The sequence below is a fragment of the Triplophysa dalaica genome, chromosome 21, assembly GCF_015846415.1.
Source record: "Triplophysa dalaica isolate WHDGS20190420 chromosome 21, ASM1584641v1, whole genome shotgun sequence".
Taxonomy (NCBI): Eukaryota; Metazoa; Chordata; class Actinopteri; order Cypriniformes; family Nemacheilidae; genus Triplophysa; species Triplophysa dalaica.
In genome coordinates this window covers 1046458-1118546 of record NC_079562.1, presented here as the reverse complement: position 1 = coordinate 1118546, position 72089 = coordinate 1046458, and the positions used below count along the sequence as shown (strand labels likewise).

At 37.6% G+C, this 72089-nt stretch overlaps 3 protein-coding genes, 1 non-coding gene and 1 pseudogene across 4 annotated transcripts; 1 reads left to right on the top strand and 4 right to left on the bottom strand.

Annotated features, from left to right (window-relative positions):
• Positions 1-475: 475 nt before the first annotated feature.
• Positions 476-548, bottom strand: trnat-ugu (transfer RNA threonine (anticodon UGU)). Its single transcript has one exon. It is a non-coding gene; the product is annotated as a tRNA-Thr (tRNA).
• A 2026-nt stretch (positions 549-2574) lies between these two features.
• On the bottom strand, positions 2575-3241 carry LOC130410675 (nuclear factor 7, brain-like; annotated as a pseudogene).
• Positions 3242-33514: 30273 nt separating this feature from the next.
• zgc:194981 (uncharacterized protein LOC561073 homolog) lies at positions 33515-35730 on the bottom strand. Its single transcript, XM_056734804.1, has 4 exons — positions 35507-35730; positions 35235-35422; positions 35038-35151; positions 33515-33806 (listed from the first exon to the last, which is right to left on the bottom strand). The coding sequence occupies exons 1-4, from the start codon at positions 35526-35528 to the stop codon at positions 33702-33704; spliced, it is 429 nt and encodes a 142-aa protein (XP_056590782.1). The 5' UTR covers positions 35529-35730; the 3' UTR covers positions 33515-33701.
• Positions 35731-36127: 397 nt separating this feature from the next.
• On the top strand, positions 36128-38953 carry si:ch73-106k19.2 (glycine N-acyltransferase-like protein 3). The gene is made up of 5 exons (XM_056734803.1): positions 36128-36524; positions 36612-36719; positions 36825-36948; positions 37027-37153; positions 37777-38953. The coding sequence occupies exons 1-5, from the start codon at positions 36450-36452 to the stop codon at positions 38189-38191; spliced, it is 849 nt and encodes a 282-aa protein (XP_056590781.1). The 5' UTR covers positions 36128-36449; the 3' UTR covers positions 38192-38953.
• Positions 38832-67410, bottom strand: il17rd (interleukin 17 receptor D). The gene is given in 14 exon segments (XM_056734801.1): positions 38832-39578; positions 39686-40186; positions 40189-40648; positions 41635-41819; positions 42620-42730; positions 43162-43216; positions 43327-43392; positions 44732-44883; positions 45004-45048; positions 45832-45952; positions 46059-46177; positions 48610-48735; positions 49401-49464; positions 67256-67410. Coding segments are annotated over 14 exon segments (2220 nt in total). The 5' UTR covers positions 67370-67410; the 3' UTR covers positions 38832-39477.
• Positions 67411-72089: the final 4679 nt, after the last annotated feature.

Here is a 72089-nt window from a genome sequence, read left to right as displayed (position 1 = left end):
AAAAACACAGAACACAGAAAAATTTTAACAGAAAAAAAAGGTAAAAACTAAATAAATTATGTGAACCTAATTTACCAGACTGTAAAATTATTGTCTTTAGTTACCTCCTATTTATCTGATAAACCACCCATAAATATTTGTATGTGTTCTGACGTGTAGTGTCTCACGACGTTTGCTATACTACTGTAAAGGTACTCAAGATTAACATGAGATTGGCAGAAACTTCATATGTTACCTCATTTTAAAGTGTCTAAATGACTTTATAATTATTACCTTAAGCAAAACTCAGATAACCCATATGTCTACATTGACAGCTTTTTTGTTGTTAACAATCTTAATTGTTTTTTACTTATAAAAACTGGCTGTTTTCTTGATCTGACCCAATTCTATTGCAACTCATGTAACATAAGTGACTAAATAGAATTCTTTGGACAAAATGTATTATGCTTTCTAAAAGAAGACTTAATTGTCTTATAGGCCCCAGCGAGAATTGAACTCGCGACCCCTGGTTTACAAGACCAGTGCTCTAACCACTGAGCTATGGAGCCTGACATGTCAAACATATGAAATGTAAGATACATAAAGGATTATGAGCACAACAAAAAGTCACACCTACATGATTGACAGATGGTGTCATAGCTGGTTCAGGGGTGTGACACATTGAGGAAAAATGTCCCGGCTTTACAAACTACAAAGCTTTACATTCATATTTAAGCAACCTAATGAGAAAGTTGCTTCATTATGAGCTTTAATAATAATAATTATAGGAATACTTTACGCAAAATGTGTAGCTTTCGAAAAACTTGAGGTTGAGTTTATATGATGACATAATTGTAATATTTGGATGAACTATTCCTTTAATTTCCATTCAACACACTTTTTATTACCTGTATGCAATTCAGCCCCTTGCAGTGTTGGGGTTCAGAATCACGGGGGCTGATCAAGAATAACAGCAAGTTTAATTTACGTAATTTAACTATCAAACCTACATAACTTATATGTGACCCTACCGTGAAGGGCCAGCTAAAGATTTGCTGTTTTCTACGTTAAATCATCCTAAACAGAGTAAAGAATGTTTTGTGAAAATAACATTTTGATATCTTTAATATTGACTGAGTATAGCCATGTAAAAGATTTGTTAAATGTTGGTTTCGAAAAATCATGTTTTTGAGAAATTTCAATGTGAAATTACAAGCTTATGTTTAAAGCTGAAATACACTTGAACCATACTTTTTCTGTCTTTATGTCACACTTATATATATATATATATATATATATATACATTAAAGCTGAGAGTCTAGTTTTCAGTGATATGACAAATTTGTAAAGGATTTTAAAACAGGTATATTCATTGTTGTGAGCATTTAAAAAAAATCTTAAAACATGAAACAAATGAGGTACCAAATGAGCTTGATTTTAGCAACAATAACCAGTTCAATTCACTAGAATTATTTGTATAATTCTATTAGCAATAAAAAAATATCAGTAATCATAAACATGTATATAAAAATAAGTAAATACATATCTTCATATCATGCAACGTCAAAGTATGTTCATGGAAGTCGTACTAATCGGCGGCTATAATGGGATGCTGCCATACATCTTATTGACCCTTTGCAAACAATTTGATTGACAGGCGATCTGACCAATCATAATGCCGATTTAACATGTGTGCCCCCGTGACTAGGCGCCAATTTTCCGACAAACAAACCAGCCGGCGTAGTACTGATTAATATAAAAAAATAGATTATTATTGATTGTGATATTAAACAGAGAAATATACTGTATACCCAGCTTTAATGGACATTCACACTGTAACGATTAACGATAACTAAGTTGTAACTTCTAAATTAAGGAGAATAGCGGTTCACATCTATACCAATACAGATACTAGACACGATATTGTTGAAATCAATAATGTAGCCTACGAATTACAGACTGGGGTGTTCGGGAAGTGATGTTTTAAAGGCACCGTGAAATCAAACAGGATAATTCGAAGTGTTTTACGCAGTGTTGAAACATTAATTATAAATAACTATCCGTGCACACAATTATTTTTTCAAAATTAATTTGCACTTGTATTCTTTATTCAAAACATGAAGCTCCTCTCGCCCCCTCAACAAGAACTCTTCACCACATGACGTCAGCAACAAAAAAGAGGACTACTGTCAACTGACTGTCTAATGGCCAGTCATTTTTAGCCCTCCCTTCCAGACCCAACTTACAACAAACCAATCACAATAGAAAGGTCAAAATAAAACCATGCCCCACATTTATTTCTGCTGTATATAATGACAGTGTTCCTCTCCATCAGTTGGTTGTTGTGATAGAAGCATAAAAACACAAACCTTTGGATAAAAGAGTGCCAAATGCACAAAGATGTAAATTTATTTCAGGGGTCTGAAATGATTTCACAATCAATGTGTCATTGGGATTGAGAGGTGAGAGACAATTTACCTTTCCATTACGGCCTTTCAATTCTGGAAAAAATATAAATCAGAAAACAGCCGTTAATAAAAACACTTCTTAAACGATGAAGGTTTGGCTGGGTATGCACAAATTAACATTCAGTTCTCACTTGTAGAAGCGATATATATTGTTGGCTTTCCTCTTTTCCTCTGTGTATTTTATTGTGTCTGATAGAGCTGAGATCTCTCCGTTTGTCTTCTCAAGCGTTTCTATCATCATCTGACTCTTCTTATCTTCCTCTTGCCTCAGTTTGGAAAGTGCAGCTTCTCCCTCATCTCCGAGAAACTGGTGAAGCTTTGTAAACTCTCCTTAATGTTTCTCGGTTCTTTGATACTGTTTCTGATGAAAAACCAGATGTAGTTTAGTTTAATAACTGAATGACAGTATTAAAATGAAAAAAAATAAAAAGCAGTTTGGATATTCATATAAATAAAACATTGATGTTTGAGAGTAACTTGTCTTACCTTGTATGATGAAACAATTTCTTTCATGGGGTGAAATGTGTGATTGACATGTTTCAGTGAATCTCTACAAACTAAACAAACATGCTCTTTATCTTCCAGGCAGTTTCTCATCGTGTAAACTGCAGGACTCCTCAGACACAGAGGTCATTTGAATTCTCTGTAAAAATGCCTCACACAAGTTTTATTAATGCAGGATTACAAGGAGGGATATCTCTTTAGGACTTTCTCCTGCAGACTGGACAATCTTGAGTATTCATCCCTCTCCAGAATTGTTGAAGACATCCTTTACACAAATTATGACTAAACATGACGAAAAAGTTGAGATAAAAAGAAATTGTGTGTGACAAGTGAGACCTTCTGACTTTTTAGAGATTTAGAGAATCATATTATCTGAATCATGAAATCTTGACAGGGTTCTTCATGGGTCCCTTCCTGTTAGGTTTCTAGGGAAGCTAGGATTCTGCCATATTTTATCAAATGTTTTAATAATATCGTCATGCTATTACTGTAAGTATAGATAATTATAGAGAAAATCTCTTAAGAACAATATCTTAATATAATGATTTCTTATCCGGTTGTTAAACCTGAATGGAAGGTCATACATTTATAGGCTACTAGTTCCTGGTCCAGAGGCACCAACAAAAAATGTTAATATACTTTCATGTCAAGCTTTAAAACTATAATCTGGTCATGTTAAGACCAGCACAAACCAGCATCACAGCACACCAAACCAGCATATGGTGTTTTTCATCACGGAGTGTCACTCTGAAAGCTCTGTAGACAGAGATGAGCCTCAGATCCTGAGGTTAAACCCTAATGGATGAAACTAATAACAAGATGATGTGTAAAATGAAGCAACACAAAAAACACAAACCATAGTTTTCACAATACTAACAGAGGAGATGTTTATAGTTCCAGTATCTGCTTTATGGTTCTTCACGTTCACTTCATTGTTATGTTTTTCAAACATTTCATATGTTTTTAGGTCAGACACTTGAAAGTTCTGTGAGTTTAGACAGTAATTACTCATTTATCAGTGTTACGTTTGTTAAAATGACATTTGATAATCGTATTGAAACTGTATTTCTGTAGAATGTCTGTGACATGTAAAAGTGTCTCAGTCTTTATCAAAGTGCTCATGTGTTCATCATAAAATACGTCAAATTCTTTTCATTCTATTTCACACTTCATGGTGTATTTTTGAGATGAGCCGACAGTATCAGTATATGATATTATACAGTATATGATTCAACATCATTCTTTAAGATCAACCAAACAGAAATAAACGTCTAGAGATGAACTGCATCTCACATTCATCAAACATCTTTCTGAAATCTGTTGTTGATGTCTTGATGTGTTTTGTTTGATAATTGCTGTGTTACACGTGCGGTTTCATCTGCACTACACAGAGATGATGATGTTTAATGCAGTTTTGAGGTTTCCTGTCATTAGGAGACTCAATCGCTCTCCATCTGATATGACGTTTGAGTTTCTTCAGACTATAAAAGACGCACCAACAGCCCATAAACAACATCTGCTTCACAATCTGACTCCAGGTATCATCATCACATCTGTCTACTGATTTGTAGATTGGATATTCATTCATCTCTATTTCTATTGTGTTGATAAGATCATATATGAAATAAAGTCAAATGTAATTGTTTATTGTGTGTTTTATTTCAGCTCCTCATCTGACAGAACGACTCTTCATCTGAAGTCTTCATTCATTTATAAACATCATCATCATCTGAACAACATCTGAGCAACAATCTGACTCCAGGTAACATCATCATCATCTCATCTTTAAGGTCTCATCATCATCTTCATCACATCTATCAGGTCTCATCAACATCTTCATCACATCTATCAGGTCTCATCATCATCTTCATCACATCTATCAGGTCTCATCATCATCTTCATCACATCTATCAGGTCTCATCATCATCTTCATCACATCTATCAGGTCTCATCATCATCTTCATCACATCTATCAGGTCTCATCATCATCTTCATCACATCTATCAGGTAACATCTTCATCATCACATCTATCAGGACTCATCATCATCATCTATCAGGTAACATCTTCATCATCACATCTATCAGGACTCATCATCATCTTCATCACATCTATCAGGTCTCATCATCATCTTCATCACATATATCAGGTAACATCATCATCTTCATCATCACATCTATCAGGACTCATCATCATCTTCTTCATCATCACATATATCAGGTCTCATCATCATAATCATCACATCTATCAGTTCTCATCATCATCAGCTTCATCACATCTCTCAGGTCTCATCATCATCATCTTCATTACATCTATCAGGTCTCATCATCATCTTCATCACATCTATCAGGTAACATCATCATCATCTTCACATCTATCAGGTCTCATCATCATCATCTTCACATCTATCAGGTCTCATCATCATCATCTTCACATCTGTCTGTCTGTGTTTTAATCTCTAGTGTGTCTCTGATAGTTTGTCAATGAAATGTGTGTGAAATATTTGATTAAATGTTGTTTTTACTGAATGAAAGTGTTTATAAATGAGATGACTGGTGATATTATTAATCTGATGAAATGTGCAGATATGCACAGAATGTTCATTTTAATTTTCTCTTTTTGTGTAGTTTGGTGAAAGGATAGCTCCCTGAAAACCTGAAACAAGAGCTTGAGCAGGTGAGATCTTCTCAATACTTTGACTTAGACCTTCATTCTCAATTCATCTTTGATAAATATTCAGACGGGACTCATCAACGCTTTCGTTTCGTTGCTGAAATTGAGGAGTTTTGATGTTTAAGCAAAGAAAGAAGCTTTGATGAAAAACACCAGATAGAAAAAGACTTTTATTCAAACTGCAGTTACTATCTTACACAGATTTTTATGAACAATCTTAAAGTTTGGATTTGTACAGTTTTTGTATATTATATTAAATTGTTGTCTTGTTGTTTGTTGATCCTGATCCCATATTTGTAATCAACTACATGATATTGTGTCACATCATCAGTCACACATGAATGTGTATTTGTGTTTGTTAACATGTTTCTTTACAGAGTCAAACTTACGAAAGGTTTGTTATTATTTCAGTGTCGACTCTCAACAGTTTCACATCATGACAGAACACAACATCACCAACAACCAATCAGATTACATCATGACCGAACACAACATCACCAAGAAGCAGTCAGATCGGTCCTATGGTTCAAATGTGGAAGCTGATTCATTTGGCTATGAGATACCTAAAGAGTGGGAATTATATAAGAGTTTTCGGGTCAAACAGTCATTTGCTCGTTCAGTGTTCAAATGGACGCTTTCATTTGTTGAGATTCCGATCATGCTCTTAACTCTGTATGCGTTGTGTTGTCTCCTCAAGTCTCATCGAACTGCTTCAGTTTTTGTGATTCATTTGATTCTTTCAGATCTCATACAGTTGATTTGTCTCATATTAAGGACATGGAAAGAGAAAGGGAGATTGTGGGGTGCACATGAATATTCTGTGATTGTAGGTGTGTATTTTATGGCATGTGTGGCGTTTGAAAGATATCTTTTGGTGTCTCATCCTATCTGGCACAAAACTCACCAGACACTGAAATCCTCCTGTTTGATTTCTCTCATCATCTGGTTTGTGCCTCTGATCTTTGCATCAATAGAACCAGATGATCTGTATTTTGAGAATCTCCAGAAGTCTGTAGCGTTGTTGATCCCCTATCCAGTGATCATTGTGTGTTTTGTTGGTACATGGAGGGGTCTTTCTCACTCAATATCACTGACGTCTCAGAAACGCAGAATGATTTTGGGCACTTTGTTCCTCGTGCTGCTGAGTTACACGTTTATCATCCTCCCGTTCTCAATTGTGTGTTTGTTTAATTATATCACTGTTGATAAGTTTTGGTGGACTTTGTCATTTCAAAAAGTCTTAGGATTTGTTCGCTGTCTGCTGTATCTGAATCCTCTCGCTGACTGTTTGTTGTATTTGTTCATGAGGACTGATGCTGCTGATTTATTGTCGTCTCTTCACTGCTGTCGTAGATCAGACACACATCAGATTTCTGTACGATACACAACCAGAACAACACAACCATCATCATAATGTACAGTAGACTCACAGCTGTGTCAAGTGTTTTCATGTGATTCCCACGTGTCTGTGTATCTTCATGTATATTTGACTGACTTTTGTGTATTTATCTGTAGTAGTAAGAGTTGTAGATGCATGATTAAAATACTGTATTAAACAACTCTATAACAACACAACATCAGAATAGTAGTTTGATAGGTTGAACTGTAGAAAAGAAAAAGAAACTGATTTTAGGAGTCTAGAATGAACACATAGTTTATATTCACATGTATGCATTTAGCAGACTTACATTACATTGTATTAGAAATTTGTTACTGAATATTTGCAATCCGCTGGGATTTAACACAGAGACACAGAAGTATTTCCATATGACTGTCTGTCATCTATACACATGTACAATAAAACACAATACTCTTCATTCACATAGTGTCTGTTTTGTTGTGACACTGTCAGGAGCTCCAGGACTTTGTCGGTGTTGGGAGTTTAAAAGCTTTGTGTTTCTGTTAAAAATGTGTTGATGTCATTGAATGTCTCATTTGAATGAATGAATGAATGAATGAATGACTGTCTGCTATCAGATGAGTTCTGATGTGTTGTGCCAGTGGATTGTGACGCTATAACTATCAGAGATCTTGATATATCAGAGAGTTCTGTATGGACACACAGTCTGAGGTCATTTGCAGAGGCTCTTTTCATTGGTTCTTTCTCTCAGAACCATTTAGAACTTTTTTAAGACATATATTCTCTAGCTCTGTCACAACAGTCCTTCATCCTCTAATGCAAATAAACATGGTTAGTGTGTATTGAAGTGTTAAACAATTGTTTTTTAAATAATATAAATGTATTTCAATTATATAACTGTGGCAGTATCTACAATGAAAATAATCTCCATTAATATCAGCAACTGTTCAAAATAAAGCTGATAGAATGCTAAGTCAGTTTTCACAAAACCAAATAAAAGTATTTTTTAAGGAACAAAGAAATATTGATCAAGAACAGTTTATTACAAAACAACTCGCGTTCCAAACCTTCTGAATTGAAGCCAGAAGATACGAAACTGAGATGCAGATGAGACTGGAGGAAAATTTTAATTTGTTTTTCTTTAATAAGTGAGATGTTTATGAGATCTCATCTAGTTTAAGGTGCATGATCAAAACAGAAGAGTTTGTTGTCTCAAAGTGCAACATGACATTTTTGTCATTATTTTATTAACGTGTGCTGTTAAAATTTTATAAAACTATATGTGATCAAGTGATTTACCTCATAGGGAATCACTAACTCAAAAAAACATGTTTTGCATTGTTTATGATAGTTTAAATGGATTAAACCATGAAACCACAAAGTGTTTATATTGTGTAGCAAAGATTGATGTTTATTAAGGAGGAAAAACGAGTATTGGGTGAGAAACTAAGGGAAATATGCCTTGTAAACATGAATCAGTGGTCATGAGGAGACGAGACAGATTTTTTCTTCAACACTCTACAAGGTTTAACGTATCTAAACAATGACCTCTGTCAAGCCTTGTCATAAACGAGTCTGATCGTCCATTATAAGAATACAGCTTAACATATTCTACTGAAACAACAACTGCGCAAAACCAAATTTCTATTCAACCTTAATTGTAATAAACAATAGCTACTGTCAAAAGAACAAGCACTTATTCAACGATATAACAATAGTCTCACATTCAGCTTGTTTATTTTAAAGAAACCACATAACGTGGCTGAAGGCAGCGATACTTCGATAACAAAACTTTCTGTTATCATGTTTATCTTTGTTATCAGTGATAAACAAAATGTATTTCATTTGGTCTGTGGTTGTTGTGTTGGTAAGTTAAGCTGTTTCCTTATAATGAATTTTGGGAAATAAACACTTAGCGTGAGATTTTTGGCTTTATCTGTTTAATAAGGGCTCCTTCTTTTAACAGACCCTAGTGTTTACTACAAGTGAGGTCTGGCAGAAATTTAGGCTCGCCTGGTCGTTGTTCAGGTCGTTAAACTTAAGTACTTTGAGTTTGTTGCAGTAAATTCCACAGAAAGGTTGTTTTTAGAGTGTGCACGTGACGCCCGCATCGACACAGCTGGACTGCTCGGTCCTACTTCTCAGTGGCATTGACAGCGTGTGGTTAAAAATCATAACAAACATATTTGAAAGTGGGGGGGACACTTGTCCTCTTGTCCCCAGTGGGAATTACGGCACGCACTGCATGACGCAGGGTCGGATTAAGAACACATTGGGCCCTGGGGCTATGGCAACCCAAAGGCCTCTTTCATTTTATTGCCAGGCCACAGTGTCTTCTAAAGTGTTCATCATGTTGTTTTATATTGTATCAAATTTTCTATAATTTAAATTGAATTTTACATTTATTTACTATATACAATTTTCTAATAATTGTAACTAATTCTCTACCATTTTAAATTCATTTTAAATTTAATACTGATTCATTTATATTTTATACAAGATCAAGTTTGCATTCTAAACTTTCCAGGTATCACGGTCCAATCTGTTTCTCACCCGGACTACATTTCCCATGCTCCTCCACGTCTAGCCAGTTATCCCGCACCTGCCAGCAATCCTCTCGTCACCCCGGACACTATTTAGACTCACTCCGTTCACCCCTTCATTGTCAGGTCCCGTCTGTGTATTGTCTAAATGTTCCTGAAGTTGATCTTGTTTTATAGTGTATTGTGTTCAATAAAATAAAATATAATAATAATAATAATACCTGTTCGTTGACTCTCTCCACGTCTCCGACCTGTGACTGACACCAGGGTTTTAAAAAAACATTAAGATAACATGTTTCCAAAATCAGCAAAAAAATTGCGCTCATACTTCCGAAACGAGTATTTTACATTGAATAATTCAAATTAGTGATGTGAAATGAAGCTATCTTTTCATTGAGACTCCCCTCAAGGGGAATCATATAATGGTTCGTTCCTCGAAGCTTTCCAACACTGTGCACATCACCGCCATCTTGCGGTCAAATGGTGGAACAGCAGTCTTTGTGTACAATGCAATACGTCACTTGACATGAATAAAAATAAACAAATATTTATGTGTTCGTGTTAACGTAGCTGTAATGTATGAATCACTGAGTATTTAGAAAACAAAACAATATTTATAAATGTGCTTCGATCAGCAAATGCAGTTGTTCACATAAACTTTTGTCTTAATCCTGTAAATTCATCAGCGAGGCTCATTCAGACATGACAAAATAAAATATTGTATAACTGTTACGTGAACTGGGGACTTGAAATTTTATTTTGTGGGTATTAGAAATATCTAAAGATTTCTATTAAGGAATCAACAGTGCGAAGTTATTTCTGAATTATTTCCTACTTTTGCTGACTTTGGGATATTCTTTCATACGTGACAATTGTAGTCCCGATGAACTACTGAAGCGAAAAAATAAAGACAATAGACACCTGCGCGCGCCAAGGATCCGTGATTTTTTAAAATCAGAATACAAAGCAGTCACGTGAGTTTGTATAAAAAGAAGCGTCGGACGTCACTGATCACGTGGTTACGGCAAAACGAATCAGGCTGCGGTACAAGGCTTCACTGTGAGATGCTTCGGTTTTTCACACAGCTGTTAAGGAGTAGATCACCTTCAAAAGAAAATTCTGTCATCATTTACTCGCCCTCTTGTCATTTCAAACCTGTGTGTCTATCTTTCTTCGGCAGAACACAAAAGAAGATATTTTGAAGAATGTCACTAACAGCCCCACATTTACGTGCATTTGTTACAATAGAATTGAATTGGGTTGTGCTGTTCTTTTACCATTTTTCAAAAGATCTTCTTTTGTGTTCTGACAGAATCTCCATTTGAGGCTGTAAAAGATCCACCAACAGCCCATAAACAACATGATCTACTGCTGAACAACATCTGAGCTGAACATGATTCTGTCTACATTATATTGTGCAAATTAAATAGAAACATTCCCTATTTATTCTAGATTATGATCCAGTGGGACAAAATACATCTAACATTGTTAAATTGAAATCAAGTCCAAATTTTGAAAGTCAGACCAAAACTCCTTGACAAGGAGACATTTGAAGAAAAACATGATAATCTTATGCATTTATTTACATGTCCTGTGTCGCTCAGTGACGTCACCGCCTGTGAATTCCTCCACAAAACGGCGTAAGGCGCACTTGAGTCTGCTTTGATTATCAGTTTTAAGACGAAAATCTATTCTTGGAAAATCTTCCAGTGGATTTGGAACGAATAACTATCGATGTCGCCTTGTGTCAGTGCGTGAAAATAGTGTGCTTTCAGAATTTTAGTTTGAAAGTAAATACATGGGAACATCAAGTTCATGTTTGGGCCTAATGAGGTCCCTTAAGGTCAAAGGGATGAAAAAACAGACAGACAGATAAGTAACCAGAGATAAACAAAATAGAGGAGAGGCAAACCAAAGGTCAGCGAGGTTAAGTTTGAATGTTATAAGCCTGTTTTCATAGACATGGGTTAATTTAAATCAAGACTATCCTCGTTAAATTAAGATATTAATATTATATGAGAATAACACTAATGAGGGATGATAATACAGGGAAGGTGACCGGCAGGTGATGGGAATCAAACACTAATGGAGAGAAATACAGGGAAACAAAAGAGCGAGGCAAGGAATGTCTTATCTTTGCGAACTTCTATAACCGCACATAACAAATGTGACTCGTCGAAGCCATGCCCTAATTGTACGGCAAATGGTATGTATTGCATTGCGTTTTTTTGCAAGTGGTACATACTTGTATGTGGTCGGTGATGCAGAGAATCTAGGGAAGAACACGGTCTGTCGAACCAATCGCAAGGTGGTCCTCGCTCTGTAGGGGTACATAAATAGCTTCATTGTGTTCCCTGGACATTTATCCACCATGTCCATAAAAGAGGGCTTTTATAAAAAAAATTTGAATGCTCATATTTCACACTCAGAAATCTATTATACAATAGTATGCGGTAGCTACCTGTTTGGAATGGTTTTAAATATATATTTTTCATTCCTATGATAGGATTCCCTAGAGTCATAGGAGCAATAGACTGCACACATGTTGCAGTAAAACCAGGGTCAAGATCGAGATGACCTTTGGCATCCTAAAGGCACGTTTCAACTGCCTTAGGCGTTTAAGAGTGTCACCAGAGCGGGCATCACAGATAGTGGCTGCATGTGCCATTCTGCACAATATAGCCACTATCAGAAAGGGGCGAAGCTGTCAGAGATGCAATCAAAACACAATATTTTACTTAATATAAGCACACTGACACAGCAGATAGGTCTCAAACTGTTTTATTGGTCATGTGGAGGAAGAAAGAGAGCAAGAGAAAATTACATTAATAAACAATCAAAGTGTTCATACTAAAGGGTTACTTGGTTAAAAAAAAGTTCACATACTGAGATCAGTTTTTTCCAGCAGTTTGATCTCCAATTTATTTTTTAATTTGGAGCCTCCTCAGCTCACAGTCCAGCTCCTTCAGTGAACAGTCTAGTTCCAGACTCCTTTTGTAAAGGGCCCTGACCGAATCTGTTATTTCCACCTGAAACAATTCACAAACAATCATTACATGTTTTCTGGAGGTTGATCAAATCACAAAAAGTGGCATGACTTTCTACAAACATAGGACTGACTGTAATTTATGTCAAAGGTTTAAAGCATTACCTTGTTCACATTCCTTCTGTAGCCCATTGAGGTAGAAGCTTCAGTTTCTGGGGCAGGTTGTGAAAAATCCTACAGTAAAAGAGATGTGTAAGGGCCAGTCACTTAATTATGACATTCAAATGTGTGCCATAATAAAAAGCCCAGTGCATTCACCTCAGCAACTGTCTCAGAACACACAGACAGAGTGTCTTCATCATTTGGTTCATCCTAATAAATAAAAGGCCAATGTACAGCATAACTGTTATAAAGCAGGTTATGTTCATTGTGTTCTGTCTTCTGCATACTGACCGTGTGCATGTGTGCTGGCTTCATCAGAGACACTGTATTTCCCTCTACTGCAGAACAGAGTCAGCCATATTTAACTCTTTTTAAAACATTAGTAATGCATTGCACACACATACCCAGTGTCACTTGCTTAGAGGAGCCAGCACCAGGGTCAGACTGTACAGCACTTGCAATCTTACCCATAATCGGCCGCCCCTTATTATTACTCAGCGCCAACTCCTCCGCCACAGTAATCTTGAGTTGGTTGCCCTCCCCCAGTTTTCCTCATTTCACACTTTTTTCTGTTTGCTGCAAACAAGCTTTTGTGACTAAATGTTCACAAAAATAATAAAAGGTTGTGGTAAATACTCACCACTTTGAATTATATTCTTATATTTTGTCTTGATCTGCTGCCAGGAACGTTTGGAGTTGGGTTGCATCTAAAAATCAATGAATATCAATTTTTCTTAGGATGTAATAGCTTAGCCTATACATTCACATTTTACATATATACGTATGTATGTATGTAGACTATGCATGTATGTATTCATGCATCGACACGAATAAACATATTTTCATTTTAGCATTTAATATATTTTTTATATAGCCTAATTAATTTTACATTAATTGTTTAACTTACGCATTAACGCAATCAGCAATCTTCCTCCAAGAATGTTCTCTTGCTTTGGCAGCAGATACAGTGTTACTGCGTGCTTGAAAAACACTTCTATATTCTTCATATTTCTGAAGAATAATCTCTTGCTCCTGCGCGGAAAAATATATCGCTCTCGCTCTATCCATATTGAACGCGATTGGTTGTTCAGTGCCGACGTCACTGTTTTATGTTTTAAATCACAGCTTAAGGATCAAAGCTTGAGTTGACAGAGAAAGTTCATGAGCTGCGTCATGGTACCAATAAAGCCTGATTGAATGGATTTGGTTTTGTCAACTCAAAACCAATCCTGTAACCCAGAGTTTGTTCAACTACCATCATGGTACAGACCCCAGTGTCTTCCACACATAACAAAACAAGCACAAAACACATTGTTCTGTCACAACTCTGTCCACAGAACTAGAAACTTTTATTTTCTGCTCCACAACAGGTGGATATTTATGTTGTATAATATATTGATTGCATTCAGCCTGTTTGGATAAGTGACTTTATAATGTGGTCAGTTTTACTGCTTTAAACACAGATCAGCGATGTCTTCACATGTCTGTTGTTTTTAATTGATGATGATTAATGCAATAAATACTAAAATCTATATGGAGAAAGTTAACAGAAGGAGTGAGATGCCCAAACATGTATTACAGTAAACACGTAAAATTGCTAAAATTAAAATGGCTTTGTATCACTGCTTAAATAAACCGGGTTTGGATCCTCACCTCTGAGTCTGTGCAATTCGTAACAACTACTTTAGTTGAACTCTTCACTTCAACAGCAACAAATGACAAAAGTTTTTCTCTGTGATCAGAATACAGAAGTGCTTGCACAAAATAACACTTGATTCAGTTATTCACTGTGTTTGTGTAGTCATGTGTGTTTATACAGTAGCTTTTTTTACTTTAAATGATTATAACAGTAAAAGTGTTTTAAAGATATCGGCAGACGCTACAGAAATTCATTTTGTGTTTTCTGAATCTGCTTTTTTGACTCTCAACATGACACTACACGTGCATTTGATCAGCAAACACCTTCAGCTAAAAATGTTCATCACTGTTCTACTTAAAAACAGCCCTGTTGAAAAAAAGCAGCATATACTGGGTTTGGTATTTTGTGAAGCTTGTGATGATGGTTTAATCTGGTCCTGAGCTGGTTTAATCTGGTGAGGTACCAGCACATGATGGTCTTAAACCAGAACAAACCAGCATATGGTGTTTTTCATCAGGGAGTGTCACTCTGTAAGCTCTGTAGACAGAGATGAGCCACAGATCCTGAGGTTAAACCCTAATGGATGAAACTAATAACAAGATGATGTGTAAAATGAAGCAACACAAAAAACACAAACCATAGTTTTCACAATACTTATAGAGGAGATGTTTATAGTTCCAGTATCTGCTTTATGGTTCTTCACGTTCACTTCATTGTTAAGTTTTTCAAACATTTGATATGGTGGTCTAGTGGGTTAAACCACTGAACTGGTAATCAAAAGGTTGCTGGTTCAATCCCAGCATCAACCACCAGTGTGTCCTTGAGCAAGACACTTTACTCCATGTTGCTCCAGGGGGATTGTCCCTGTAATAAGTGCACTGTAAGTCGCTTTGGATAAAAGCGTCAGCCAAATGACTAAATGTAAATATGTTTTTAGGTCAGACACTTGAAAGTTCTGTGAGTTTAGACAGTAATTATTAATTTATCAGTGTTACGTTTGTTAAAATGACATTTGATAATCGTATTGAAACTGTATTTCTGTAGAATGTCTGTGACATGTAAAAGTCTCTCAGTCTTTATCAAAGTGCTCATGTGTTCATCATAAAATACGTCAAATTCTTCTCATTCTATTTCACACTTCATGGTGTATTTTTGAGATGAGCCGACAGTATCAGTATATGATATTGTACAGTATATGATTCAACATCATTCTTTAAGATCAACCAAACAGAAATAAACGTCTAGAGATGAACTGCATCTCACATTCATCAAACATCTTTCTGAAATCTGCTTGTTGATGACTTGATGTGTTTTGTTTGATAATTGCTGTGTTACACGTGCGGTTTCATCTGCACTACACAGAGATGATGATGTTTAATGCAGTTTTGAGGTTTCCTGTCATTAAGAGACTCAATCGCTCTCCATCTGATGTGACGTTTGAGTTTCTTCAGACTATAAAAGACGCACCAACAGCCCATAAACAACATCTGCTTCACAATCTGACTCCAGGTATCATCATCATCATCACATCTATCAGATCTCATCATCTTCTTCATCATCACATCTATCAGATAACATCATCATCATCACATCTATCAGGTCTCATCGTCATCATCATCTTCATCACATCTATCAGGTCTCATCATCATCATCTTCACATCTGTCTGTCTGTGTTTTAAACTCTAGTGTGTCTCTGATAGTTTGTCAATGAAATGTGTGTGAAATATTTGATTAAATGTTGTTTTTACTGAATGAAAGTGTTTATAAATGAGATGACTGGTGATATTATTAATCTGATGAAATGTGCAGATAATATGACATTGGTGGGATGTGTGAAGAATGTTAATTTTAATTTTCTCTTTTTGTGTAGTTTGGACAAAGGATAGCTCCCTGAAAACCTGAAACAAGAGCTTGAGCAGGTGAGATCTTCTCAATACTTTGACTTAGACCTTCATTCTCAATTCATCTTTGATAAATATTCAGACGGGACTCATCAATGCTTTCGTTTCGTTGCTGAAATTGAGGAGTTTTGATGTTTAAGCAAAGAAAGAAGCTTTGATGAAAAACACCAGATAGAAAAAAACTTTTATTCAAACTGCAGTTACTATCTTACACAGATTTTTATGAACAATCTTAGAGTTTGGATTTGTACAGTTTTTGTATATTATATTATATTATATTGTTATTTATATTGTATTTGTGTTTATTAAACATGGTTCTTTACAGAGTCAAACTCACGACAAGTTTGTTATTATTTCAGTGTCGACTCTCAACAGTTTGCACATCATGACAGAACACAACATCACCAACAACCAATCAGATCTGTTCAAAAGTTTGAAGGTGTTAGTTCGTTTATTTAGCTTGATATCTGAGTTGGAATCAAATAAGAGTTTTCGGGACAAACAGTCATTTGCTCGTTCAGTGTTCATCTGGACTCTTTCAGTTGTTGAGATTCCGATCATGCTCTTAACTCTGTATGCGTTGTGTTTTCTCATCAAGTCTCATCGAACTGCTTCAGTTTTTGTGATTCATTTGATTCTTTCAGATCTCATACAGTTGATTTGTCTCATATTAATGACATGGGAACAGACAGATATGTTGTGGGCTGCACATTTTTATTCTCTGGTTGTAGGTGTGTATTTTATGGCATGTGTGGCGTTTGAAAGATATCTTTTGGTGTCTCATCCTATCTGGCACAAAACTCACCAGACACTGAAATCCTCCTGTTTGATTTCTCTCATCATCTGGTTTGTGCCTCTGATCTTTGGATTAATAAGACCACATTATCTGTATTTTGATCTTCTCTGGCGGTCTGTAGCGTTGTTGATCCCCTATCCAGTGATCATTGTGTGTTTTGTTGGTACATGGAGGGGTCTTTCTCACACAATATCACTGACTTCTCAGAAACGCAGAATGATTTTAGGAACTTTGTTCCTCGTGCTGCTGAGTTACACATTTATCATCCTCCCGTTCTCAATTGTGTGTTTGCTTAATTATATCACTAATCGGGAGTTTTGGTGGACTTTGTCATTTCATAAAGTCTATAGATTTGTTGAATGTCTGCTGTGTCTGAATCCTCTCACTGACTGTTTGTTGTATTTGTTCATGAGGACTGATGCTGCGGATTTATTGCCGTCTCTTCACTGCTGTCGTAGATCAGACACACATCAGATTTCTGTACGATACACAACCAGAACAACACAACCATCATCATAATGTACAGTAGATTACATTCTGTGTGTCTTCATGTCTATTTGTGTATATTTGTCTGACTTTTGTGTATTTATCTGCAGTACTGACAGTGTTTGAATAATCCTAAAGTGAAAATGACATTATTCTGATTGTAGACGCATGATTAAAATACTGCATGAAGTAAATCATCATAAGAGTTGTTTGATAGTTGTAGAACAGAAGAATAAAAAGAGACTGAAGGAGTCTAATGTACACACAGTTGTGTCATTTAACACAGAGACACAGAAGTATTTCTGTACGACTGTCTGGAATCTATACACATGTACAATAAAACACAATACTCTTCATTCATGTGTTTGTGTGTTGTGTTGTGTTTACTCGATAGGTCACAGATGTGACCCAGCTGGGATTCTGTCAGGAGTTTCAAAGCTTTATATTTTGGAAAAAGTTGATTGCCGTCACTGAATGACGGGCTGCTGTCAGATGAGTTCTGATGAGTGATGATGACTGTAAACTATCAGCGTGAAGTGATGAGAAAACACACTTACTTACATTAATACAACTTTACATTTGACAATCAAACTGAAACTGTGTTTGTTACCAGAGAAGAAGACAATAAAACAGAAATGTTCAAGCGACGATCTAGCGAAGTGGAAAAAACTCCAAAGAAAACATGAATATATCAAATCTCAGTCAGTTTAAACTTTGGTTTGGATGATGTCTCTCTCATTCAGAGAGTTTGAGCTTGTGTAGTGATACATAAACGTCATATAACTGCTGAAACAAAATGTTTTTATGATTGTTTGTATTAGTTTAATCATTATTTCCCTCTCTGAGAGAAAAAAACACTTCAGCTGTTTTTAACTGGATTTATTGTGTCATCACACCTGAAATCTATATTAAGTATGACCTTGTAATTTTATTTAGTGACATGGATAGGTTTATAGCCATTTTGTTTGTTTATTAATATAAATAATACAATGTAATAATATTCGCAGTAAATTAATAAACACACAGACTGTCAACATGAGTTTAGAGAGCACAATGCACACATGACATGAAGAGTAATGTGTTTTAATCTACGTGTGAATAGATTACAGACAAGATTTAGTCATACATGTCAATAAAAAAACGTGCACATTCTAGACTTTTGTCTTCAGTGTTTCTCTAGTGTTGTTGAGTGTTGATCCTCATCCCAAATCTGAAATCAACTACATGATATTGTAAACATCAGTCATACATGAATGTTTATTTGTGTTTGTTAACATGTTTCTTTACAGAGTCAAACTCATGACAGGTTTGTTATTATTTCAGTGTCGACTCTCAACAGTTTCACATCATGACAGAAGACAACAAAACCAGCAACCAATCAGATCGGTCCAATGAGTGGGAATCATATAAGAGATTTCTGGACAAACTGTCATTTGCTCGTTCAGTGTTTGTCTGGATTCTTTCAGTTGTTGAGATTCCGATCATGCTCTTAACTCTGTATGCGTTGTGTTGTCTCATCAAGTCTCATCGAACTGCTTCAGTTTTTGTGATTCATTTGATTCTTTCAGATCTCATACAGTTGATTTGTCTCATATTAATGACATGGGAACAGACAGATATGTTGTGGGCTGCACATTTTTATTCTGTGATTGTAGGTGTGTATTTTATGGCATGTGTGGCGTTTGAAAGATATCTTTTGGTGTCTCATCCTATCTGGCACAAAACTCACCAGACACTGAAATCCTCCTGTTTGATTTCTGTCATCATCTGGTTTGTGCCTCTGATCTTTGCAACAATAGAACCACCTTATGTGGATTTTGAGTTTCTCTGGCGGTCTGTAGCGTGTTTGATCCCCTATCCAGTGATCATTGTGTGTTTTGTTGGTACATGGAGGGGTCTTTCTCACTCAATATCACTGACGTCTCAGAAACGCAGAATGATTTTGGGCACTTTGTTCCTCGTGCTGCTGAGTTACACGTTTATCATCCTCCCGTTCTCAATTGTGTGTTTGTTTAATTATATCACTAATCTTGAGTTTTGGTGGACTTTGTCATTTCAAAAAGTCTTAGAATTTGTTCGCTGTCTGCTGTATCTGAATCCTCTCACTGACTGTTTGTTGTATTTGTTCATGAGGACTGATGCTGCTGATTTATTGTTGTCTCTTCACTGCTGTCGTTGATCAGACACACATCAGATTTCTGTACGATACACAACCAGAACAACACAACCGTCATCATAATGTACAGTAGACTCACAGCTGTCAAGTGTTTTCATGTGATTCCCACGTGTCTGTGTATCTTCATGTATATTTGACTGACTTTTGTGTATTTATCTGTAGTAGTTAGAGTTGTAGATGCATGATTAAAATACTGTATTAAACAACTCTATAACAACACAACATCAGAATAGTAGTTTGATTAGTTGAACTGTAGAAAAGACATTCATGTCGTGTGTGTGTGTGTTGTTGTGACACTGTCAGGAGCTCCAGGACTTTGTCGGCGTTGGGAGTTTAACAGCTTTGTGTTTCTTGTAAAAATGTGTTGATGTCATTGAATGTCTCATTTAAATGAATGAATGAATGAATGAATGAATGACTGTCTGCTATCAGATGAGTTCTGATGTGTTGTGCCAGTGGATTGTGACGCTATAACTATCAGAGATCTTGATATATCAGAGAGTTCTGTATGGACACACAGTCTGAGGTTATTTGCAGAGGCAAATGGGAATCGGAGCATCACAGGCTGATAATCTTTGCGAAACTCAAATGTTTTTTTTAATTAACTTCTCAATCCCCAGACTGTCGTCATAAACCACCATCAATTGACGAATGTTAGAATTCAAACCGTGACGATACGCTGTAATCAATGCTGTCTCATTCCATCCACTGGATGCCGCTCAGGTACGGAATTGTAAGGAGAATGTACTCACGGAAGATTTGCCTTGACGAAGATTGTAGAGTTGATCATGAACTGACAAATCGGCAGGAGCTTGACCAAAGACTTTTTTGAAATGTTGTATGAAGGTGGAAAGGGATTGAACGACTTCTGAATTTGAATTCCACAGCGACTGTGCCCACTGAAGTGCTTGCCCAGACAATAGTGAAATGATTAAAGCCACCCGAGCTGAATCGTTAGCGAATAGCTGTTCTTGCATGGAGAAATACAAAGATACCTGAAGAAGAAACCCACTGCAGTCCTCCGCCTCACCGGAGTATGTAGCTGGTCGGGCCATAGGACACGCTGAGGCAGTGAACGAAGCAGCAGGCGTTTGAGGACGTGAAACTGAAGAGGTTGGTTGATGAGAGGTGGTTGGGTTAACCGGTGAATTTGTCGCGGATTCCGAAGGATTCTGCATGGTGGTCTGATCTTCTGTCAGGTTTTGGCAGAGACGAAACAGACAGAATGGTAAGTTTATAAGTTTAATTTGCAGAATGGATCGGTACAACGAAATAGGTGAATATCCGGTAAGATGACAAAACAGATTGAAACTTATCCGTAGTGTAACCAAGTCTCTCTCTTTATCTTGCTGATAAAGCTGATGATGAATTCCTTTGCAGGCGGGAAGAAGATTCGCTGAGAAGATCGGGATAGTAGGTAGGAATACAGGTACGTATGGTATAGAGTCTGTGTCATGTGTAGACGAGATCAGACAATGAGTGAATGTTGGTCCGTGGTATGAATGGGTGCACTGCTGATGAGGTCCAGGTGATAGTGATTAGTAATCGGGTGACAATAAGCGTGTGAATGACTGAGTGGGCGGAGTGAGGGTATGAGTGGAGTGAGATGGTGATGGAATCCTGACAGGGACATTATTCCTCATTCAAAGCCACACATCAGAAACAAATGAAGGGCAACAAATAAAGTGCATAAACACTACAACTTTTCAAGCAGTACAACAGATGAATTTGATGGGTTTAATTACTTTACTTTTAGTTTTAAAAAACATGCCTACTTCTATTGAACAAATTTCTTGTATTTATGTATAATTTTTTTGGAATACATCTTACCTGTTGGTCATACAGATGAGAAAGAGGTTTTTAATGTACGGACAAAGAGGTTGCTGCGGATTACAAAAGCTGTGAAAGTGAAACTTAACTCGTGCTCCATTGCCAAACAATAACTGCCATTAATTCAATATTCTCCTAAAATGTAATGTAAAGTATGCACAAACTGCCATTAATGCTATCAAACTGGGAAGCAGAACAGCTCTATCTCTCTCCTCTCCGCCTACAGGTGGTGTGTGGTGAGGTCACTGGAGCCGTTGTATTGTGGCTGCCGTCGCATCATCAAGGATGGGAGAGACCCCCTCATATGATTGTAAAGCGCTTTGGGTGTACAGCTATACACAATAAAGCGCTATATAAATAGAGAGAAAAGTTATCAAGCAAAAACGTTGTAGTGTGGACATAGCCTATGTGTTTAAAGAAAGCAGGAAACAGCATTAAATCCCCCCTTAATGATCAATTAAAATTGAGAAGAAGAAATAGAACAATACTCACTAAATATAACATTCAGCCAAACTCATCTTGACAGGTAACTTTATTTACAAACGTTGTAATTGACATGTAAAGCTCAATGATTTCGTCTAAAATTGACACATTAGTGTGAATATAGAATGTAATACAATACAGTCTCAGCGGTCCAGGTTACAAACAATTAAAGGCCACAAACACATTTGTTCAGGATTTTTTTAACTTTTGACGGCAAAACTTGTGAACAGTCATGTTGCTCCATCAAATGTCTGAAGAACAAAATTCATTGTAATCCTGAACACAAGTGAGAATCACATGAAAACACTTGACACAACTGTGAGTCTAATGTACATTATGATGACGCTTGTGTTGTTCTGGTTGTGAATCGTACAGAAATCTGATGTGTGTCTGATCTACGACACCAGTGAAGAGACGGCAATAAATCAGCAGCATCAGTCCTCAACAAATACAACAAACAGTCAGTGAGAGGATTCAGATACAGCAGACATTGAACAAATCCTAAGACTTTTTGAAATGACACAGTCTCCCAAAACTCAAGATTAGTGATATAATTAAACAAACACACAATTGAGAACGGGAGGATGATAAATGTGTAACTCAGCAGCACAAGTGAAAAATTGGCAAAAATCATTCTGCGTTTCTGAGACGTCAGTGATATTGCGTGAGAAAGACCCCTCCATGTACCAACAAAACACACAATGATCACTGGATAGGGGATCAACAACCCTACAGACTGCCAGAGAAACTCAAAATACATAAAATCTGGTTCTATTGATGCAAAGATCAGAGGCACAAACCAGATGATGAGAGAAATCAAACAGGAGGATTTCAGTGTCTGGTGAGTTTTGTACCAGATAGGATGAGACACCAAAAGATATCTTTCAAACGCCACACATGCCATAAAATACACACCTACTATCAGAGAATATTCATGTGCAGACAACAATATCCCTGTCTGTTCCCATGTCATTAATATGAGACAAATCAACTGTATGAGATCTGAAAGAATCAAATGAATCACAAAAACTGAAGCAGTTCGAGACTTGATGAGAAAACACAACGCATACAGAGAAAAGAGCATGATCGGAATCTCAACAACTGAAAGAGTCCAGATGAACACTGAACGAGCAAATGACTGTTTGTCCAGAAAACTCTTATATGATTGCAACTCGTGATAGCTCTCATAGGACCGATCTGTTTGGTTGTTGGTGATGTTGTGTTTTGTCATGATGTGAAACTGTTGAGAGTCGACACTGAAATAATAACAAACCTGTCGTGAGTTTGACTCTGTAAAGAAACATGTTAACAAACACAAATACACATTCATGTGTGAAAGCTTGAAGATTTTCTTCATATGTTTCTCTTTATCTGTCTAAATGCTGCTGATCAAGTCTTCACTTTACATTTTCATTCAGTAAAAAAAAACATTTAATCACGTGTTTCACATGCATTTCATTGACAAACTATCAGAGACAAACACTAGAGTCTGAGACATGACAATATGAACACACAGAAGACATGATGATGATGATACCTGATAGATGAAGATGATGAGGATTTATGGACGTCACAACTTTAATGTTCTTAATGAACAAAGACTTCAGATGAAGATTTGTTCCGTCAGGTGAGGAACTGAAATAAAACACACAAGCACACAATAAATAAATAAGATAGAACGACAGGCAGATGTTGCCTGGAATTAAATTGTGATATGCAGATGTTGATGATGATGATGATACCTGAGAGATGTGATGATGATGAAGATGATGATGATGAGACCTGATAGATGTGATGATGATGATGATGATTAGATTAGATTCAACTTTATTGTCATTACACATATACAAGTACAGTGTAACGAAATGTAGTTTAGGTCTAACCAGAAGTGCAATTAGCAAGTGCAGGATATACAGTGTGAATAAATACAGAATACAATATTAGGAAAATACTATACAATGGGCATGTACTATGAAAATATGACAGTCGGTATGTACTATGACCAATATAAACAGAAGGATATATACTTTGAGCATTAATGTACAGGTGGTTATGAACAGATAACAATATAGACTATACAATATAGACCTGATAGATGTGATGATGATGAGACCTGATAGATGTGATGATGATGATGATGATGAGACCTGATAGATGTGATGATGATGATGATGAGACCTGATAGATGTGATGAGGATGATACCTGATAGATGTGATGATGATGGTGATGAGACCTGATAGATGTGATGATGATGCGACCTGATAGATGTGATGATGATGCGACCTGATAGATGTGATGATGATGGTGATGAGACCTGATAGATGTGATGATGATGCGACCTGATAGATGTGATGATGATGATGATGCGACCTGATAGATGTGATGATGATGGTGATGAGACCTGATAGATGTGATGATGATGAGACCTGATAGATGTGATGAGGATGATACCTGATAGATGTGATGATGATGATGATGATGATGAGACCTGATAGATGTGATGATGATGAGACCTGATAGATGTGATGATGATGATGAGACCTGATAGATGTGATGAGGATGATACCTGATAGATGTGATGATGATGGTGATGAGACCTGATAGATGTGATGATGATGCGACCTGATAGATGTGATGATGATGCGACCTGATAGATGTGATGATGATGATGATGCGCCCTGATAGATGTGATGAGGATGATACCTGATAGATGTGATGATGATGATGATGCGACCTGATAGATGTGATGATGATGGTGATGAGACCTGATAGATGTGATGATGATGAGACCTGATAGATGTGATGAGGATGATACCTGATAGATGTGATGATGATGATGATGATGATGAGACCTGATAGATGTGATGATGATGAGACCTGATAGATGTGATGATGATGATGATGATGATGAGACCTGATAGATGTGATGATGATGAGACCTGATAGATGTGATGATGATGATGATGATGAGACCTGATAGATGTGATGATGATGAGACCTGATAGATGTGATGATGATGATGATGAGACCTGATAGATGTGATGATGATGAGACCTGATAGATGTGATGATGATGATGATGAGACCTGATAGATGTGATGATGATGAGACCTGATAGATGTGATGATGATGATGATGATGAGACCTGATAGATGTGATGATGATGAGACCTGATAGATGTGATGATGATGATGATGAGACCTGATAGAACAGATGATGATGTGAGCTGCAGTCAGATTGTTGCTCAGATGTTGTTCATCAGATGATGATGATGTTCATGGGCTGTTGGATCTTTTATAGTCTGAGAGATTCTGTCACTTAATGATGTTAAACCTCAAAAGTGCATTAAACATCACACACACAGACACACACACACATACACACATCATCACTGAGTGCAATTACAAACCATCTCCTTAACATTGTGATAATGCTTTGTGCGCTTCTACATTTCCTTTCATTTATCATCAGTGTTTCTTTATTATGTACATCATCTTGTTATTATTTCATCTAATAGCTTTAACCAAATGATCTGTTTATCAAAGTATTTTCCGTCAGCTTGTCTGTTCCTAATTGGAAATAAAGCCACACATGATGAAGACCTCATGAAGATCATCATACAAAACTGTTTACATAGAAATAATTTATCTTTGCATTCTCATCATTTTAAAATGCATATTAATTTAGCTACCTGTAAACACTAGATCTGATTTCTATCCAAATAAATGTGAACTGAATTTAAATATGGGTTGTCTCTGTCTATAGAGCTTTCCGAATGCACTTTTGATATTTTGTGTAGGTCAGTAAGTCCCCACTTAGAACCATTTTCACACACAGTGTATATCATTATGTTAAAGATATCATCTCCGAAGAGAAACAGCTTATAAAAGGTCATTGATGCGTCAATGAGATGTGACACAAACACTTTCATTTCACAGAATCTCTTCTTGTCTGGGAACAAATGAAGACACATTGTGTAAGAATCTGCACACATGCAGAGTTTAAAGTGTAACCACCATTAAACTTCAACAAACTCATTTTTGTACAATTGGCCTTTTGTCCGAATGTGATGTGATTTAAATAAACATATTTGAAATATTGTAATGAACTAAACACTCAAACACAAAAACGCATCTGTGAAAAGGTGATGTGTTTGTGAATCTTTACAGAAATCTCTCTTTTCTACTTCTCTTTGTGGCTGTTTTATGTCGATTTCTTTATTCAAAGAAAAAACAGCAAATTGACAAAAACACTAAATGGAGGAAAAGTTGATTGTTTCCTTTGCCAGAAGGGTGGCGACCTCCCCCCAAAAAATGGGAGCTCCCCCTACCTCGCATGCTTGGGCAGGACGGACACCCTTCCTAGTCACTGTGACGGTCTGGGAAGCTCTAACCAGGCTTGGACAAATGGACAAACACTATACGAGCTTATGAAATAACCGATTCATCAACGAATGCCACGATCACTTTTATTTATATTATACAGACATGAACAAGGCCACCGGGATTCTTCCCATACATAATAGACTATGATGCAGTAATAGTATTTGGCACCTATAAGATGTGTAAGGAATTTAGCCTTTTAAAAGTTACTGCCTTCAGGCATTAATACACGTTGTGCATGTTTTACATCAAACGTTTTAAAATATCCCCTCCCAACCTATGGAAGCATATGTGGTGCAAAATTCAATTTGCAATGTAATATGCAAAATGGCAATGCAGTATGTAAATTGACAATGCAATTGTGTATCTAAATATACATTTCAAATAACCGTATGTGCAACATTAGGTGCAAAATTAAAATTCAATTATATAAATTACATTTGTCAGTTCCTACACTAGTTTTAATAAGTTATTTAAATGGATATTTTTAACGCTCTTTGAGTTGCAAAATTAAAATGAAAATGCATTCCCGGATTGATTATACATATTTAAGAAAGTCAAGCAAAACTGTAGCAAAAAGAAAATTCTAATGTCATTTTCCCTTAATGCATTAACATTAACAGGTTGAACATTTGGGATTGCATTTTCATTTACACACAGCGCGTTGAGTGGGGCAAAATTCAATGTGGACTTGAAAATACTTTCGAGCTGACCACGCCCCCTCCCCGGTACAGCGTCATTGCGTAAAGGCGGAGCCAGCATCGCTATTTGCTAGTTAGGTGTGTTGTTTTGAGGTGTTGAAAACACGTGCACTCTCAGCCGCGCATGCGCACTCGTCACATGCACGCTCTAACGTATTTCACAAGGTGAACTGTAAGATTCTATTAATAAAATGTGAAGGTTACTGCTTTTTAAGAGTACCGTGAATACTGATGGTTCGGTTCAAGGCCAGGTATTTATTATAATTATAGCTGAAATACATTAATGAGCATCTGCACTAATAATGAAAATACATAACTAAATAAAACCTTTTCTTGTACACGTATTCTTCCACCCTAAAAATATAAACAAACTCACATATAAACATAAATGTCTCATTCTACAATAAACAGGTGCTTGTTATATTTAGATACACAATTGCATTGTCACTTTACATTCTGCATTGCCATTTTGCATATTACATTGCAAATTGAATTTTGCACCACATATGCTTCCATACCACCCAACTGCATAGACGTACCCTTCATTTAAGGCCTTTTTATGCATAACAGACACACACTAACTCGTGCGCATGAGAAAGTCTTCTGTTTATTTTTATAATCTTTTCTGTTTTACTTTATAAGGTTCAGATGTTATTACCAATTTAGAGCAATATACTCACAGAAACTTGCCATTCTTAACTGCTTATCAGTTTATCTGACAAATCTGAAAATTAAGGACATTTCTGCACAAATATTATTGGTTTATAGATTTGTTATCACTTACATTCATTTCAGTGTTTTCTCTCAGTGGCTTTTCATAGTGGCACATACAAAGAAAGCCCAGTGTCATTCTAAATATCTATTTACACGGTGTTTATGTAACTACAAAATGTTTGCGTATGTGTGTTATTTAATAATGTTAATGTTAAAAACATTAGGCCTAAACATTTTGGTCCAAAACGTACGACGGATTCTCCTCAAATGTGTAGAAGAACCAGTTAGAAAACACTTTTGATGATGTTTGTGAAACATGAAAATGCGCAACTGCTAAATCAGGTTAACTTTTGTTAATATTTGTAAAAAAATCGGTCAGTTTAAAAACATTTGCTTCGTGAATACATCTTACAGTTTAAATATAAAAGTACTCAAATCATTTTAAAGTAAAAGAGAATTTAAAGGTTACGAATCTATAAATACCTGAGTAAAAAAAGTTTTAGACCAAAGAAACATATACAAAAGCGCTTACAATCATCTTGTTTTTTTTCCAGAAACTATAGAAATTGAACAATTTCTGGCAACTGGTAAAAAAATTTGAGCGCCAAAGTTTCACCAGAAAACAAAACTTCAGTGTAATGATATTGACACACAAAAAAGTGTAATGATATTGACATAAATAAACTTGAATTATCCACCTGAATATCTGTGTTTGTTTTTCATTTTTAAAGCAGAACTGGCCAATGATGTTGTAACTGAAAGATGTTGTTATTAAATAATTGTTAATTATTCATCAATATCTAGCTTCTTAAAAAATGAGTTGAAATTAACATTGAAAAAATGCAGCTAGCAGCATAAACTGGATTTGGGTGGTCTAACCAGCTACCATGTTCCAAAACACAGCTTGAGCTGGTCTAGCTGGTTTTTCTAGTAGGATATGAACTCTTTTAAAGTTATTCAGCAGTGTAATACTTGTGGAATATAGAAAGACAGATCGATAATCAATAAATTGTATTAAAAATAAGTAAGAATACTGTGCATATAAGTGTAAATGACAGACAGATCTCTAGAGATCAGGTATTAAGTTTATCTCTTTTTCTTTACTCACAATATTTAATAGACTCCCTAATGCTTTTTTTGCTATTGCTCTTTAATCTTCTTATCTAATGTTAAATACAAGTAGTGCAGACAGCTGTTGAAAAAGCTCTGTCCAGTTCTAACAGCTTTAAACAGACAGTAAATATGTTGTAAGAGTACTTCACATGCAACTCTCTACACGCACATACAGAGCTCATCGGTGGAGAGTAAGAGAAGACGGTCCATTTACAGTCCGTATGAAAAGACAAACGTACTTAAATATGTTTTTTAATGTGTGGATACATGTAATCTGTTAAAATATGTTCAATATGTCCTCAGTTGTATATTTATGTTATGCTGTACTGGTCTTTATTTTTGTATATGTGTATGCCACAAGGGGGCACTAAAGTCTGAACAAAGCTTTTGCGTTTAAGCATACAGATTATTTGATGTCATTCCACGGCTCTAGTCTTCATCCATTAGTTTTTTCTGAAGTTTGTACTGTTTTAGCCAAGAAACTAAAGAGCTTGTTCAACTTGATGTGGCGCTGCAAGATCCGACAGGCGGATGACATCAAAGTACCGCGAGATGCATTCGAATAACCATGAAAAGTTTGGTTTACAATCGCTCTCGCAGTACTTTGATGTCATCAGTAGAACAAGCCTTGTGATTTAGTTCAGGGGCTCCCAAACATTTCAGCCCGCGACCCCCAAAATAACAGTGCCAGTGACTCGAGACCCAAACGCCCATAATGACAACACAAAAGAGCACAGAACATCATTTTATCTTATAGTTATTTACTAATACGGTTGCTAATGTCATTAACGTGACGTAATCACCTCAGGGGTCATGGTCGAGCGGGAGGAAATTCTTAAGGCTGATGGCTTTTTATTTGCCTGGTTTTATTTTTAACTTAAATTTGTATGTATTTTGTTACACTTGTTGATTACATATACGCTATTTCTAATAAAAAAAACATGATTTCTGGAAATGCTGCCTTCGTGTGGAATTGGACTCGAGTCGGCAATGCCGTATTCACAACTTCCACTAATATGAACTATGAAAAGAAGTCGCTTTACCTGTGGGGGAAGTCAGAGAGAGTTTCCTCAATGGTGGTGTCACGTGATTCATGTTCCAGGACGTTTACATTTACCTGTAGTCATTTAGCAGACACTTTTATCTAAAGCGACAGAGAGTTTAGGGAACAAAAATGCGAAATGTCATACAGGAGAAATAATACAATAGTTGCTAATGCAACATGACTAGTTTCAACAAAAGAGAAAGAGAGAAGTTAGTTTTCTTCTTCTTCTCAGTTGTGTGTCCAGTACTCAGAGAAGAGATGAGGTTTAAGTAGTTTTTTGAATGTTGTGAGAGATGTGGTTGACCGGACTGAGTTAGAAAGAAAGTTCTGTGATTCATGGATCCTTCAGATAGTTCCAGGAAGTTATGCTTTCTCTTGAAATGCTTTGTTTCTTTCCTTTTTTAATTCATCAAATAACATCCGGGAACTATTGAGAGCCTTCATGAACTGCCAAAAATGTTAATATACTTGTCAAGCTTGAAAACTATCAGAAAACTGAGATCGTGACCTTTGTACTTCATGCCGAAATCTCACAGTCATCGATTTCTTTTTCATAATTTATTCAAATATTGACGTCAGATATTCCGTGAGCCTGGTGACTGTAATGTATACTATGCAATATGCAATATGAGTAAACAGTGAACATAAACAGATGTTTAAGCTTTAGCTCCGCTTGAAATGAATAGATGCTTAGACCTGGAAACAGTATTCCTCACGTCACCACTTAACAACCCAATAACAATATTTCTCTAAATTTTAACAATGTCATCAGAAAAGTGACCACAACTACAGCACACAGACAACATCTATGCTTTTTGCTGCTTTGGTCTGCTTTAATCTGGTCCTTAGCTGGTTTAAACTGGTGAGGAACCAGTACATGATGATCTTAAACCAGAACAAACCAGCATATGGTGTTTTTTTAACAGGGAGTGTCACTCTGAAAGCTCTGTAGACAGAGATGAGCCACAGATCCAGAGGTTAAACCCTAATGGATGAAACTAATAACAAGATGATGTGTAAAATGAAGCAACACTGATGAAAAATTAATGAATATTAAAAACACAAACCATAGTTTTCACAATAATAATAGAGGAGATGTTTATAGTTCCAGTATCTGCTTTATGGTTCTTCATGTTCACTTCATTGTTATGTTTTTCAAACATTTGACACTTGAAAGTTCTGTGAGTTTAGACAATAGTTACTCATTTATCAGTGTTACGTTTGTTAAAATGATATTTGATAATCGTATTGAAACTGTATTTCTGTAGAATGTCTGTGACATATAAAAGTGTCTCAGTCTTTATCAAAGTTCTCATGTCGTTCATCATAAAATACGTCAAATTCTTTTCATTCTATTTCACACTTCATGGTGTATTTTTGAGATGAGCCGACAGTATCAGTCTATGATATTATACAGTATATGGGACCTATGACCTATTGTTCACATATTTAAATTCTTAATATAACTTTACATTCATTTATATAACAAACTTAGCTTTTTCATACTGACTGTATTCCTTAAACATGTCTTTGTGATCCTCAGCCTCCTACAGTTTAGTATTGAAAGGCCTTTCTCCAAATTACTGTTTGACTTTCAGGACGTTTCCACCTCTTTTAACATATGGAGGCCGTGGCCTTTTAGCTAATAAAGTCTAATAAAAAAAATGAAAATGGATACACAGTATTTGAAGTACATTCATTTAAAAGGGATTGTAAGGAAGAGAGCGGGGCGAGAGCAGTGGGCCAACGAGGCGGAGCCCTAAATCTCACGGAGGAGATCAGGATCATAATAGGAGGAGCGGCAGGATAACGGGCGAGAGAGGACCGGGCCCGAACATGTGTTTTAAGTTTGTATTCATGTTCTTGTGGCCAGCAGTCGATCGTGAGGTAGCTGCCGGCCTTTTACTTCCATGTTATTGTTTGTTTATTTTGATTAAAGTTTGTTAAATGTTCGCCGGTTCCCGCCTCCTTCCATCCCTACTGTGAACTGTATTACAGGGATATATTACATGACATATTGGACATGTAACTGTGGGCCTAACGTTTCATTCTCTAGCTCTGTCACAGCAGTCCTTCATCCTTTAATGCAAATTAATTGTCATGGTTAGTGTGTATTGAAGTGTTAAACAATTGTTTTTGAAATAATATAAACGTATTTCAATTATATAACTGTGGCAGTATCTACAATGAAAATAATCTCCATTAATATCAGCAACTGTTCAAAATAAAGCTGATAGAATGCTAAGTCAGTTTTCACAAAACCAAATAAAAGTATTTTTTAAGGAACTTATAAATATTGATCAACAACAGTTTATTTATAAAACAACTCACGTTCCAAACCTTCTGAATTGAAGCCAGAAGATACAAAACTGAGGTGCAGATGAGACTGGAGGAAAATGTAAACTTGTTCTTCTTTATTAAGTGAGATGTTTATGAGATCTCATCTAGTTTAAGGTGCATGATCAAAACAGAAGAGTTTGTTGTCTCAAAGTGCAACATGAGATTTTTGTCATTATTTTATTAACGTTGTAGTGGAGTAGGCGGGGTGAGACCGCGGTTCGAGTAATTGTGAATGAGCGCCAGCTGTGCGCGCACCGGTCTCGAATCACGTAGGAGATCGGAAGCATATAAGAGAACGAGAAGAGAGAGGACCGGGCCCGAACATGTTTTAAGTTTGTATTTATATTTGTATTTATGTTATTTCACCGGCGGTCGTCCGTGAGGGGCCACTGTCTGTTATTATTTATATTAAAACTTTATTTTAAAGGCTGGCGGTTCCCGCCTCCTTCCTTCCATACTTTGAATCTTGTTACAAACGTTTTCCGAGTAAAACTCGGACTTTAAAGTACGATGTGCTGGATTGACAGGGTCAGTGTAGTCGTATATGTGGAGTAACTTCCGGGAACTATTGAGAGCCTCCATGTACCGCCATTGGTGTGAAAAACAGTTCCATTGGAGTCAGAGTCATTGCGAGATAGTTGCGCCAACGGAAGTTTAAGATTTTGCATGTCACGTGATTCATGGAGCCTTCAGATAGTTCCAGGAAGTTATGTTTTCTCTTGAAATGCTTTATTTCTTTCATTTTCTATTGATTTAATAACTATTGAGAGCCTTCATGAACCGCCATTGCTGTGAAAAAAACTGTTCCATTGGAGTCAATGGAGTTGACGCAACTCTCTCTCACAAAAAGTCACCAAGTTGTGAAGTAGGGACAAAAAGAAAACTGTTAATTATACATTTGCTCTTGTGTAATTATAATCCAGAAAAAAAACATTTAAATGATCTAATTTTCATAAACAATGTATTTTACCATGGTGTTTAATTTACAAGCCTAATCGTTCCCCGTCATTTTATAATTTGACACAATAGAGACTTGCTATAGAGGAATACCTTACAAATATGACAAATTTTTTCAACACTATAAAAACCAAGAGAATTTGCTGTTGTTTTTGGAGCTATTACTTCTGGTATTGTTAGGTTTATGAAAGGTTTTAATATGTGTTCTCTAAATAACATACACTTAAAGCAGCCGTAAGAATCAAGAGATGATGAATTTTATACCTGAAAAAATGAATATTATTATTTACTTTTTTATTTTACTTTAACATGAAACCACTCTTCACTTCAAGATCAAACAACAAGATTTTTGTGCAAAAAATAACATTATTCTACCACAATATAGGAATAGTGATACATGTCAACAGCCTAAATATAACAGTATTAAGCAGGCATGGAACAGTGAAAACATTTTACTATGTTTCTCAAACTAACCATCTGCCATCAGACACACACTGATCTGACAGCAGTCGTTTAGGGATCGTGTTGTTTCCTGGCACAGCGAAAACAACAAAGGAGCAGATCATAGTCTGAAAAACAAAACACAAAACATCAGAAATGCCTTCAGCCAGCAGTTATCCACTATTTACCAGGAAATGCAGGAAAATTAAAAAATATATAAAATTTACATTTCATTAACACTTACATGACAGGACCAGGTTATTTTTGTTTTACTAAAATTAAAACCTTGAAAGCGTTTCTGTTTATTAAAATAAAATATTGGCATGCATTTTGGGGGTAAAATAAACTAAACAACAAATGTAGATGTTGCCTCAGAAATAAACTGAAATAAGTTTAAAACATTAAAATGATAACAGTTAACAAAACTAAAATAAAAATGAGGTAATCTTGTATAGCAACATACAAAATTAATAATAAAATGACAACAGCATATTACAAAGTTGCTAAATAAACTAAAATTAACATGAAACTAAAACATATTAATAAAAACGAAATAAAATAAAAACTAATAACTCTGGACACATATTTATTTTCTACATTCAAATTATTGTGACCAATATAATCATATAAATTTATGTTGGAAAAACATCCAAGAACCTTGCCATTCTTAAATTCAAATACGATTTTAACAAAATTAAATGACATATTATTTCAATCACATGCTTCAGCTCTCGAATGCATTTGTTTGAGCATACTATAAATATAATAGATGACCAATTTCGCGAAAATGTCAACCTTAGCACGAAAAAGTATTTACCAGCAGTATTCACTCTGGTAACAGCACAGATTTTAACATTTGGTGGTTCAGATACCCATGTGAGATCTCTCTTCAAATTTATAAAGCAATTGTTTATTTTTAGTGCATGATTTTTCATAATCTGGTAAGAGACATTTTCAGGATTGTCACATCCATAACGCTACATATTCCTCATAAATGGACAAATAAAAAAATGAATATAAATATTGAAGAGGCGTCTCTTCTCCATTCAATGAGTATTATTGCTTCAGGATTGTGCATTTTATTTTACAGAAATCCTACTAAGTATATAGTCTCATTAAAAATGCGTCCTTTTTTGTCACATCCATAATGTTTATTTAATGTTATTTTTCATAGACAGACATATTTTGATCTTGGATCAACAAGGGTTCAGTAAAATATAAACAGATGTTACAATATAATCGTGACAAATTCGTCCTCCGAGCATTTTTATGTCGCATCCATAACGCTGGAGTTGCCCAGAAGTTAAATTGTGTATTTCATCAGGATTCTCTGAATTGAGACCCGTCATGATGTCTCACCTCAGCATTAGACTGCAGAGCACAATCTTGCAGATTTACATTCTCCTGATTCCTGCAGACCGTCTGAGCCGTTTCTACCTCTAGTGTGTACTTCACCCGTGCTGGAGGGTACATCTGATGTAACACAAACACACAGACATTGTTAGTAGTGAATATATCACAGATGGCTTACATCACACTGTTCACACGTCCCTTACCTGAGCTGAATCTGAGATGATGTTCACCACTTTAAAGGCATACGGGTAGTTATTCATGCGATTATGAAAGTCGATGGCAAAGTTGGCCACACTGACAACATTTGGGTTCTGTGTGGAACTGTCTCCCGTCACAAAACAAGCGGCTGCGAGGAGGCTCAGAATGCACAACATCTTGACAGGATGAAGGTCTGTGAGAATGAAGGTCATGATGTGATTTTAGTGTGTCAACTGCAAGGCAATAAAGGAAATCTGTAGTTTCTTTTTGTACTCACCTGCAACAACCTGAAGAAACATCTCGGATGTGTTTCTGATGCACCATCAGGTTTTTATCCGCGTCAGTGTTGACAGATGAGATCTTCTTTCAGCATTTTGCTGATGGACGTCATTCATAACACTCGCTGATTCATGTTTAACATGTGTGTGCATGAACAAACACAAACCTGAGAATCTACAGCTGAACCTCCGTCATGTGTTTGTTTATTATCACACAGCTGATCACATGTCCAGACTACTGTACGCTTCAGGACCCCTGACTGTGCAGTCCCGAATATCTCCTGATGAAAATGTCAACCAGATATTGCACTTCTCAGTTTTTACGAACACAAATGTTCCACATAAACAGTTAATTCAGTTTAATCTGACAATTGTTAACTGTATTCTTGTGGCCATTCTGACAGGACGCATTTTTCCATTCCAATGCGCTACTTTCCCATTGTTTTCTATGTAAGCACGCGTTTGACGGACGTGCATAACGCCGCGTTTTTAAGACGCGTTTTTGAAACGAATTTCAACTTTTACATGCAGCGCTACTCATCAATGTCACTTCCAAAAGCAGTGAACCAATCAGAAGAATTTGGAGGCGGGGCAACAATTTATTTGACGTCGGCGGAGGCGTTCCAGGCTGCGCATTAAAAAACATCTGAGCGCCGCGTCTCGCGCTTTTACACGCTGAGACGCGTACTGTCAGATTGATATATTCTGTTTCTTATGTCCAGCAGGGATGTGATAATAATATTTTATAAGAAATAAACTCCGTGTGATCTTTGGACAGAAATCTTAGATTGATGTCAGGTTAAAGGTGCATAAGATTGTATCAAAACAACACCACAAGTGTTCCTGGATTGCCATGTGAGCGTCGCCACGCCCCTTATTACAACTTCCTTGTTTTCTTTCCTCTTGAGTTGCGGAGCTTCAAGTTTTCTTGTGTGATACAGAATGATCATTTTAGGGAGAGAGGAACTCAAAGACGCTGAGAGCGTTTTAAAACAGCTTTTCCCAGAATCCATCAAGGTGTGCAAGAAAGACTTCACAGAGCTTTTACTTTCTGTACCCCCGTCTGGACTCATTTATTGTGATGAATGCGCGTTTGTTTGACAGGTGTACGGTTGCATATTCAACATAAACAGAGGAACACCTCACAATCTGGAGATCGTTGCAGACAAATGGCCAGATTTCAGCGTCATTATTTGCACACCAAAGGTTAAGGTAACGTGACGGCAAGGAATCGGTGATTCTCATCTTATCTCTACACATGTGACAGGACAGGAGGGGGTGAATCAGACACAAAATGCTTTTTTATGTATTTTAAAGGGCGTAAAAGACAGAGAGGGAGATTTTAACATGTACAGCATCTATTCAAACGACAAAGACGCATTGAAACACCTGCTGAAAACACCTGGTGTGATCGACACGGATGCATTCACGCTGTTAGCAGGTAGAAACACAAGTTTATTTTATCTTCATATAAATCAGATTTAAAACAAAAATAAACCCGCACTTGTCGAATGTACAGGGGTGGACATCAGACATTTAGCAGCGGTTCAGGAGTTTGCGGATGAACATGGAATTCCCTGGAAAGTACAATGTGTGATGAATGTGTTAATGCTGCAGGACACCAGCCACCTGTGCTTGAAAGAGAGGTATTCAGATTTAAAGGGATATTTCACCCACGAATGAAAATCTGTCATCATTTACCCTCAGATACGTGGACGGAAGATATTTGGAAGAATGTCGATAACCAAACTGATCCCCCATTTACAGCCATAGTAGGAAAAATAAATGAAATGCGAGCCATAGTGGCATTCTTCCAAATATCTTCCTTTGTGTTTAGCAGAACAAAGAAACATATGCAGGTTTGGAACAATCTGAGGGAGAGTAAATTATGAGAGGATTTCATTTTTGGGTGAACTGTCTCACTAAAGATTTCAGAGTTTAAGATCTAAAGAGACAGAACACACAAAAACTCATTCGTCCTCATGTCATGTCAAACCATGAAAGAAGATATTTTGAAGAACGCTGATAACCAAACAACACTAAACCCCATTGAATTATATTGTATGAACTCAAAACCACGGAGACATTTCTCAAAGTATCTTCTTTAGTGTTTTACTGGGGAAAGAAAAAAAAACATTTGTTCTACAGTAGCTTATTTAACAGTATTTAACAGTCTAATTAAATTTAATGTAAATAAAATAAAAATGATATACTGTAACAGAGACATGAAAGAAAACTGAAAGAGATACAAAGTGTTTTTCTTTGTCAGTTATGCAAGACTGAGGTTTCCAGCGGTCAGTACAGCTCATGCTCACCTGGTGAACAGCACATGGAAATACGGAGGAGACGCCAACAGCTACAACTCTGTGCTGAACTACATTACCCACAATCCCTCTGTGTGCATCGTTGAGGAGGACAGATCTGAGCCAGTCTCGTGGCTGCTTCTGTATCAGCATTGTGCTCTTGGGTTACTCTATACTCTACCACAACACAGACGTAAAGGTTACGCCAAATTACTGGTGTCAATCATGTCCCAAAACCTCCTGGAGCGGGGATACCCTGTGTACTGTTTCGTAGAGGAGGAGAACGAGCCTTCGCACAAACTTTTCTCATCACTGGGGTTTAAACATTCATCAGACTACAGGTCGGTGTGGTTTGAGCTTAATAAACGAGAGGAAACATGATTAGTTATTAGTTATTCATATTAAAATATCATATTTGTTGTCATTATTGTTAACTAAAAATAATAAAACAGATATTTCAATATTCTTTTAAAGACTTGAAAATAAGTCATTGTGCCTCTTAATAATAAAGAAAAACTAAACTAAAACCGAATTTAAAATAAATTGAATCCATATAGGATTTTTTTTTATAATGAATTGACAAATAACATACAAAATTGATATTAATTAACATGTAAACTTAAAATAATAAATATCACTTTGCCTAAAATATAAATATAACATTTATACTGTTCTTAATGAACGTTTTATTAATTTTAATTATTTTCTTTATCATTTATTCACACTGTACAATTAATAAATGAAAGCAAATTAAAGGTGAACAAATATAGTTTCATTTGTAATGCCTGCTTAATGCAAACCTTGCACTGTAAATAAATACTTCATACTTTATGTCATAGAGCTTACAGTATGCAAAAATAACCAGTTTAAGATGTAGTATGTCACACTGTCATCACATCAATGTGTTAATGGAGGCAAAGTCAAGTGCATTGCATTGTGGGATACAGAGTTTTTGGTTGTAGAATGCACATTTTGTTTCGGAGATGATGTCAACCTTCATTAATAACTCAAAACAAGTATGTATAAATCATGGTTTTATTACCTTTAGTATGTCCTACATTAGAGTACTATAAAACAGTACAAAGTTATATAATGTAGAAATCACTTGTAATGTTCTAAAAAAATAAACAATGTACAAACCTGTATGAGACAAGCACACAACAGATTCACAACAAATTATCAAAATAACATGTTTGGGTCATAAACAATCGTTCTGTTGATTTATGCTAAAGGCTGCTATGTGCTGTTGTACAATCTTTCAAGATGAAACCAAATTGAGTTTGACCTTAAAACAGCTAATCTACCCGTCTGGAGTCAGCAACGACTTTCCATTTCATCTCATCGCTCACAACTGAAGCCAGTTAATACAATAAATAAAAGTGAATTTACATTTTAAAATGACTCTCACATTCATCACGAGCACAGGTTCTGTAACCCAAATGTGAATAAGATCAGTCCGTCTGATGATGTGGTGAATATAATCACAAAGTTTGTTTTAAGGTCACAAACACAGTTGTGTTGCTCACGCTATGAGCAGTAAGTACACAACGTCCCGTTCAATCCCTTCAGATCCAGTCTGATGAGGGCTGTCAGTCTTTCAGGGATGCGATGAGAATCGGTGGCAAGCTTTCTTATTAAAGTGGCAATGCAAGTTCAGATAAAGGCCACTAGGGAGAGGCTGTGAGTCCTTCACTCTGTATGTGGTGATGAAGTTCTGCTTTGCATATCGTGGCTCCTGCACAATGAACAGAAGGAGGCTCCTCATCACCTACAAACAAAAAACAAACACGCTGACCACATCAGGATGTACAAAAGGTCTCTCTATCTGTCAGATGTAATTCGCCTTTAACCCGCGTAAAGAAAAGCACTTCTCACCGAGTCCTGAGGACGAAGACACGCTGTCGGCCAGTGAGCAGCTGTCGGCGTGGTCCGGCGACAGACCCTCCATCAACGGTATGGAAAGCTCTGAAGATGGCACAGATGAGTCATAAATGCCCGAGTCTCTGGGCATCTCCGGAGGACTGGCCGATCCGTCCATATGAAGGACCGGCCTCAACGAACCCAGCAGTTCCTGACTCGATGAACCTTCCCCCACGTCCCCCTGCAGCGAGGGGCCCGACAGAGAAAGCACCGCCGTCTTGGGCACAGCGGGCAGGAGGAGGACGTTACTACTGACCGGACAGTCGCTCTCTGACGGATGCTTCAATTTCACTTCATTGAGCACCAAACCCGAGTCCATCTTCTCAGACGGGGGCTCGACGCGTTTGTTGGGCGCGGGGGGCGGCATGAGCTGCCTCTCGAACCAGTCGGGCTCCTGCTCCATGTGCTGGTGCATGCTGCAGATGGCCACGTACAGCGACCGCCCCGATTTGCTGCGAAGTAATTGCGCCTGCTGACGTTGGGCGGCTGCGGCTCGCGGTCCGTCAGGCTGAGCTGGCGGGAGTGAAGCCGGGCGAACAGCTGGGGCAGCTGGTCCATCAGTTTGAACTTTGGCGCCAGGCTGAGCGATGCGGGTACATCACTCTCGTGGGAGTAGTCGAAGTAAACGGCCATGAAGCGTGACAGGTCAGAGGATCTCTGATGCGCCTCGCGGAGTTTTTCGGAGATCATGGAGGTGGCAACGATGAAGAGATCTCTGCTGCTGGCGTCTCCGGGGGCCGGTTCTTTGTTTTTCTCCTTCGACGTGGCTTTGCCCTTCCGGTGTCTTTTCTCCACAAAATACTTGAGGCCCTTGGAGCAGACGGTGATGATGAAGTGAGCCTCATTAATGCGTCTGCTCAGCCAATCCATCTGACCCTCTTTACAGATCTCCAGATGCTCCCAGAGATCCAGCGATACCTGCACATACAAACACACGACAAATACAGATTAACACTGGGCACAATGTGTATGGAGTATAGAATCATGTGCTTAGAGGTTAAATAGAGACACTTTACATTTACATTTACTTAAAGCATATATGTCTAATGGATTATAAGAATATTCAGTAATGCACAGTTTAATGTCTCGTGAATAAATGTAGCTACATTTTATACATTATAACACTTATTGTTACACTTTGCATTTTTAATTTGGTTATAATTATTTTAATGCATTACAACACACATTATATAAAATTATAATGCATTAAGCCATTAATAACCCTTTATAAGGCATTGCAAATAAGTGTTACCAAAAATGTTACTAAATTTTATTAAAATATACAATTTATCACAATATAACATTATATATTTCTTGTTTGATTGTTTTTAATCAAGAAAATATATTTTCAACAAATAGATAAATATTTATAAATAAAAAAATAGATATAAAATAATTGATGTATTTATCATTTTTGTACAAAATTAGGTGACTTCATCATATAATTACAATGTCACAATAAAGGATTACATATATTTTTTGTTTGTAATCAAAGAAATAGATAAAAAAAGATACATTCTCATAAATAAATAAATAGATAGATAGATATAAAAAAAATTGTACTTGTGATCTTATATATATATATATATATATGGTCTACAAAATTAAGCAACTTCAGAAGCATTTTAAGAACCACTTCAGCAAACAAGTTTAAAGACTTTTATATGTTTATGGAACTATTTGGATTACTGGTGATAAAGAACACATTTGCCTCTTACTGTCACTAGGGGGCGGCACTCGTTCATTCATTTCTAAGTCAAACCCCTTCACAAACTCTAAATGTCTTTGTTTCCACAAGAAATTCTTTGTTAGACCTTAAACAACTTAAAATGCCTTCATCAAAACAAAACACGTTTACTTCACGATTTCAGATGACATGAATCCAAATCTGAACGTCTGTTCACCTCACAGCCGCAGAAGTCCTGCAGGAAGAAAGCAAAGCTCTGGATGACAGCGAGATGTTTGGGACAGTCTTTACTGGAGTAACAGATGAAGATCTTGGGTCTCGGCCAGGGTCTGTCAGCGTTCAGAGCGGTGGTCTGAGAGGACGACTCCGAGCTTTCTTCGTCCAGGTGGGAGTAAATATTCTCTGCAGAAGAATTCAGGATCAGAGACGTGAGTCTAACCAGGATCAAGAGAATTGTTGAGATTTGTAGCGTGTACAGTCTAGTGCATATATTATTTCCATATGATGAGAAGCCAAGCGAATGGAAAAACACTGTATGACGCTTTAGTGTTTACTATAGTAAACTGGGCTTAAATGTGGTGTGCCGTAGTAACGACTACATTTTGTTCATTTGTACTACGGTATTTTATGATATATTAATTATAGTAAACTGTTAAACGGTAGTAAACACTTAAGTATACTTTACAATTGCGTGGTTAAAAAAAGTGTATGTACAGCAATGTTTTTGAACCTTACCAGAGTAAATATGAAAGAGTGTTTACCACATTGTACTACAGTAACTACCTAACTTTTTAATGGAATCAAATAAAACATTTGTCTATTTTTGTTTCAGTAAAAATAAACAAACAAATCCCATAAACCACACTGAATGAAGTCACCTGACCACACACACTTGTGACCGCCTAGCAACTGTAGAAAGTGCCCACCGAACAACATCAGTCGACAATCTATGTGATATTCTGAAGAACACGCACATGTACTTGTAATGAATTTTGCTTTGTAAGATTTGTGCGCCACTAATGGGCTCACAGGAGGATCTTTTGTCTGAAACAAGCAGAGCAGACAGAGCGACACGAACACAAGCGCTTGGATTCCATCTCACATTAATCTCCATCAATGCTGTGAGATTACACAGATCACTTTACACATTCTCAACAAAAGCGAGTTGAAGAGGAAACACGAGTCTTCGAGCGGACACACACCTTGCTGTTTCTTACGACACATGACAGTGAAGAGGGTGGCAAAGGCAGACACGAGGACCAGAGGAACGGTGATGGCCATGGCTCGGATCGGTCCGGCCCACGGAGAATGAACTAAAACAAATAACAGACGTCAGCACACGCAACAGAAATGAAATTTAAGATTTACACCACTTCAAATCAAGGTTATTATAGTTCTCTATTTATTGAAAATAAAACTAAATATTATAATCCACTTAAAGTCACTTCATTTAAAAAATGTTTCCCTTTAAATTAAGTTCAGTCATTGTATTGAAATGATCAATTTAAATAAAAGATAAAAATAAACTATATATCTGAAATAAAATATAAGAATATTAAAAATAAATTAACGCATGATACTATTACTTAAGAAAATTGTAATAAAAGTGCTTAAAAAAAATCAACTAATAGCAAAAACAAAAATAAAACTATAATAAAACTCTTTTCTTATAATGATCTCGATAGTAAAATCTGATTTATTTGGAAATGATACAGATTTAGTTTTATTTAATGATATTTAATACCTTGGCTGACGTGATACTGCGTCTGTCTTCTGGTTGTGTTGTTAATATCACGAAGCTGCAGACATGAAAACAAAATCAATTCGTTGCACTTTTCCATTCATATGTTTGATTTGGAGCGTCGTGCATTTATCAATCCAAAAAAACAAAAGGTTAAGATGAACTCACCTCGATTGCGTAAGTTCCTGGAGTGACGTCTTGTAAAACACAAGTAGTCCTGGGGCCATTCTGCTCCTGACGGGAAGATGTCAGACACTATTTAAAGAGTTAACATCACTGGAATTAAAGTTTAACAGAATAATTGACATTTACACTGGTTTGAATGTAAACTCTTGTTTTGCTCAACAAAACTGTGATTCCACTATTCTCATACAGTTCATCCCTTCAAATCTTCACAGTTAAAGTCATCGCTTTTGGTGTGAACAGGCTTCATAAAACAATTCACTGAATCTCTGTTACATCCCAAAATTATTTTACGGTGCTGTGAACTTCCTTAATAGAAGGACGGCTAAGAAAATGCTTGACAATGCCACGCTTCATGTTCAACTTTATGGCCATATCCGAAGGAAAATGGATCTGTTCACAGAAATATCTCATTCAGTCCTAAAGCTCATCTTAGAAGTCACAAACCAGGCCGGCGTAGTCTTCCGAAAGGTTGATGACATGTACTTATGAAGAGGTGTTATTACTTAGAAGCTGAGAAACTCAATCTCCATAAAGCATGTGGAGGAATCCCCCGCTGGTGGCTTCACTCACCTCACATTTCATTCTTTTATCGCTACAAACAATGCCGCCCAGCAAAGACACAGATATGACTCTCAGAAGAACTGGGACAATACTTTTATACCTTACAATGAAGAAATGAGGTCCCATCACTAGGGGCTTCCCAAATTATATTTCATGTCATTTTTATTTCTCTTCATCCCCCATGTTTTATTCCTTCAAGAGAGTGACTCCTAAACTTGGCCAAAGCGAAAAGAAAAAGCTCTTCAATGGTCCGGCAGCACAGTTTCTAAGTGACAAAGTACTGCTGTGAAAGCACTCGGGTCTCTCTCTTCACGTTTCCATCACAACCAGAGCGAGGAAAAACGTGTCCCCCGCGGCCCGAGGGCTCCGCGAGACGCCCGGACATGAGCGCTTATTACAGCAGCTGTCTGTGAACAACTTTACACGCATTAACCCTCCACATCTCACTTCCATCTACAGCAGCTGCGTGTGAGCAAAACACCAGAGACCAACAAATATGCCAAGAATTACAGTTACACAATCACACAAACACGCAAATCATCACCAAACACACGAAAAGTGCTCTTAAAGAACTTACACCGCACTTAAAAACAACAACAGGGTCATTGTCCTTTCAAACTCGTAAGACTTTTTATTTGTTATGTAAAGAATTTCTTTTTTGAAGCTCTAAAACGCTCTGTACGGAGCCCCGCCCCCAGAGAGCTGTCAGTCTTTAATGATTGGCTGAAGGCCGTAGAGCAGCCGTATCCATTTAAATGAACTCTCTTATAACTTCAAAAGACTTGCAATGCAAACATCTAGATCAAATAAAGTTTCAAATACTCACAGGTTTACAGCGTTTGAGTCTGAAGGGAACTTCCTGTCTGAGCTTGTAATACAGGTAGTATTGGCTGAAGCCAAACGTGGAGGGGGCGTGGTCAAACACAACATGCAAATTAGTGCCGAGCTGGGAGACATTCAGCATCTTTGGCTTCCAGACTGTCAGAGAAACACACAGATTTCAGGTCAGCTTGTTATGAGAGAATAATCAGAGTCTCACACGCTGTATTTAAACTGATGAATCAGACTTGACGTCTTTGTTTTGTGCGAAGAACTCACATGGTTTGCAGACGAGGTTATCTGGACCGAGCAGCCCTTCACAACCTTGAGAACAAAACATACAAATGACAGATTTTTTATTTTCCACTACAATCATTTTAAAACAACAACATAACATAGTAGAAAAAAAGAGCAAATCTGTGTACCAGACCGTTTAACTGTATTTGTGTAAATAGAATTCGATTAAGACGCATACTTTATGATGTGTACAAGATGCAAACAAGAATTTCACCCCAAATAAAAATTAAAAATAAAATTGTATGTTTCAAAAATGTTTACCATTAGACTAACATTTCAGAATGTAATGTATAGACGGTTTCATCTTGACAACATAAACAAACGTTACTGCGCATGCGCACTTTGTGACCCCCAGCTGAACTTCCGGTACACATTCACAAACAATAAAGAGCCTGTTGATTATTTCTTATAACAATCAAAAGAAACCGAGAAGCGTTTCTTGACTTACTCCTCTCTCCAATATTTTAAATTTAGACTGCGATACCAAGCTCAACCACTAGATGTAAATGTACAAGATGGCTTCTTTATATGCGACTAAACTACAGGACCCATTCAACGATTTGAACATACAACAAAATTCCACAAATCATTAATTTAATACAATTATTGTACAGTTAAATAATAATACAAATTAATATTAGCATAAATTAAATTAAATAGCTATATTAATGACACGAGCCAAACACAAACCGGAAGTTAACTAGGGGTCAGGAGCGTGTGTCCCATGAAACGGTCTTTAAAATGAATTCATCCGTGTTTGTGTACAGTATTTTGTATGTGTTTGTGAGTTTGTGTCCGCCCGACACTCACTGTTAGTGCGCAGAAACGACGGAGGAAAGAAACTGTCGTTCAAGAACGTGGGAAACGGCACAATTCTGACCATGTAGTCCGTCTCGAACGCCAGACCCAAGAAGGGTTGAGAGCTCATCCTCTGTACAGAAAAACAAGAAAATGACTTTGTTTGTTGTGAAGTGATTGTTTCCTTTACAGAAATGCACACCGTTTGATTCATGTGTTTATTTAGCTCATATACTTACAGCGGTTTTGTAGGAGAAATTAAGCTGTCGTGGATCTTTGAGGATCAAATGTTGGCACTGTTTTCCCTCTGGGTTTTTGTCCTCCAGATACACTCTGAACCCTTTGATGTGTTCAATACCTGATGAATCAAAATTTAAATCTTTACAAATATGAAAATAAGAGTGACTGAAAGATGAATGCCTTCGTTATTTTATTCCAAGACATTATTTAAGATGTGTTTGCATGTTGTGTAGTTGTGTTCGTCTCTTTAAAACAAAGTAAAGCGAGACGGTTTCAGCGGAAATCTGATGTTTTCTCCAGCACAGATGTGCAAGATGTTTACAGAATGTCTCCTGTCATAAACCTTCAGCACTGTCACAAAACTCTAAGAGGTTGAGGTCAAAGCCCGAATCATTGATCTCTTTTCTTTAGTCCTGCTGTTTTAGCGCTTTACCACATCGACAAAATAAGAGCATAGCGTTCTCGTGCCCTTTAAAGTGTGCCAACCTTCCTCTCTTTTAATTAGATTTCAGTCTTATCGGTCACAGAGGAAAGAAGGAAGAAAGGTCCCGCACACATTCCGTGTGGTTCCGATTACCGCAGCGGGGAGCGGGCGCGAGGACTCGGTCTTTGTACAGGGGTGTAACTCCACACCTCCACCAGCCTACAGATAACATCTCACAACCTTAAAAAAAAAAAACCCACTGAAGGTGGAAAAAAGCCGCGAAACTGCGTGTGCACTTTCAATTCCCCTCGGTTTCTTTATTCTCAAGTGTCTTGCACATGGAAACTTTAGGGGAAAATCCAACTCAAAAATAAAAATGATTCAGCTATACGACTCACATTGACTTTTTCTGTCACACAAAAATTGAAATTTGAAAAAAAAAAAACAGGTGGTCTCACCAGTCTCACCTAAGTTACTCTGAAGAAGTAATTAATCACTAGTTACCAATTACATATTCAATAGTGTAATAAGATTGCTATACAAATGACTCTCTCCGAAAGTATTTAATTACTTATTGCCATTTACTTTCTATATCATGCTTGATTAGTTATGTGATTCAGGGGGGGACATGATGGTCGAGTAATAACTTCGCAACTAGTTACACTCAACACTGGGTCTCACCACAAAAATCAACAGCGTAACCATAATTTAAACAATGATATGTTGTTTTTTGTCTATATTTTTTACTTTTGTATATAGTGCATTATTGTTATTATTTAACTTTCCTTTTTTTCTATCTTAATGTATAATTCATCTCTTTCATCTATGTTTGCACCATGCGTACACTTTCTTCTGCACTAAGCTCCTGTCGCCAAGTCAAATTCCTCGTGTGTGTAAAGATACTTGGTAATAAAGCTCATTCTGATTCTGATAATATGTGCAGTAACATTGAATTTACCTTTACTATGAAAAACATGGTAAACGTTGATATGCAAATTACTCCAAAATGTTTTTTAGGAAAGTCATCTGGTGTAAATGACATAAACATTACCATTGTTTTACTATAGTAAAAGTAAAGTAAACATGTATTTTCTGGTATTACTGGTAACCAACTGTATAACATACGTATTACCACAATTACCATGGTAAACTATGGTTCTTATGGCGGTTAAGTAAATGTTTGACTTTACAGTTAAACCGTGGTAAGGGCAAATGAAATATGCTTTTTCTTAGTTTAACAATGTCATCTGCAGTACAACTTATAAAAATGATTACCATTTACTTTTCACATAAATTACCATGGTAACTTTTGTAAATGACAGAAGTGTCCTGTAGGCTCAAATGTTGTGGAAAGAGGCCTCACTCAAAGAGGTTTTTGACATCCACCTGAGCTGTGTCCAGTCCTGCCCCAGTCACAGGGATTAACCTCCAGTGAACAACAGCACACATTGTCCCGTCCGCCAGGAAAAATCTCACATTACCCAGTTCAATAGCACGCTGTCAGACGGAAGCAAAGGACGCCCCCGTCTTTCTCTCACCACACACGCACACATTCCTAACGGCACGGAAATCACAGCGGCCCTGTGTGCCCATCTCTCTCTCTCCGTCTCTTGGACGGATCGGCAGGACTGTCAGGCAGGAGGGAAGCCTTTGATCAGGACGAGGAACTCTCTTTGAAGGCCAAGATTTTTCTCTGAGCTGCTCTCCTGTTCCACTCTCTCCAGGCCGGAGATAGACAGAGATAAATCACCCGCGTGCACTTTAAAATGCCTCTGCTTTGCAATGAGCGTGTGGAGGCTAATGGAAAGCGCAGACGTGGAGTCTGAAGTCTTTGCAGGACTGTTTGGGGACATCAACTTCGCCGTCAACAGAACCCTCATGAGATCTTTCCAGTTACAACTCAACATTCCCAGAAATCCCAGTATGGATTTTTCATCCTGATAATGTCCCTCTTAAACAAAATGGAGCATGGTAATAGAACATGCTCTCAGTTCTTTTTTGAAAGGAACGCTGTGACTTTTCACAAAGTTCATGTTCAAAGTATCCATCATTGGATCATAATATAATGGACTACTTTAAAACTTCAAAAGGCTCGCATAACAGGGTATGAGCAGAAAAAAACCTACCGAGGGGGCTGGCCATCCAGCGGACCACCACGGCCGCCTGGTTGTTGCAGGACAGGTGACTGAAGGTGATGTTCTTCACCTCATGGATGGCATGTTTCCCCGCTGGATTCCAGTTGAGTGAGCAGTCTAATTTGGATATGAACGAAATCAGAATGAGACAGTCTTTTGAACACTATAGAACTCAGGATGTCACCAATTCTCGATTAATCAAGTTAATGACGATATATCAGCATAATGCAAATGAACTAAAACTTTATTAAAAAAACAAATCTGAAAATGAAAAACAAATATTTAAAAGATAGTTTACCCTAAAATGAAATTTATTTTTTCTTTACCATCATGTAATTTAAAACCTGTGCGACTTCATTCGGAAGAACACAAAAAATATATTTTATATATTTACATTTTAAGAAAGAGTCACAAAGAGGTTTCAAACCACATGAGGGTAAATGAATGATGTTTTTTGAGTAAACTTTCCCTTCAAGAAGAAAATTGGAATCAATGTCAGAAAACACATAACACAAGTCATTCCAACCAAATATCACAAATCTATTTCATTTATTTACAGAAAAATACAGAAATACTACTTATGGAACCATGAATACTTTAAGATGGAGACTTGACTGCATTTGCAATTGGCTTTGCATTACAGACATAAAAATGTTCCTAAGTAACATTAAAAGAAGGCAAAAAAAGCCAAATAAGTTCCTTTATACAAAGAAGTTTGGGCTGAAATGTGTTTGTGAGTTTCCAAGTGAACAGTACAGTCACAGGTCCAAAAAAAGACTTACTGTCATATCGAAATGTGACTCCAATTTTGCGACCGTTTTCATCAGAGATGGACGAGTAAGTTCCCTAAAGAGAGAGAGAGAGAACAGAAGCATAAGACGTTATATTACACGCCTCTCACTTCCACTTCAAGTAAATAAAACATCCAAACTTCACTGGAATGGTGTCGAGACTCCATCGAGAAACAAACAGTAACTTGTGTAACAGGAATGTGAGCCGAAGTGTTCAGAAACCACCCGCACTTCATGTGGTGACAGCCGCAGCAAAGAATCCCACAATTATGAGACTCCTGGCACTCGACAACACTGCGATCCGTGCCAAACGCTGAATCTCATTCACTGACCCAGAATCAGCCGCTCATAAACACGGGTGAGATAATGACGGCTTACGGCAGATTCAAGAACAGAGATGTGAGGTGCATCAAAAGAAGTCAAAACAAACAGGCTTGCGTGACAGAAGCAGACGAGACCCGAGCGCTCTGTAATCTGTGTGTCACATCGGGACGGATGTGCAAAAACAAAGAGAAGATCAATAAAATAGGGATGATAAAAATAAAGGATGTATATTCTGAGAGGGGATTTCACGAATGTGGAACAACGCTAAATGAGCTCTGTTCTCGGGACATTTCCACCGCGTATGTCACAGATCGTATCGCACGCCATGTTCTCTTGTATAAAGGAAGTTGTTCGACTGGCGGAACGGGACACAATTCACTCGTCCCAGGAGATGAGCTGTAACAAAGAATCAGATACTGAGATAACGGGCTGGAAGACCCTTCCAGACGGTCGGTTGAGAACACAGAATCAAAACTACTGCAAAAAGTTCATTCCATAACAGTACAGCCCTGCGCTGGAAGATAAAGTTGTGTTGTTTTTGGGGTAAAAATATGATGCTTTCATTTCAAACACTTGAATTTAAACAAACCTGAAAATGAAAATAAAGAGAAATGACCAATAGATTTACTTCAACCAGGGAATACATTTTTATTTTCAAAATCTTGAATTCCCTCTACAGTCAATTTATCTCCAAACACATACAGGTAATCATTCATTTTCTCACACAACATTGTGTCTCAAACAATGATTTTAAAACATTGCTGTTGTCAATCCTGCAAACGTCGGTGGCATATTTCCTTACTTGATAATAATTTATGCAGCACGTGAAACGCCTTGAGAAACGTCTTACGCATTTATCAGTGTTTAGTTAACAGATCTGTGGACTTCCTCCACTAAACCAATAGCAGAGTCCCTCAAACCAAAGTTATTTCCAAAGTGTCTAATTGAGCATAAGCACTTATCCTTAATACCAAAACATCCCCTCCCAATGACCTATCTGCTTACAAACATGCTGTGAGTAAACCTCACCAACATATGTCCAAGACAAAACGCTCTTAATGACATCCTCAGCCCCTCATTTCCACAGGATGTGTACTGATGAGGGCGTGACCTCCTGACCCGGCCGTCTCGCTGACCGCGTACCTGCACCAGATGTACGACCGGAGAGAATGGGGGGAAAAAAGAGGGACTACATACAGACCACCATGAATGAGTCTAACGGGACGACATTTTATGATCAAATCTCTTCAAGTAGTTCACTTTAAAATAAGCACCCACTGACTTTCCACAGTCATTATATTCCTACTATGGAAATTCAATGGGGGCTTATTTTAAACTTCTCCTTTAAATCTACCAGCTTACCATTTAAAAAGCAAACAATGATGTACGAGTACACAAAAAAAAACACACACACGTTAAAAACGTCATCATTCGTGATCATGCGGTGCTTTAGTAAAAAAACGCATCCTTAGTTTTTATTAGGAACACTCTTCTGAACGTTTAACGTTACAGTTCTCCAAGTTAATGAAGTAAAGGGAATAAAAGCACAAAGTAATTTGTCTCGGAGCCTCCGGCATAACTTTTAAATTGAGGGACATAAGGTTGCAAAAGAAAGAGGATTTTTTTTACAGCCCTGGAGGAAGAGGGGGTGAACTCACTAATTCTTCATTTAGCATGAGAATAAAGTGAGAAAGTCAGCAGGCTCAGGGCTGCACTAATGGCCCCTGTCGTCCTGTCCTGTGGTTTTTAACACCGAGAGCCCAGCGGGACCCCTGAGGACCACGGGACAGACCCCTCACACCTGCAGCCAATCAACACAAACACACACCTCTGACAACTGCACCGGCCCATCTGACAAGGCATTAAAACCTTCAATTATAAACAAATACACATGATAATAATAATAGGAAAAATTATATAAGAATCAAAAAAATAAAGATAAGAGTCTGAATAAGAAAATCTGTTCAATGTTTCTCAATATAATACTTTGTCTCTTGTTATTTCTCTATAAAGTATGAGTGGGAGTAGTATGAATATATAGATAGAAAAAGCGGGATAGAAAAGCGTCCATCCGATCTGGGCGGAGTCTAAGGTTTCAGACATACTATGATGACTCATTTTCGCCTACTATATAGTATGAATGTAGTCGATTTCGGAGGCAGACTCTGTTTATCGTTCATATAATAAAAGCATTCTATTGGCATGATTGTGTATATATTCAAACTGTCAAAGTATTAAACAAACAAGTATTGAAATAAATGAACAACATCAGAAAACATCACTTTCTCTCTTTCTCAAAATGTACACTATAAACAAATTCATTGTCATGCCAGACAATAAAAACAACTATGACATCATTCCTTTACTTCTGGTCTTATTTTTAACAAATCCAGAACCCTAAGTTTTTTATTTTGTTGTGCAACCATTTTGAATTATACTCTTGTTTGATATTTATGAAACAATTTGAGTAATTAAATGAGGAATTAAAAAAGCACCTGATGAACTGTTTTGTAACTTCAATAACTGCACTAACTCATCAACTGCACTGTAAATGTATAACTGCATCTACTCATGTATTGCACTATAACTTTAATAACCAGCATTAACTCATCTACTGCACTGTAACTTTAATAACCGCATCAACTCATCTACTGCACTGTAACTTTAAAAGCTAATGTCTGTAACTAATGCACACTCAAGTCACTTGCACTATTGTATAGTCTATATTGTTATCTGTTCATAACCTCCTGTACATTAATGTTCACAGTATATATCCTTCTGTTTATATTGTTCATAGCACATACCGACTGTCATATTTTCATAGTACATGCCCATTGTATAGTATTTTCCTAATATTGTATTCTGTATTTATTCACACTGTATATCCTGCACTTGCTAATTGCACTTCTGGTTAGACCTAAACTACATTTCGTTACACTGTACTTGTATATGTGTAATGACAATAAAGTTGAATCTAATCATCTAAAATCTTTCTTCATAAACGCAGCTCATGTTGTCAAATGCGTTCTTGCTGTAACATTAAAAGTGATTTGACATCGCTAAATGTCCTAAAAGCGTTATTCTTACATCGTAAGCGACACATTTAAAGCACGCGGCACTAAGATTTCAGCTGGGAATGTGTTTGCGAGTAAAGAAAAGCGAGTGGGGGGGTACAATGCATCCTAACAAGTCTGTCACTCTCTATCCGACACCTTTTTACGACCTTCCTCAACAAGCAACACCTCCTCCACCCGTTCCCTTTGTACCTGCGGGCCGCTCGTCCCGCTGAGAGCCGCGTCTTGAAGACTTTCTGCAGTGGTCGGGACGTTTCTGTGCACTAACAGCCTCGGCAGTCGTTTGAAATAAAACTTCAAATGGACAATTTGGGCCGGGGGTGCTGAGAGTAGAGCTCATAAACGTGCTGCATCCCATGTGACAAATGAGCAGAACTGTTGCCGTGAGGTAAAACCAGGAGGTCAGCACTCGGTCAAACAAGGGTCCCGTGTTTTATTGGGCCTTATTAGGTGACCGTAAAAGAGGGAGGACTGTGTGCCTTTTGTTTAATAACTCACATCATTAAACGCCCAGTGAAAATAAAAGAGAACACATGACGAGACTGTTTTGCAAATGGTATTGAAGATCTCAAAAGTCAAACATCCCTCATCAAATTTACTCAAAACCAGATGATTTGACCTCTACAATACACGTCCAGACTCTTCACGTGCTTCAACGCTCTCATTTATTTCTCCAAAGTGAAATATCTCAATACCCAAATGAAACACAACACAGAACTCCATCAAATCTACTAAAAATGTATAAGAGAGCAACATCTGAGCAAAAATTTATATAACAAATTAATCAGAGCTAATTAGATACATTTGCATAAATTAACAACTTTATTTGAAGAGTTTGGTACCAAAATGAAAAATCTCATTAAAAATCTTTTTTTATTACGTTTTCATGTTTATTTTTTTAGTTATTGTGGCTTAAATCACAACAGACCAGCTGGAGTTTGATTGATATTCATTGGAATGCACAATAAAAAAACATGACTGAGTTATCTCATCTTGCATGTACATTGACATTTAGTCATTTAACAGATGTTTTATCCAAATACACTTACAAATGAGGTAAAAAATGGAAGCAATTGGAACAACACAAGTACAACAAAAAGAATGAGTGCAATAAAACTGGTCTCATGTAGCCCGCCCCTGTATACACCGCGTTTTTTGTTTTAGAACCAAACTCTTAATTTACTAAAAACAAAACTGAAAGCAAGCAAACATGCCTAATCCATTGGCATTGAAAAGAAAAAATGCATTTTGGCTGAAAATGACGATAATATTCACTGGTCTCTCAAAAACGGATCACTCCCCAGTAGGCATGGGCCTGTATGAGATTCTGACAGTGTGTTAACCTTTAACAAAAGTGTTGTGGTTTTACAAACAACTTTTCTACTGGACTGTCATAAATTACGCCTGAACATCCAACATTGCGTCACATAACACAGCTCAGAAAATTTTTGTGGTTTTGAAACCTTGACTCTTTCAACCTCGGAATACCTTGAAAGCGGTGTTCGGCCCATGCCTGTTACTTTCAAGCACTACGGCAAGTCAAGTATGTGAAGAAAAAATCAGTTCAATTCATAAACAATCAGTATAACTGTTTTACTTTATTTATGAATCAGCCCCCATTGAACACACACACACCTGGCATGGTTTGTATGGTGCCATTATGGTCGACTATTGTGTGGGCTGATGAGATACGAGCGTGTCTGAACACAGTGATGGCAGGTGGGAAATGAAGTGTGTGAGTTCTTCCTGTACCACACCAAAGTCTGATCTAACCAGGTGTTCCTCTCTCTCTCGCTCTCTCTGAATAATAACTATAATTATATCTTCTGAAACTTCACAGCAAACTCTCTCGAGTGTTTATTTCCTCTCACAAACACATCTGACATCTTTTGATGACCTTAAAGTCGACCGCACAACTCAAACATTTACCGCATACAGTACATACTATGAGGGATGCTCTGAGGTATCGTCCGCCGTTTTCAATCGGCCGATATTGGATTAATTTAACACCATCGGCAATAGCATGAAAAAGGCCGAAAATCAAACAGATTTCACAGCTCCCTAGTTTATTAATTAACTGCATGGAGTCAATAAGTTGGATGTGTGAATATCCTATTTTTTTCCTCTTTGCAAAATAGTTAATGTAAATAGCAACAGCACAGACTTTATTTAAATATATTAAAGACATTATCAATTTTAAGTCAGATTTGTAGGATGAATTGTTATTGTTTTTAATAATAGCAAAAATTACCTTTGAAGATTGTAATGTTGCCCTATTGTATTTTTATCTCAACTTACTTTTAGATTTAGGCAATTTACAGTTGTGCCCCTTTATGTTAAATGGATCATATTCATGTTCAGTAAAATAGATGAATGCAGAAAAACTAGCTAGTATTGTATAGTACTGTCTGCCTATAGTTGTTTGTTAAAATCGATGCATCCCTACATACTACACAAATATATTTTCTTGCCTAAACAGTACATGGTTTTGTGAGAACAGCATGTTTTTTGTTGGCACGTAACCTCGCACATGCACTTAATTTAATGAGGACTCCGCCAGCTGTTAAAAGTGTAGATGGTTCTTCTTAAGAATTAGCTTGAACCCATACGGAGACTGCGGCGGATGAGCCAGCACAGCCTGTTTTACCCCGGAGGAGATCTGTGCGTTTGATCTTTCATTCCTCTCCCACCCGACTCAAAGGAAACTCATCCTCCTGGGATTTCACCCCTGCGCAGAAAACAGCACACATACTATCAGTTTCTATTCGCTGAAGGTAACATAGAGCATCATGGGATATCCGACCAGTGATCGATCAAAGAGGACAGCGCTGCTATTCTTTCGGGATCGGGGGTTAATCTCCTCGACATGAGAACAGACTAAATTACTGGGTAGCGTTTGGTTTCAAGTTTAGCTGCGAGTCTCTCAGAACTATACCTGTATCATCCCAATATGACAGAAATAGAGAAACCGGATCCTAGAATAGTCTGATATGAAAAAAGATAAAATACATTTGCATGCGTAATCTCGACAAGAAAAACACTTGAAGTGCATGTCACAAACATAAGAAATGAAACATCAGACGGGCCAGATTGAGGTGCGGATGGAAGCACATCCCGTCTCATGAGATGAATCCAGCGCAGAAGAGCCGTCGGGATTAGATTGAGGCAGCGGTTCTCTATCAGTATGTTTGTCTTATAATGCACTTAAGATCTGGCTGATGTGAGCACGTTCTGCTCTCGAGGGGCTTGTTCGCCAGTGCTGTGAAAACAAACAAAAACTTCTCGCTGTTTCTCCAACAAATTGCTAAGAAAATAAAAGAAGCAGCGATTGAAAAAGTTCAGCGCTGGATTCAATCACAATGATGTGGTGGAGACATTACAAACATTTCATTGTTCAATAAGTTCCTTTCAAATATATTTTTATTGTTATAATACAAAAACAAATCCTGCCTACATCTTGCATTTACCATATTATGAGATTTTTTAAGATATATTGAACATTATTTAAATGTAAAGTGCAGCCGAAAATGATTCATCCTCATGTCAGGTCAAACCTGCATGCGTTTCTTTCTTATGCAGAACACTAAAGACGACAATTAGAAGAATGTTGATAATCAAACAACACTGAACCCCATTGACTTCCATTGTGTGAACAAAAAACCACAGAGACATTTCTCAAAATATCTTCTTTCAAGTTCCACTGAAGAAAGAGTCACAAAAAAGTTCACAACCATACCAAGAAGGAATAAATATTTATTTTCTGGGTGAAGCTTTAAGGCAACACAGGTCAAGTCACACTTGACAAATTCACCTCTCCTCTACAGACGAGACCTCTGGAATCAGTTCAAGCTCTCCTCCAACATCCAAAAGGAACAGAAACGAGCACATTTAAGCATTTGATATGACCAAACACGACCACAACCCCGCGGAGCAGATCTCAAACACACGTTTCTTATTATCCCCACATGTGTCTCCAATCTCATATCGAAAAACAGACATTTTCTAGGACCTTCACATTTGCTTGTGTTTGCTGTTGGTGTCTTGGTCGTGTTCTTCATCATCACATTTGTGCACCGTTCTACATATCGGATGATATGTTGATATACATCATGCTAACAATTACCACAGATCAGTCCTGAATAGTTAAGCTTCCGACTATGAGAGCAGGCAAATGCTTTTAAACACAATGTGACTATAAAGTCCCTGTGAACCGGAAGTTGCGATCGTTTTTACTTCCGTATTCTGACACATTTCCAAGTGTAAAGGAATTTCAAAGGAGAAAATTAGTGGGAATGGCTTGCGTTTTCCCCTGCGATTTGATTGGCTGTGTAAAAATAGCCGTTGCATTTTGAAATGAAGCTGGCAGCAGACTGACAGTAGAAGGGGAGGAGCTTACGGATGCTCCGCCCAAGCCGTCTAATTTACGTCATTTGAGATGGACGGTCATTCCAGCGCAGAAGTGCTGATTTTAATTTAAGATTATGAGGGCACATGAAATTTAGAAAGAAAATGAGCCACATTGATAATCTATTTACTGTAAACACTTCAATATTTCATGAAAAAATAAGAATTGTCAGTTTTAATTTGACTGGGACTTTAAGATGAGTTCCTTCAGAACCACACAAACAGGCTTATTTTAACTCATTATTTTTGCTCACGCAAACTAGCGCTCATTCCTACATGACTTTGTGCATTTGTGTGAAGCACAGAAATGTAATTTGTGTGTCTGCGTTTCCCTTCATGGCTTCAGGTGATCACATGACATTAATGAGCACGTATCAGCTTCTCTCATCTGTGTAATGACGGTGCTCGCCGAGCACGTCTGGAACTCACAGACAACTACAAACATCCAGACGATCAGACGCTCACGCAGACATGACAAAGATCTCCAACCAACAATTCAATAGTGAAATGTGAAGGAATGCTGGGTTTCTCCACACCTCAGTTGTCAATAAACTGCATTATATCTTAACTAAATATACTCCCAAGAAACATCACGGTTAAGGCCATTGCATATTGAGACGGAAATTTGCTTATAAATTTATAAAAAAATAATACGATCTCACGTTGTGTCAATCACATTTACACACTGCCGGAATGGGTTTTATTTTCTGTGTTTTCCACATCGGTAGCAAGCATTTTGAGGGGCGTTTTGACAATTCAGAGACACCGTACAAACGTGCGCCAAATACAAAAAAACTTGCAAAGACCTTAGTGCTTTAATATAGGGACCAATTCTCACTATTAACTAGTTGCTTATTAGCATGTCTGTTATTGGCATATTGGCTGTTTATTAGCACATAAACCTAACAACTACTTTAATAGAATTGGACCTTAAGATAAAGTCACAAGTGAAACTAAAACGACAGATTAGGCCATAAACACACACAACGTCGTTTTTGACAAGAAAAACTTTTTTAGTAAAAAAAAAGCTGGCATCGTTTGTTTACAACAGCAGCCGAACACCATGACTTAGTGGTCAAACATTTTAAAACAATAATAATAATTTCTCGACAGAAAGGCAATCAAAAGTTATTGAAAGTGAAAGTTCAATTTACATTTACACAAAACTATGCTCCAATCCGTTTTTGAAATCACGGTTTACACGATAGGATTATAATGTAAAACAGACGCTAGAAGCTTCAAAAAAGAAGTCTGAACACGGCCTTAATATCAGAATTATGTGCAATGGACATCAATGATATTAAATGGAGAGCAAATAGAAACTTTTGCTTAAATCTGATGTCGTCTCAGATATTCCTCCTGAGATAAAGATTCTCTGCCATTTGAGTTTGAGAAGAGATGTCAACAATGTGTCAAAGTGATCTTAGATTTGTCAAGTCTGCAATCAAAAGTCATTATTACTGAAGATAATATCTCATCAATTGACTCGAATCCAGATTATTCGACCTCTACAATCTACATTCATGTAACACCTCCGTACTCTTCATGCGTTTCAATTATTACACTCGTTTGTTTTTATATTTCATATCTAATATTATCTTATGAGAAACAAGTTGATACTTAAATGAAACAACCTCCTCAGATCTCCTTAGTTATCAGAAAGCAAGATCAAATATTGTCCTTTAGGATATAAGAAAATACAAATTAACGGAATATGTTGCAGAATATCTCAAAATTCAATATATTCCACAATGATTTGGTGCTGGCCGAGCTCCCGACTTCGTTTCTAAAACACACAGAGAGAGGCCAGATGAGCGGGTCAGAGAGGAAACGTCTAATGAAGGTCTCTGTGGCATACGGTCAAACGCTGGAGGGGGACCACAGGTAAAGTCCGTTTCCCATCATGCCTTTCCTGTCTTCCCAAGACCCTTCTGTGGCTAAAACGCTCCCATATGCTCCCACGTTCTCCCCGATGATGTTAACCACCTCATTTTGGTAAACACAGCCCGTTCACGCACAGCTGAGGTGCACTTTTGATCTCAAACACACGTTCTTTAGAGCGCACGCACGTGCCTCCGCATACACAACATGTAAATCAATGAGCCCCTGCCGGCCGGGAATCAACCACTCTCTAGTGTGTCTGGAGCGTGACGAACACATGCGCATCACCGTCATGTGTTTAACAGACAGCACACGATGTGTTTTCCGGCGTACATCTCTGCTCTGATCCAAAACCAGACATCCCCGACAGAAGTCTCACAGAGAAGTCACAAGAATGATCTGAGATCAGTAGGACGGGAATTCGTGCTGGGATGAACTGACCTCTGAACCGTCGTGAATTGATTTCTGATCTTCTGCACAGTCACGTAACACGTGTCTCCAACACCATCCGAGCTCTCAAACAAACTAAACAGCTGCTGTGTTCATCATCATCAAATCTAAACACTCAACACAGAAAATTGATTTTATTTCACAGACAAAAGAATAATTCATGTGTATTCTACATGAAATGGTTGAGGATGTATTCTGGGTGGAAAGCTGTTAAAGGCCACATCAAAAAAATACTCAGTATTTACTATAGTAAACTCAACTAGGGTATTGTACAGTATTTATTACGGTTTATTAATTCACTATAGTTAATAATACTAATACTAGAATACTAGAATACTACAGTACGGCCTACATGAAGTGTAGTAACAATTGATTAAAGTGAACTATGATACCAAGTATACTACAATATTTTATGTTGGCCATAACAACCTTGTCATCTCAAACAGAACAGAACAGAAAACAATACTGTACTACACTTCAGTATTTACTATAGTAAACTATTCAACATGTCCTAGATGCCAAAAAATGAAAATTCTGTCATCATTTTGGATTTGGATTCAATTTATTGTCATTACACATATAACAAGTACAGTGTAACGAAATGGATTTAAGAAGAAAAATACAGCATAACACGAGGGAAGTGGAGAGAAAAACAGATACACATAATACACCATAGACAAGACTTGCAACAGGGTAAGATAATCCAGCCCATCAAGCAGCCATCCGGTCCAGTGCCATTACGGCGCCGCTCACAGACCCGCTTGTCAGGCTGGCGGTTCAAAGCTACGGAGGAGCATTTACTCACCCGCATGTTATTTCTTCCCTGTATAAATATCTAATTTTGTTGGGGTTTTTCCTACTATGGTAGTAGATGACGTCCCAGAACTGAAAGTGTGTAACATTCTTACAAATATCTTTCTCATCAGAACAATCATCAGAACAGGGTAAGTGATGACAGAATTTTCTTTTTTGGGTGAACTGTGCCTTTAAAGCATACCAATTTATTTACTACAGTTGACTGAAGTTAATACCATCAAGCACAGAAATACTACATCATACGTTCAAACTCGTTTTAATTGACCATGTCAAGCTTCAGAAGCCAGCACGTTTAACAGTGTAAAGAAGTCAGAATGCATGAAATAGCATGTTACCCCGTCTCTAAAGTATGCATCAGCATTATTTACCACGGTTCATTCCGTGTTTTCAGTTTGGAAAGCCAGGCTTCACCTGAAATACAGGTCACACCTGACCGCATAACAAACACAAAAACACTGACTTACATCCGTTAAGCTTTCATCAGACCTGTAAAGATCTTTTGTAGCTCGGATGCTTTTCAACATTGTGATCGTATCTTGTTTTGGCTATTGTTGAGAACTCACGTTACTTTAAAAAGGATGTAAACACAGCAGGAAATACTTCCAGAGACAAGCCCGGTCACGCTCGCTGAAACTTCACAACACAAGAGACGATACTCAACACAGCCCTTTATTTTTCTCTTCTTTAGACCTGGATTAATAGAACCATGTGATAAAATAGACATTGTGTGCACTGGAAGAAAACAGCGATATGACAAACACATCACGGCAACGCCTGTCAGGAGTGAACCGCTGACAAACAATGAATGTCCTCAAGGGGAGAACGGAGGGCTTGTGGGATTTGGAGTTTTGTGTTTCACATTTGAGGAACGAGGTGCTGCCCAGGGGCTTCCAAAAACCTGTGACCGTGAAGAGCAAAAAGGCAAAGGGAGATCATCTCTCTCAACTCAACTCAACTCAACTTTATTTATATAGCGCTTTTTACAATTTTCATTGTTACAAAGCAGCTGTACATGAGACACATTTAATACAAGTATGAATTCTAAAGCAGCCCCCCCGGCCAGGCAGATAGTGCAAAACAATATGCAAACGGTGGTGAGGAACCCAAAACTCCCATCGAGAAAAAAAACCTCAGGGGAACCCAGGCCCAACCAGGGGATTCCAGTTCCCCTCTGGCAAAAGCTGCTGCCTCTGCACAAGCTCATCAGTGCTTGCACAACAAGGCTTAATAAAAATATAAAAATTAAAGATTATCATTAACAATCTAATAGCATTTGAAATGTTGTAGAAAAAAACAAAGTTGTCGCGTCCTTTATCCAGCTCTATCCTCTTAGCACTTGTCAGGTCACCGCTTCCCATTCTCAGCTCTGCCATCAGGTCTGGGCATGAACTGCATCCTGCGGTAACCTTGGAACAAAGAGACAAGACTGGCTGAGAGTAGAGTACTGTTCTGCACTCTTTGATGCAACAAGTACATCATTTGTTGTTGGATGTGTTCCTGGTTCCGGTTGATCTAAATAATGCAGCCTAAATCCTCTGAGGATTAATATTATGGAGGTGTAGTGTATGCAAGATTAAAAAGATGAGTCTTTAGTCTAGATTTAAACTGACAGAGTGTGTCTGCCTCCCGGACCGTGCAGGGAAGAATATTCCAAAGTTTAGGCGCTAGATAAAGAAAAGGATCTACCACCTGCACTTGATTTTGAAATTCTAGGTATTACCAACTGACAGGACCCCTTTAGAGCGTAATGTACGTGGTGGTCTGTAATACAATAGAAGTTCATTCAAATACTGCGGCGCTAGACCATGTAGGGCTTTATAGGTAATAAGCAAGATCTTAAAGTTAATGCGATGCTTTATAGGTAACCAGTGCAAGGTTGACAGAACCGGGGTTATATGCTCATACTCTCTGCTCTAATGGAAAACACAGGGACTGTGCCAGACGTGATAGACAACACACAGGAGAGGAAACACGTTGAAGCTTCCAGCCTGGTATCACCTAAATCATCAGATATCATTAACTCCCATTGTAGGAAAAAATATTGTTGAACACAAAATAAGATATTTTGAAGAATGTAGGACAGCAAACAGTTCTGGGGCACTTTTGACTACCATGTTTTTTCCCTACTATGGGTGTCAATGGGGGGCAAAATAAGTCTGGTTATAAGCATTCTTCCAAACATCTTTCTCTGTGTTCATCAGAACAAAGTAATTTATAGAGATTTGGAACAACTCGAAGGTAATGAAATGATGACAGAATTTTCATTTTTGGGTGAAGTATCCCTTTAAGACCTGTAATCTAAAAGATGCGGAACACAAGAGAAGATATTTTGAAGAACATTGATAACCAAACAACACTGCACTATATTGACTTCCATTACGTGAACGCAAAACCACTGAGACATTTCTCAAAATATCTTGTTTTCTGTTCAACTGAACAAAGAGATTTATAATGACTCAAGAGTGATACATAAGGGCAGAATGTGTATTTGGGGGTGAACTATCCCCAAAGAAGTTTATGCTAACGCTATGGTGCCATGTGTCAATGCTTTATGATGGAGGCCTATTTGCATCGCAAAGCTTTTGTGCTCGATCCCAAGGAAACAAACATAGTAATACAAAAAACGTATAGCTTGGATAAAAGCATTTGACAAAATGGACTTAAATCTAACAGTTCCACGAACGTGCCTTAATTCACTTCAACATGAACTTGACAACTGGAAGATGCTCTGGACTTCATTAAGGCTTAAAGAAGATCACAGATAACACAGCGTTTTGGTTTCAATACAGGCGCTCACAAACCGAGGACATAAAAGACCCATCCACCCCAGAGCTCAAAGCAAAAGGCAGCTGTAAACTTCTGTACAGACGCTGTATAATCTCAAATCATTGCCTGAAACCTACAGACAGGAAGTTACTCAGCACCAGATCCTTGATTAGAGCAAAGAGCAGCTAATTGATTATAATGACTTCAGTATGTGTGTCGGCCGGGCGAGAGAGAGCAAGAGAGAGAGAGAGGGAGGGAGCGAGGGAGGACTGGAGCGACCGGCCCTCTACACAACACAAACACACTCCAGTTTCAGCCCTGAGGGTCGTTCAATGATCAGAAACAGCACAACGTTAAGAATCAAGCTCAAATAAATGTTCGAATTTGTTTCGCATCGAGTTTAACAGACATTTTATATCCATCATACAATCGTTTGGCTTTGACATGATTCGTTTTAAGCATTTAATTACTTGCATGGCTAAAAGCAGGTATGATGGTATATACAATGATGATAGAAATTCTGCTATATCACACAAGTTTTGTGAACATTAATTGACCCCTGTGTAATTCTAAACCTGTATGGCTTTCTTTTGGCGTGCAGGTAAAATGTGGATGTGGCCATTCAGTTGGGTTGTTTCAATGGTTGGGTTAAATATGGGCATTTTCTAAGTTAATTGAAACCAACCATTGGGTTTCTCTATATGAAGAGTTCGGTTCCAAAATGATTTACCCTAAATTTTTCTAAAATCATGTTTTTTATTGTGCATTCCAATTACTATCAATCAATGAAACTGCAGTTGGTTTGTTATGAGTTAAGCCATAATAACTCAAAAATAACAGCGAATGAACACAAGAAAAACATGAGAACATAAAAAACGGAGTTATCTCATTTTGAACCAAACTCTTCATATTTTACTCAACCACGTTAGTTGACACAATCCAGCGTCACAAAGATCACTGACCAATCCTAAGCACCCAACTGAGGCAAACAGTGCGCCCCGGTGTTTAATTCACTTTTTACATACCTACGTTTACCAGCGCGAACCTTTCATTCATGAGGAACGGCAGGAGCACTCGTCCGGTCTAAAGAAGAGCTGTTACTCAAAGACCTCTGTCCCACAATTCAAAAAGTTTTCACCACACCAGCCGATTCAGAACTAGCCAACCAGTCATTTTCCCACCGCACAACACAAGACACGGCCTCCACGCTGATGCTTGGATGGTTTTCAATGCACCCTTACTGAGGCACAGAAACGAGTCAACCCCCCCCCCCCCATTCTCTCTACGCACCGTGAAACACCCCCATCATCCCCATCATTCAACCCCAACCAGATGTTTCCAGAGCAAGGAACCAAAGTGTGTGAGGGTCCGTTTCAGAAACACACACAGAAGTACACGAACGAAAGATGTGGGCCGCACAGTCTCTCGTGCATCGGGTGTGTTTTTGTGAAACACTTGCCTTCAAGCTTATGTTTTACTCGACCTAGCGAGGTGCTTTTCAGAAATAAGCTCTCATTTTGAAATTCGTCTCAGCTGCCTCCATGTGAGATTTCAAGAAACCATAGAAACTAAAGATGAAAACTACATGAGCGTTATCGACTACATAACTCGACGTAAAAAGATCTCGTTCTCGTACGTTTCTTAAAGGTTATTTGCACAGGATTCAGTGGCTTTAACTTTAAGAAACAAATGACTGAAAGAACAGTTCAGCAAAAATCTTTACACAATGAACATTCATGCAGTTCAAATCCCAGTTTTCTTTTCCTTCACGAAAAACTCAGATATTCTGGACAACATCTTACAGGGTCTGAATAACCGATGCCAGACGTTTCACTCCTTAACATATTATTTAGTTTCTAACATTATATTTATGAAAAGCACGGCCATCAGCTCATCCCCTCGAGGTGTTCCCGAAGCTCTGTTCTCGCTGGAAACCATGTGAGATGCAAATGTTTGTGAGCTTTGGCACACTCAGAGACCATAACTTAACCAGACCGAGAGGGACGTTTGTTAAACCGATTACACAGCTGGTAATTTCCTTCCAATGCTGAAGTCCTTCATTGCTTTCACAGAGATATGGAGGAGGAGGAAAGTACGGCTCGTTTCTGACACTTGGAATTCTCAGAGCTCGACAAAAAGTCAGAACGCTATTGAGCCGAGAGGCCTGGGAGTTCCGGACAGAACAAGGACTTTAATCTGAGTCTAGCGGACCCCCGTCTGAGCTCCAATTGAGCCCCCCGTCCCCTCAGCTGGAGCCCAGCAAAGAGACATTTAAATAACTACGTTGTTTTCTCACACTTAAGTCGAGTTGTGTGACGCCCTGGCAGTCAAGGAGAAAAGGTTCAGCCATATCCAACGCCAAACTTTTACATTTTCTTTAAAGAGGAAGTTCAGCCAAAATGAAAATTGTATCATTTACTCCTCATGTCATTCCAAATACAGCTTATATATGCAAGACACAAAAGGACATATTTTCAAGACAAATGGAAAACAAACAATACTGGACTCAACACGACTTCTCAAAATATCTTCTGATGTGTTCCACTTAGGTTGGGGAAAATAAATAATGACAGATTTTTTTGGGGTGAACTATCCCTTTAAGAATCCAAATGTGCTTTAAGAAGCATTTCCAAAAAATGTCACTGACAATATTGATCTCTGCAAATATTGACCAGCAACTGACCTTGCATTTAGAAAACAGTTTAATATTAACCGTGAGCTATCACCATTTCAAGCCAATTCGAAGCGTACACAACTACGGCTTCAAGAACTAAAACAGCTATTCATTTACACCTGAAGTGTTTCTCTGAACGGGACGGCCGTTTGATGTTGCAGTGGAGGGAGGTGGGCTGTGTTTCCTAAACGGAAATGCCAGAGCATTTTAATAGAGCAAACACTTTCCTGACTTCCTGAAGGAAATGACTTCAAACACAGCTGAGAGACAATGAGATGAGGGGCAATCTGTCTGTCAATAGCCTGTGTGTCAACAACAAACTATCAGATACACATCAACAGGAAGACAAACACAACACAGAGGTGTGTGAAGAGTCTTTTATAACCAATACCAGCACAAAAGTGCTCTTAATCATTGCTAGTTTTAACATGATGCCGATTACAGCATCTATAATAACCACAAACTAATTAATACAAGTTTTTAAACACACCTGCATACCTCATTGAATTTAAATATTCATTAAAACACACTAAAAAAGACAGATTCAACCATTAAAACAGCCTTAAATACCTTTTCACAACTGATCATGTGCCTTTCAATAATACAAAACAATAATAATACATTTCCCTCAATATAATCGCAGGCAATTCTTTTCTTGCGTTTATTTAGTTCTGAACATGTTTCACCTTGGACTCCCAAAACAGATATATTGAACTCATACAAAGGGAAATAAAAAGACTCGAAGTGTGCTGAATGGGAAAATCTTTAAAGCCTATTTTAATTTCCATTTTCCCGTCGTGGCCCCAAATGTACCACCATTCAACCCCGATCACAAAAGCATCAAACAGGCAGGTCAACTCCAGCTAATCTCCAGCAACAATACATTAACAAAAGACCCCTGACAGCCCCATCCAAACATCTGACCTTCTGAAAGGCCATTTCCCAAACCTGACACGGGGGTCAAAAACTCATGAAAGTATAAAAACACAACAGAAATCCGGCACAGGGCTTTTCTTTCAAATAAAGGTTCTTCTTTGCATAACTTTTTGTGTTCATGTTTCGATTTAATGGACTGCAAGTCGCTTCAAATAAAAGCATCTGATGCACAAAAGTAACTTTTGGACTTGTAAGGTTCTTCGTATGCGCGAGATGTTTGTACAGAGTACAGATCATTAGCAACAAACTAAAGATGTTTTATAGCTTCTTGGCGTCAGGTTATAAACTCTTTCTTATGGAAACTTTTGTTTGTAAGTACACACCTGCCCACAAGCTCAACACACCTTCACACAAAACAGTTTGCAAACTTTAAAACAGCGCAAGAGTAACAGAGTTTAACTTGAAACACAAGTTGAAAAGTTTTCACGCGTCTGTAACATGACGGAACATGTTCAGTGTTGTTGACACAATGTATCCGGAGCTTTACGCGTTTATGTGAAAGATTGAACAGCGCGTTTTACCTTGTAGTTGCATTTATCGGCGTTTTCTCTCTTTCCTCCGGTTACCGTCGCGCCGAAGAACACAAACACGGATAAAACCGTAAAGAAATGCACCAGCGTCAGTGATCCGGCCATCACACCCGCACATGAAGCTCCGCGGATGAGAAGTGAATGAAAGTCTATGAGGGAGGGAGGGAAAGGGTGGGAGAGAGAGAGAGAGAGAGAGGGAGGGAGGGAGAAAGAGAGAGAGAGAGAGAGAGAGAGAGAAGGGAGGGGGAGGGAGGGAGAAAGAGAGAGAGAGAGAGAGAGAGAGAGAGAAGGAGGGAGGGAGAGAGAGAGAGAAAGAAGGAGGGAGGGAGAGAGATAGAGAGAGAGAGAGAAGGAGGGAGGGAGGGAGAAAGAGAGAGAGAAGGGAGGGGGAGGGAGGGAGAGGGAGAGAGAGAGAGAGAGAGAGAGAGAGAAGGAGGGAGGGAGAAAGAGAGAGAGAGAGAGAGAGAGAGAGAGAGAGAGAGAGAGAGGAGGGAGGGAGAGAGAGAGAGAGAGTGTGTGTGTGTGTGTGTGTGTGTCTTGCAAGTGAGTAAAAAACTCCTTTTCGTGACATTCTCACTTGTATTAATGCTTTAAAATGAATGTTATCGCAACTTAGTTTTTGCATGATTTGCACCTACATCTTACGTAATCACAAGCTTATGAGTTCTCTGGTGGATCGGGATCAAACCCTTGACATAAGCATTGCTAGCTCATTAAAAAAAATGGGACAATATAAATTGTATAGAACGATATTTTTTGAAAATCAAAAAATGCTCATAGTTTTAGGGGGTAGGGGAAGGGCATAACATATACAGTTTGTACACTATAAACATCACAGCGCCTATGGACTGTCCCCAATGAGATTAAATACGTTTGTGTGTGCGTACACTCTTGCACAATGCCAAATGTTATTTTATTCCACAGTAATTTTGTGTTACCAAACCTGACAGCCCACACGAGCAAGTGTGTGAAAACACCCGGTTATGACATGTTACAAACAAATTGTGACATCCAAAATATGTCAGATAAGTGTATGATATCAGTGGTGAACGTCATGACTCATGAGAGCACTGAGGTATTTATTTCACAGTTTTTGTTATTGCAAACTTTCCTCTTTCTAGTTAGTGGAAATCCTATCTAGTTCGCTTCCTAAATATAAACATGGTTAATACTGCTCCGCCGAACACATTTGTGCTCAATACGTTACAGAAATCCAGGCATGTGAAAACAAGTGGGAAAAAGTGTTTAATTGACTGTTTAATGTTTCAAGAAATGTGTCTTGGTTTGAGATCTTTGGGCTAATAATATTGTTACGAAGAAAAAACGTATTTTATCCCTTTCAAATGATGCATCCTGCGATGGGTTGGCACTCCATCCAGGGTGTATCCTGCCTTGATGCCCGGAGACTCCTGAGATAGGCGCAGGCTCCCCGTGACCCGAGGTAGTTCGGATAAGCGGTAGAAAATGGATGGATGGATGGAAATGATGCATTATCTGATGGAAGTCCTGGTGATTTCACAGGCAATGTCTCAAACCTAGAAATAGGCAACGACAGAAAGTTTAGCTCATCTGCTCTGTAGCCCACAGTCACACTGTGCATCCAACTATTCAGTTTCACTTCAAAGACAAAAAAACTGGAGGCTAAAGGAATATGCAGTATTTAAGCCTTCTGTCTGCACAGATACACCCAGATCTTCTTTCTGCTCATCTTCTGTTACTATTGACACCTACATGAAAGGAGCTGCTTTAAAGATGACCACACCAACAATGCCCCTAAACAGCTTTTATGAGTCTTACATATTGCAGGGCTGACATAATTCTCGATGGCCCGGTTTCACAGACAAGGTTTTAACTGGATATAACTTTCCCAGAAATATATTGAAATATATCAGTGCCTTTGTTTTGTCTCGAGACAAACACCAGTGATGTAGGCCTGTTCTTCTAAGGCATTATATCTAAGCGCCATAAATATCTTAATTTAACTAGGATAGTCTTGACTTAAGCTAAGCCATGTGTTTGAAACCGGGCCTATGGCATTCACCTCGCTGACCTATTGTTTACCTCTCCTCTATTTTCTTTTTCTCTGTTTACTTATCGGTCTGTCTTTTCATCCCCTTTCCCATAAGGGACCTCATTTGGGCCAAACATGAACTTGGGGTTCCCATGGATTTACATTCAAACTAAAATTCAGAAAACATACTATTTTTGCGCACTAACACAAGGCGACATCGATAGTTATTCGTTCCAAACAACTGGGAGCTTTTTCCAAGATTACATTTTCGTCTGAGAAACTGAAAATCAAAGCAGGCTCAAGTGCGCCACATTTCGTTTTGTGGAGGAATTTACAGGCGGTGATGTCAATGAGCGAGACAGGACAACTTTTTCTTCAAATGTCCCCTTGTCGAGGAATTTTGGTCTGACTTTTAAAATTTGGATTAGAGGTAAATTTCCGTAAGGGTTGATAGTGCATGTGAACATATGACATCAGGTGGCACTCAATGATCTCAGCAGTGTTTTATGACCTTCGAGTGTATCCTGTAACAACAACACTGGAGAAAAACTGAAGACAAAAGTCTAGAATGTGCACGTTTTTATGGACATATATGACTAAACATTGTCTGTAATCTATTCACATGTAGAATAAAACACATTACTCTTCATCATGTCATCTGTCATGTGTGCAATGTCCTCTCTAAACTCATGTTGACAGTCTGTGTGTTTATTAATGTACTGATTTTATTATTACGTTGTATTATTTATAGTAATAAGCAAACATTATGGTAATAAACCTAACCATGTCACTAAATGAAATTACGAGGTCATATTTAATATAGATTTCAGGTGATGATTTACTTCATGCAGTATTTTAATCATGCGTCTACAATCAGAATAATGTCATTTTCACTTTAGGATATTCAAACACTGTCAGTACTGCAGATAAATACACAAAAGTCAGACAAATGTACACATCTAGACATGAAGATACACACAAGTGTAAGAGAATCACACAACTGTGAGTCTACTGTACATTATGATGATGGTTGTGTTGTTCTGGTTGTGTATCGTACAGAAATCTGATGTGTGTCTGATCTACGACAGCAGTGAAGAGACGGCAATAAATCAGCAGCATCAGTCCTCATGAACAAATACAACAAACAGTCAGCGAGAGGATTCAAACACAGCAGACATTCAACAAATCTATAGAGTATTTTAAATGACAAAGACCAATGACCAGTGAAATGACTATAAAGACCAACAACAGTGAGTGGGAGGATGATAAACGTGTAACTCAGCAGCACGAGGAACAAAGTGCCCAAAATCATTCTGCGTTTCTGAGACGTCAGTGATATTGCGTGAGAAAGACCCCTCCATGTACCAACAAAACACACAATGATCACTGGATAGGGGATCAAACACGCTACAGACCGCCAGAGAAGATCAAAATACAGATCATCTGGTTCTATTGTTGCAAAGATCAGAGGCACAAACCAGATGATGAGAGAAATCAAACAGGAGGATTTCAGTGTCTGGTGAGTTTTGTGCCAGATAGGATGAGACACCAAAAGATATCTTTCAAACGCCACACATGCCATAAAATACACACCTACAACCAGAGAATAAAAATGTGCAGCCCACAACATATCTGTCTGTTCCCATGTCATTAACATGAGACAAATCAACTGTATGAGATCTGAAAGAATCAAATGAATCACAAAAACTGAAGCAGTTCGATGAGACTTGATGAGACAACACAACACATACAGAGTTAAGAGCATGATCGGAATCTCAACAACTGAAAGAGTCCAGATGAACACTGAACGAGCAAATGACTGTTTGTCCTCAAAACTCTTATATGATTCCCACTCTTTAGGTGTCAGAGAGCCAACTGAAAAAACTACCACATATGAACCATTGGACCGATCTGATTCGTAGTTATTTTTGTTGTCTTCTGTCATGAGGTAATCTGATTGGTTGTTGGTGATGTTGTGTTGTGTCATGATGTAATCTGATTGGTTGTGGATGATGTTGTGTTCTGTCATGATGTTAAACTGTTGAGAGTCGACACTGAAATAATAACAAACCTTTCGTAAGTTTGACTCTGTAAAGAAACATGTTAACAAACACAAATACACATTCATGTGTGACTGATGTTTACACACAATGTCATGTACTTGAATACAGATTTGGGATGGGGTCCAACAAACGACAATACATCAATTTAATATAATATACAAAAACTGTACAAACCCAAATTCTAAGATTGCTCATATAAATCTGTGTAAGATAGTAACTGCAGTTTGGATAAAAGTCTTTTTCTATCTGGTGTTTTTCATCAAAGCTTCTTTCTTTGCCTAAAACATCAAAACTCCTCAATTTCAGCAAAGAAACGAAAGCGTTGATGAGTCCCGTCTGAATATTTATCAAAGATGAATTGAGAATGAAGGTCTAAGCCAAAGTATTGAGAAGATCTCACCTGCTCAAGCTCTTGTTTCAGGTTTTCAAGGAGCTATCCTTTCTCTAAACTACACAAAAAGAGAAAATTAAAATGAACATCCTTCACACATCCCACCAATGTCATATTATCTGCACATTTCATCAGATTAATAATATCACCAGTCATCTCATTTATAAACACTTTCATTCAGTAAAAACAACATTTAATCAAATATTTCACACACATTTCATTGACAAACTATCAGAGACACACTAGAGATTAAAACACAGACAGACAGATGTGATGGATGTGAGGATGATGATGATGATGAGACCTGATAGATGTGATGAAGATGATGATGACGATGAGACCTGATAGATGATGATGATG

Bases quoted from the DNA above. Each gene is read 5' to 3' on its own strand.
- zgc:194981 (XM_056734804.1), bottom strand. From the start codon at position 35,528: ATGTTTCTTCAGGTTGTTGCAG. The intron at 35,423-35,506 runs GTGAGTACAAAA...TCATTCTCACAG, and splicing joins GTTTCTTCAGGTTGTTGCAG to ACCTTCATCCTGTCAAGATG. The intron at 35,152-35,234 runs GTAAGGGACGTG...GTGTTACATCAG, and splicing joins TCATCTCAGATTCAGCTCAG to ATGTACCCTCCAGCACGGGT.
- si:ch73-106k19.2 (XM_056734803.1), top strand. From the start codon at position 36,450: ATGATCATTTTAGGGAGAGAGGAACTCAAAGACGCTGAGAGCGTTTTA. The intron at 36,525-36,611 runs GTGTGCAAGAAA...TTTGTTTGACAG, and splicing joins TTTTCCCAGAATCCATCAAG to GTGTACGGTTGCATATTCAA. The intron at 37,154-37,776 runs GTATTCAGATTT...TTTCTTTGTCAG, and splicing joins CACCTGTGCTTGAAAGAGAG to TTATGCAAGACTGAGGTTTC.